This window comes from Chiloscyllium plagiosum, unplaced genomic scaffold (assembly GCF_037043375.1).
Source record: "Chiloscyllium plagiosum isolate Xiang-an unplaced genomic scaffold, Cpla_swu_hap1 HiC_scaffold_1, whole genome shotgun sequence".
NCBI lineage: Eukaryota > Metazoa > Chordata > Chondrichthyes > Orectolobiformes > Hemiscylliidae > Chiloscyllium > Chiloscyllium plagiosum.
The window spans coordinates 138,638,820-138,710,908 of NW_028270139.1; the positions used below are offsets into that span (position 1 = coordinate 138,638,820).

General features: G+C 41.8%; 1 protein-coding gene and 1 pseudogene across 1 annotated transcript; both read left to right on the plus strand.

The window, feature by feature from the left end:
• The first annotated feature begins 23,619 nt into the window (after positions 1-23,619).
• LOC122564930 (tubulin beta-4 chain pseudogene) lies at positions 23,620-31,132 on the plus strand (annotated as a pseudogene).
• Positions 31,133-40,765: 9,633 nt separating this feature from the next.
• LOC148152235 (uncharacterized) lies at positions 40,766-41,659 on the plus strand. Its single transcript, XM_087975182.1, has one exon. The coding sequence runs from the start codon at positions 40,766-40,768 to the stop codon at positions 41,657-41,659; it is 894 nt and encodes a 297-aa protein (XP_087831308.1).
• The last annotated feature ends 30,430 nt before the right edge of the window (positions 41,660-72,089 follow it).

The window sequence follows — 72,089 nt, forward strand, 5'->3', positions numbered from 1 at the left end:
TATTAATGGAATTGAGTCATAGATAATTCTTCAGTCAACTGGTCATTCCCTGTTGATCTGAAGGATATAGCTTGAGAAAGAATAAAAGACACAAGTGAAGAGTATGGTTAAAAACAACAAGAATGTTAAACAATCAAGTTATTACTTGAAGTAATGGTCAACGCTTAGTTATCATACCAGCCCAATTTGACCACCTAATGTGGATGTGAAGGATAATAGGTGTGCAATACCCAACAGTCTGACAATTTGGAGGCCATTCCTTTAGCTTACAGGTGGAATTCTCTCCCTAAACACCAACTTTTTCGCTGAACACTCGTCTTTAAACTTACTTCCTCAGCCAGTCATTTAGTTAACCCCATCAAGATTTGTGATCTTTAGTTCCTGACCAGAATTTCTCATGCAGCTGAAGTGCCTTGGGACATTTCCCTACGTTAAGGACACTGGTCTGGATTTTAGAATCGAATAGAATTTTACTGTGCGTGTACTTTTACATTACAAAATACAGTGAAAAGTTTTATAAATCGCCACAACAATGACAGAAGTCCTACAAAATAATTTTTAAAAAGTAAAACTAATACAAAGCTTAGTACAGTTCAGTTAATGGCTCCTGGGCTGGATTTAGGGTCCGAGATTGGGAGTGCAGATAGGATATTTTCCAGCTCTGAAAACCTCAATCTGGAAAGTTTGATCTGGACAGTGTGATTTTAGTTCTCGGGTAGAAATGTTCACTGAGAGTCAGGCCAGTTGACACCAGAAGGAGAGCAAAGGTGGCCAAGTGTTCTTCTGACACCATTATGGACAGCACAGTGGCTCAGTGGTTAGGACTGAAGCCTCACAGCACCAGGGGCCCAGGTTCAATTCCAGCCTCAGGTGACTGTGTGGAGTTTGCACATTCTCCCTGTGTCTGCATTGGTTTCCTCCGAGTGCTCCGGTTTTCTCCCACAATCCAAAGATGTGAAAGTCAGGTGGATTGGTCTTGCTAAATTATCGTGTAGTGTCCAGGGATGTGTAGGTTCGGTGAATTAGCCATGGAGTTAAAAACCCCCTCATGGGGATAGGGTCTGGGTGGAATGATATTTGGAGGAGTGGTATAGACTTGATGGACCAAATAGCGTCTATCTGCACTGTAGGGATCTATGATTACAGCTTTTGTCCAAACTTGGACAAAAGAGCTGAACTGAAGATGTAAGATGACAATGTCAAAGTCGCATTTGACTAAGTGTGGCATCAAGGAAGCCAAGGGAGCAAAACTGGACTCAACTGGAATCAGGAAATAACCTCTTCACTGATTGGCGTCAAACCTGGCACAAAGAAAGGGGTTTCTTCAGCAAGTGCTAGGCCCAATCATCTTCAGCTGCCTCATCAATGACCTTCCCTCCATCATCAGGTAAGAAGTGGGGATGTTCACGGATGATTGCACAATGTTCAGCACCATTCATGACTTCTCAGATACTTTCTATAACACAGTAATATTTGGACAATATCAAGGCTTGGGTTGACAAATGCCAAGTAACATTTGCACCCCTAAGTGCTAGGAAAGACCATCTTGAACAAAAGAGAATCCAGCGATTTCCCCCTGACATTCCTTGATCCTCTGATATAAACACCTTGGGGGTTGCCACTGAAAGGAAATTTGACTGGCCAAGCATAATATACTATGGCTTCAAGAGCAGAGCAAAGGTGAGGAATTCTGTAGCAAATAATTAGGTGCCTGTCTCCCCAGTATCTGTCCACCATCAACACAATGCTAGTCACCTATGTGATGCAATACTTTGATAGTAATTAAGCTCCATCAACACTCAAGAAGCTGATCTAAGTTCAAGACAAAAATAGAAATTACTGGAAAAGCTCAGGTCTGGCAACATCCGTGGAGAGAAATCAGAGTTAGTATTTTGGGTCGAGTGACTTTTCCTCAGAACTGATCCAAGATAAAGCAGTCTATTTGATGAACAGTCCATCCACTACTATCAACATTTAATTCCTTCACCAGCAACTCACAGCAGCAGCAGTGTATACCAACTACAAAATGCACTGCCATAACTCACCAAGGCTCCTTTACGGCATTTTCCAAACCCATGATCACTGCCATTTAGAAGAACAAGGGCAGCAGATAAATAGGAGCATCACCACCTACAAATTTCTCCTACAAGCATTGACCATCCTAACATGGAAATGTATCACCATCCCTTCAGTAACACTGGGTCAAAATCATGGAATCCCTTTCCTATACCCCAAGGACTACAGCAGTTGAAGAAGGCAGCTCATCACTATCTTCTGAAGGGCAATTAGAGATGTGAAATAAATATTGGTCTATCTAGTGACGCCACATACTATGAATAAACAAACAAAAGGCAGGCTGAGTCCATACACTGCGTTGAATTAATTTTTAAAAAATCTTTCCGGTCCTCATCCGTCATGTCTCCTACCACATGTACACCAATCGCCATCCATGCCAACCACAGGTCCTTCGTTCCAGTATATCCACACTTTCTAACTACCTGGGTTTTTATAGGTTCAATGCCAACTTAGTAACCCTTGATTCCCATACTGATCAAGAACCTCTCTCTCTCTCAGCCTTATATAAACATAAGGACTCTTCCCCCACAGCTCTCTTTAGCAAGGTGTTCCAAAACATCTCAAACCTCTGAGAAAATGAATTCTTCCTCATCTCAGCATTAAATTGGCACTCTGTTACAACAGGACTAGACCTGAAGGGATTGTAACAAGGTCAGCCAGGTGGACCTCAGAGAATATGAGCTCCCTGATTGGGTCTGTTAACATGGTCCTATAAGGGAGTCCTGGCTAACAATTATAAACAGGAGTGTCTAGCTATGCCAGCTATAAACAAGTCCAGATACCGTGCAGTGAAGGAGATCATTTCTGCCAACTGCCTCCCCCTCTACCACAGTTATGTTCAAGTCATTGGAGATGGAGCACATGGTGTCCAACAATGCTTTCGGATGCCTTTACAGAGAGAGAGATGGGCACTGCAGGGTGGGTGTAGTGTTTTATTTCCCCCTCCAACTCTATTTTGATTTAACCTCTGGATGTACATTTGCTCGCTGAGTGGAATGTTTATTCTCAGATGTTTCGTCACCATACTAGGTAACATCATCAGTGAGCCCCTGGAGAAGTGTTGGTGTTATGTCCCATTTTCTATTTATGTATTTAGGTCTCTTTGGGTGTTTGGTGATGTCATTTCAGTTATTTTTCTCAGAGAGTGGTAGATGGTGTCGAAGTCGATGTGTTTGTTGATAGAGTCCCGGTAGGAATACCATGCTTCTAGGAATTTTCGTGCATGTCTCTATAAGCATGGCATTCCAACCAGAACTCTATCAACAAACACATCAATTTGGATTCCATCTACCTTCCTCTCAGAAAGAGAACTGGAAATGGCATCACCAAACACCCAAAGAAACCTAAACATAAAAATAGAAAGCAGGACATAATACTAGCACTTTACCGGAGGCTCAATGAAAATGTTACCCAGTATGGTGACGAACCTTCCAGCTCAGCGAGCAGACTTATATCCAGAACCTCAACCTGAGCTACAAATCTTTTCAAAACTCATTGATTTAATCTCTACCCTCCCTCTGCACTTTCTTCACGTAATCATTGCTCCTGTCCGACTTTGCATGTTACTAATTCCATGGCCACAAGGGTGTTTTCCCGGTGGTGGAAATATTGGATAAGATTATTTGCACAATAGTGTTTTCACTGAGTCTCTGCACTTACACACACACAACACAGGTGCTGTGGGGGAAATAAGCACCACTGCTGCATAGCAGTAGTGTGGGAGTAACAAAAAACAACAGGGGATTTAGAATCTCCTCAGTTCAGGGGACTGACTCTGAGCTGGCTGGCCATAGCCAATGTACTGCGTCGAAGTAAGTAACTTGGCGATGGGTTACCGGCCTCTGTGCAGATATTTCAGTGGCGACAAGAGAAAATACTCAGTGCCTGAAGAACATTCATTTGCAAAAAAGAAACAGCAGTGTCAGACGTTCTGTTCACTCTGAGAGTTAGCTCTGAGGAAGCTGAATCAGTGTCAAGGATAAACAAAGGGTGGCTTGGTGACAGGATACTGGCCTCTGTGGAGTTATCTCAACACCCTTTGGTCTTAGACTCCCCCTTGAAGGATAACATCCTCTTGACAGTTATCCTTTCAAGCCTCTTAAGAATCCAAGGTGTTTCAATGAGATCACCTCTCATTCTCCTAAACTCCAGTGAGTAGAGTCCCAACCTGTATAATCTTTGCTCATAAGAGAATTCCTCTAATATAAGGGATCATTCTCCAGCTGCTAAATCATACCAACCCATTTCCCCTCCTCACAGCCCCTTTCACTGATACCCACTGACCAACCATGCACCATGGTCAAACCTCAAGACATATTCAAAGATGAGGTCAAACAAATTTCTGCTAATTAAAGTTCTAAGTGTCTGTTGTCGACTTCGCTAAATTGAAAAATAGTCTCAGGAAAACACACAACATTGAAATTCCTTCAACTAAATAAAGCCCTTAACAATAAGCATTTAATTTAAATGCAAAATCCCTGATAATAAGTATTCGAATTTATTGACCCACATCCAAGAGTCCATTACAATTTGTGACTGTCATTTAAACAGTGAAATGGCAGGAATCCTGCTGTGAGAATGTATGGTTGTGATATCAGTTAGGATGTACTAATCCAGCAATGAAAGCCTTCAAGCATATGGCAATAAACAGAGTGAAATAGCGCATAATCTTTTTTTAACAGTGTGGGGCTTTTAAATGCTTCAATGGTTTGACTGCTCCCTTTGACAGATCTTTTTTGACAATTCCTCTTGATACTTTTGACAGTTCTCCTGAACAGGTACTTCTGATAGTTTTGAAAGTTTACTTTGACAGGTCTGTTGACATTTCTAACAAGCTTGACTGTAATGAGTCTATACATTCCTTTTCCTACTTTTAAGAATTCTGAGAGAGGGCCTTTCCACACTGAAATGACACCCTGACCTTCTCCAAAGTGCACCTGACCTCAACCAAATGGCACCTTGGGGCAAATGGGACATAGTATGTTGGCTCAGTTGTTAGCACTGCAGCCTCACAGTGCCAGGCACACAGGTTTGATTCCACCTTTGGGTGACTACCTGTGTGGAGTTTGCACACTCTCTCTGTGCCAGTGTGGGTTTCCTCCATGTGCTCCAGTTTCCTCCCACAGTCTAAACGTGTGCAGTTTAGGTGGATTGGCCATGCTTAATTGCCCATAGTGTCTCGGTGGAGAGTTACAGGGATAGTGTAGAGGTGTAGGTCTGGGTGGGGTGCTCTCCAGAGGGTCAGTGGACACTTGATGGGCCAAATGGCCTGATTCCACACTGTAGGCATTCTATGATTTCATGTACTGGGACTAATTCCAAAGCAATACTTTATGTCTACAAAGGGATAGCTTGGCTAGCTAAACAAGCCCACAAAACCCATGCCTACTGTCACCACATTTACACTGTACACTTAGAGTTTGATGCTCCAAGGTGACCAAAATCCCACTTGAGTGGAGACAGGTCATGATTTAACAGGTCAGCCGACCCCTGTTAAATTTGCATGCATGAATGTGCCCTGAATGCATTGATACCACCACAAAAAATGAGAATTACCATCTTCAGGGATGGGACTTACGATTTTTGTCTTCTTACGTCAATCCACTGGAGGTTCTGCATTGTGCCGAAAACCTAGGTCGATGTAATTGCAAGTTGGTAATGTTGAAAGTTTTTATTGCACATATCAAAGAAATGATAAACACTTTATTTTGAAAATTCATTTACAACTTTGTTATTCTGTGTGCAAAGAGTACATCTTCTCCCATGATTACTGATGTGACAGCAGAACCATCTACCATTTTGTAACTAGATAGCAACAAATATTATTTCCTACTTGGTATTTCGATTAAAAATACCAAAAATAAATTTCTGGAATATATAGTTTAAAATACCAAATAAATGATTGGCTATGTGAAGTGTTTTTTTTTCACTTGTGACAAATACAGATAAAAATGTTCTGTGATTCATCTGCAATAAAGAAAATTCCCTATCCTATGTCTGATCATTCATTATCCCCTTTATATCTTTTAATAAGTTGTCCTTCAAAGTTATGAAAAACAAACCCTGGTTCATCCAGCAAGAACACGCAGAGCATCCCACAACAGCAGTATCTATCCATTGACCAGTGCAGCTTAGAATATGAAACAAATTTTAAAAATTAAAAATTATATCATGAATGTAATAAAATTACAAGGATATTTAACTAGTCTAATCCTGATTTATTATTAACTTCAGTAAAATCCTATATTTCTGTTCATGCATGTTGAGAGTCAAATCTTTTTTAATGTTTAAAATTATTTTTGGAGGCTATCTTGTACTTAGCATAATTGATGGTTCCAGCATTTGTACAATGTATTGCCAAAAGTTTGTTTTAAGCTGTAATTTTTCACTGACAATCAAATGTTTTTAATCACCTCCAAATTATATGGAAATTCACACCAGAGAAAAAAAGTGTTAGCTTCTACTAAGACATTTGTGGATGCTTAATTAATCTGTATTGTGTGAGATAAAATAAAGATAGTGTTCTACAATCAGCAACCTGTATCGACCTCAAGCATTCCAATTACAGGGCTAACATGAATGTGACCATAAAAACCCTTAGGTATATTGTAGTTAACCTCTTACTGACCCCACTCAGATGCAGGTCAGCTCCCAGTGATTTGACCTGAAACAGACCTTGACATGGCAAAAGGCCTCTGGATACGCTGTCAAATGCTTCTGCTTGTATTCAATAAAGCAAGCAGGATTTCTGCGCTGTAATTACATATGTTGTTACATATGAACTAGAGATATTGTTTGATTTACAAAATGTTCTCTTTTTGCTCATGTCAAACTGAAATCTGCCATTATTGTAGGCCTTCCCATTAAAAACGGGATAAGCTGAAATGAAGTGTTGAAAACAGGAGAATCAAATAGGACTCAAATTTATAAACTATGTGCTACAGCCTCAGTCCCAGGTCTGAGCTCCTGAAAATGTGGAAATCACAGTTTACAGCAGCCTATAATGACCAAAGCTAGCTTATGGGAAGTCACTTTACAGATGTTCAAGCTATATTGGATTTGATTAGATTAGATTAGATTACATACAGTGTGGAAACAGGCCCTTCGGCCCAACAAGTCCACACCGCCCCGCCGAAGCGCAACCCACCCATACATTTACCCCTTATCTAACACTACGGGCAATTTAATATGGCCAATTCACCTGACCTGCACATCTTTGGACTGTGGGAGGAAACCGGAGCACCCGGAGGAAACCCACGCAGACACGGGGAGAACGTGCAAACTCCACACAGTCAGTCGCCTGAGGCGGGAATTGAACCCGGGTCTCTGGCGCTGTGAGGCAGCAGTGCTAACCACTGTGCCACCGTGCCGCCCACTATTTGAGTTGACTCGCCCCTCATAAAAAGACAAAATGTTTTCTGAACTCTGTTCAGGTGTGCTATCAGTGTTGAGGAATGCCAGTTTATCCTTGGAGTCATGGTGAATGGTGGGTGAATGGCAACCAACTGTGACAAGAGCTGAGTATTTTCCAGTAGCCTCATATGTAATAGTGAACATTCATTACTTTTCCTTGATGTTATATTGGTTAGTTGATTCCACTAGGGGTTTGCAGTAGCCCTCAGTTGAAAACGAACAGTTGAAATATTTGCTCATAGTATCAGTTGAGGCAAGAAGAGAAATAGTAGTGATCTGTGATACAAGATTTTATTTCCACAATGCTGTCTGTTTGAGGTGTGAAACTACAAACTGGAAAGAATTACTGATCTGTCCAGATGCTGGCTAAAGAGAGCATGAAAGGGAATGAGACAAAAAAACGAAGAGAGCAGAAACAGAAAATGAGTGAGACACTTACCAACTTTGTTGACTCATGTCATTGTTTTCACCAGTACCAACTGAGAGACATTGTCACCAAACCTTTTTATTGGTTTCAGTCCAAGTGAGGAAAGATGATTAAATAAAGTCTTTGGCAGAAGAGATACAAGTCTTGATAATTAGGGTAGATTAGAATGGTGCTGGAAAAGCACAGCAGGTCGGGCAGCATCTCAAGAGCAGGAAAATCAACGTTTCGGGCAAAAGCCCTTCTTGGTAAGTAGACTATGCTTATTGCAGAGTACATAATAGCGAATTACGTTACATCTGAGTTGTCTAGTGAGACCTCAGGAGGGATTTCAGCTACATAAAAGTTAGCACCAAAATCTGGTATTTACAAAACACACAAGTTTACTCCTCTCAGAAAAGTCCTTTCTATCCTGATGGGGGAGCTTATCTTGTGATATCAATTAAAACTTTCAGATACTAATTCTCTTATAAACATACCTTTCCAAGCATTTTTCAGGTTATTAAATTTGTTAAATCATTGTTTTAAATGTGCAAAGTAGGTTTATTAATTATAATTGCCACTACCATATCTCCTCACACAATGAGTAAAAAAATTTCCAAGGGAAAGATCTACCTTGTGCGATTGACAAGATATATTAAAAGTAGTATCAAACTAAAAAAAAATGTAATGGTGCAAAGACAAGTGGCAGGTCAGAAGATTGGACAGAATATAAAAAACAGCAAAGAATGATGAAAACATTTAAAAGAATGGGAAAATGAGAGAAAGCTAGCCAGAAATGTGAAAGCAAATAGTAAGAGTTTCCATCAACATTTAAAGAAGAGTTAACAAAAAAATGTTCATTTTACAGAAGGTGAAACTGGACAATAAGGAAATAAGGAAATGGCAAATCAGCTGACCAGGCATTTTGTATCATCTTCACTATAGAGGATACCAGTAAAATTAGAGAAGCAGCAATAACTTAGGAACTGCAAGGTAGGAAAGTAGTCAGGGAAATCACAATCAACAGAGAACTGCTACTGAATCAATTGCTGGAACTATAGGCTGACAAGTGCCGAGGTACTGATAGACTTTATCATAGGGTCTTAAAAGAAGTAGCCAGTGAGATACTTGATGCATTGGTTTTAATTTTAATTTTCCAAATCTCCTTTGATTCAAGGTTAGTCAAATTGGATTAGAAGATAGCAAATGTAACTCTTTCATTCAAAAAGAGAGACAGACAGAAAGCAAGAATCTAAAAGCCAGTTAGCTTAACATCTGTCATAAAGAAAATGTCAGAAGCTGTTATTCAAGAAGTTATAACAGGACACATGGATAAGTTCAAAGTAATCAGGCAGAGTCAACATAGTTTAGTGAAAGGGAAATTACGTTTAAGGAGGTAACATATGCTGTGGGTAAAGGAGAGCCAGTGAATATATAGTACTTAGATTTTCAGAAGGATTCCAATAAGGTTCTATAACAAAGGTGATTGTAGAAAATAAAAGCGCATTGTGTATTAGGTAGCATATTGGCATGGATAGAAGAGTGGCTGGCTAACAGCAAGCAGAGAGCAAGTGTATATGTGTCTTCTCATGCTGGCAAAATGGAATGAGTGGTACATTGCAGGACTAAGAGCTGGGATCACAACTGTCGATGTTTTATTTAAATGACTTAGATGAAGGGAGACAAAATATTTGATTGGATTGGATTTGATTTAGTTCATTGTTGTCACATGCACCTGAGTGCAGTGAAAAGTTTTCTTTTGGGCTCAGTACAAACAGATGGTGGCTATGTTTGCAGGCAACGCAAAACCAGGTAGAACAACAAATAGTGAAGAGGACACAAAAATATTTTGATACATGAAGTGGGTGGGTAAAGAGGTGAAAATGGAATATAATGTGGGAAATGTGAGGTTGTCCATTTTGGTAGAGAATAAACAAAGTATATTCTTTAAGTGTTGAGAAGTTGCAGCAATACATAGAAATCAGCGTGCCCTTGTGCAAGAATTATAAAAAGACAGTATACAGATACAGCAAGTAATTAGGAAAGCTAATAGAACATTCTCATTTGTCACAAGGTGAATTGAACACAATAGTAGGGAGGTTTTGCTTCAGTTATACGGGTCACTGGGAAAGCTGTATCTGGAGTACTGTACACTGTATTAGTCACCTTATTTAAGAAAAGACACTGTTTGCTGACACTGCGACTGTGAGGCAGCAAAACCTGCATGCTTTATTAATAAGGACATGCAGCACAAGGCCAAGAGGGAGGTGTTGAGTTGTTTAGGTCAATTTTTAGACCTCAGCTGGAGTATTGTGTACAGGGAGGATGTGAATATACTGGAAAGAGTGCAGAAGCAATTTGCAAGAATGGTTCTAGGGATGAGGAACTTCAGTTATGAGGATAGATTGAACAAATTGGAATGGTTTTCCTTGAAAGGAAGTAGATTAAGAGCATTTTTAATAGAGATTTTCAAAATCACCCTAGGGCCAGTGCTGGGCCCATTACAGTTTGTTATCTACATCAATGATTTGGATGAGAATGTTAGGTTATTGACCAACAAGTTATTTCCAAGTACAAGCTTTCAGAGCACTGCTCCTTCATCAGGTAGCTAGTGGGGCAGAATCATAGGGCACAGAATTTATAGCAAAAGAGTATCATAGTATCATACAACTGATGCGATACAGACTTAACAGAAATCTAGGTTTGTTCAATATATCACATCAGTTGTATAAATTCTATAAATTCTGAATCCAATGACCTGCTCCCCAGCTACCTGATGAAGGAGCAGTGCTCCGAAAGTTTGTACTTCCAAATAAACCTGTTGGATTATAACCTGGTGTTGTATGATTGGATTCAGAAAAGATTTACAAGGATGTTGCCACGGTTGGAGGATTTGAGCTATAGGGAGAGGCAGAACAGGCTGGGGCTGTTTTCCCTGGAGTGTCAGAGGCTGAGGGGTGACCGTATAGAGGTTTACAAAATTATGAGGTGCATGGAAAGGGTGAATAGGCAAAGTCTTTTCCCTGGGGTGGGGGAGTCCAGAACTAGAGGGCATAGGTTTAGGGTGAGAAGGGAAAGATATAAAAGAGACCTAAGGGGCAATTTTTTCACGCAGAGGGTAGTACGTGTATGGAATGAGCTGCCAGAGGAAGTAGTGGAGGCTGGTACAATTGCAACATTTAAGAGGCATTTGGGCAGGTATATGAATAGGAAGGGTTTGGATGGATATGGGTCGGGTGCTGGCAGGTGGGACTAGGTTGGGTTGGGATATCTGGTCAGCATGGATGGGTTGGACCAAAGGGTCTGTTTCCATGCTGTACATATCTATGACTCTATGACTAAGTCCAACAGCGGCACCTCCACATCTTGGGTGAGAATGTGTAAGGCATGATGACACTAAAATAGGTGGTATCATGGACAGTGAGGAAGGTTATCAGAAATTGCAGCAGGACCTTGATTGGCTGGAGAAGTGGGCCGAGAAATGGCAAATGGAGTTTAACATAGATAAATGTGAGGTCTTGCATTTTGGAAAGTCAAAACAAGGTGGGAGTTTCATGGTGAATGGTAGGCCCTTAAGGAATGTAGTGGAAAAGACAGAGCTTGGAGTTCAATTCATAGCTCTCTGAAAGGGAGTCACAGATAGACAGGGCAGTGAAAGAGGCTTTTGGCACACTGGTCTTCATCAGTTAGGGCATTGAGTATAGAAACAGGGAAGTTATGTTGCAATTGTACAGGACGTTGGTGAGACCATACTTGGAGTATTGTGTTCAGTTTTGGTCACCTTGCTATAGGAAAGACGTTATTAAACTGGAAAGAGTGCAGAAGAAATTTACAAGGATGTTGTCAGGACTCAATGGTCTGAGTTATAGGGAGAGGTTGGACAAACTGAGTTATAGGGAGAGGTTAGAGTGCAGTAGACTGAGAGGGGAACTCATAGAATGTATAAGGTCATGAGAGGCATGGTTAGGGTGAATGCACTCAGTCTTTTTCCCAAGGTTGGGGGATCAAAGATGAGAGGGCATAAGTTTAAGGTTAGAGGGGGAAGAACAAAAGGGAACCTGAGGGGCAACATCTTTTAACAGAGAGGGTGGTATGCATATGGAATAAGCTGCAAGCAGAAGTGGTTGAGGTGGATACATTAACAGCATTTAAAAGGCATTTGGACAAGGATTAGAAGGATAAGGACCAAGTCAGGGAAGTAGGGTTAGCGTGGATGGACATTTTGGTTGGCATGAACCATTTTAGGCCAGAGGGCTTGTCTTTGTGTTCTATAGCTGGATAGAGTAGACAGAGATAAATTATTCTCAATCGTAAAAGGAACAATGACATGAGGATATAAATTTAAAGTAATCTACTAAAGAAGCAAGGGTAAAGTTCAGAAAAATATTCCAACTCAGTAAGTAGTAAGGCTATGGAATACACTGCCTAGAAGTGAGATAAAGGCAGGTTCAGTTCATGCAATAGCAAATATTTGGATAAAAATAAAATGCAAGAATTTGGGAAAAAAGCATGAAATTGGTACTAGTTAATGACACTCATTTAACAAGCCAGTGCAGGCACAACAGGCTGAATGTCCTCCTTCTGTACCATCACATTTCTGTGATTCACTGCTTCTGAATGGCCTAGTCCAGCTCCTAAATCAGATGTCTGTGTGATTTCAAGGCAAACAAAAGTGGATGATGCCCCTTTAAGAATTAGGTTTGTCTCGGAGGTTATTTCTGATAAAACACCTGGCTTTCAGTAATTGATCATGTGACCAAGTTGTCTCAACCTGCGAGGTAAACAATCAAATAGCAAAGGATCAATAAGGAGGTAATTACCGGTGTGACTCTGGTCTCAAGCAAGGCTTTAGGTTTGATTAAGCTTGTTGCAGGAAATATCCATTTTCACTTGCTTGTATTTGAATGCTGGCTAAAATTGTTTAATATCCAAGATTCAAGAAAGAAAGAATGCCAGAATCAGCAGAGTTCTAACCTCAGATGGTTAGGCTTTAAATGGGAGCAATGCCAGTGCCGGGTGCAGAGTTTAGAACTGTGTAGTATTTGGAGGATATTTGAATTGACAGCCTTTGTTAATTCTTCCATGTGGGCATCACAAGCAAGCCTGGCATTTATTGTCTATCCTTAATTGCCCTCGACTGACTGACTAGCTCATTTGGCCATTTCAGAGAGCAGTTACAAGTCAACGACATGACAGCAGGTCTGGACTCACATGTAGACCAAACCAGGTAAGGATGGAAGATTTCTTTCCCTAAAGGACATGTGTACCAGATCTGTTTTTATGATAGTTGTTGATAGCACCAAGGCCACATTCACTGAAACCAGCTTCCAATTCCAGATCTTATTAATTGAATTTAAATCTCACCAACTGCCATGGTGCATTTTGAATCCATGCCCCAGATCATTAGCCTCCAGATTACCATGACAGTGACATCTCCTCAAGAATTATGTGAAAGGCCCAAGAAATCCCAACCCTTAAACAAATCTTTTAATTGTATTCAGACCAAGTGTTTCATCTTCCAATTTTGAATAGCATCTGACTTGAGTAGAGTCATAGAGATGTACACCATGGGAACAGACCCTTCGGTCCAACCCGTCCATGCCGACCAGATATCCCAACCCAATCTAGTCCCACCTGCCAGCACCCGGCCCATATCCCTCCAAACCCTTCCTATTTATATACCCATCCAAATGCCTCTTAAATGTTGCAATTGTACCAGCCTCCACCACATCCTCTGGCAGCTCATTCCATACATGTACCACCCTCTGCATGAAAAAGTTGCCCCTTAGGTCTCTTTTATATCTTTCCCCTCTCACCCTAAATCTATGCCCTCTAGTTCTGGACTCCCCCACCCCAGGGAAAAGACTTTGTCTATTTATCCTATCCATGCCCCTCATAATTTTGTAAACCTCTATAAGGTCACCCCTCAGCCTCCAATACTCCAGGGAAAACAGCCCCAACCTGTTCAGCCTCTCCCTTTAGCTCAGAACCTCTAACCCTGGCAACATCCTTGTAAATCTTCTCTGAACCCTTTAAAGTTTCACAACATCTTTCCGATAGGAAGGAGACCAGAATTTCATGCAATATTCCGACAGTGGCCTAACCAATGTCCTGTACAGCTGCAACATGACCTCCCAACTCCTGTACTCAATACTCTGACCAACAAAGGAAAGCATACCAAACGCCGCCTTCAATATCCAGTCTACCTGCGACTCCCTTTCAAGGAGCTATGAACCTGCACTCCAAGGTCTCTTTGTTCAGCAACACTCCCTTGGACCTTACCATTAAGTGTATAAGTCCTACTAAGATTTGCTTTCCCAAAATACAGCACTTCACATTTATCTGAATTAAACTGCATCTGCCACTTCTCAGCCCATTGGCCCATCTGGTCAAGATCCTGTTGTAGTCTGAGGTAACCCTCTTCGCTGTTCACTACACCTCCAATTTTGGTGTCATCTGCAAACTTGCTAACTGTACCTCTTATGCTCGCATCCAAATCATTTATGTAAATGACAAAAAGTAGAGGACCCAGCACTGATCCTTGTGGCACTCCACTGGTCACAGGCCTCCAGTCTGAAAAACAACCCTCCACCACCACCCTCTGTCTTCTACCTTTGAGCCAGTTCTGTATCCAAATGGCTAGTTCTCCCTTTATTCCATGAGATAAAACCTTGCTAATCATGGTTCTAATTCAAATGGACATAGAGTGTCAAAGTTGGGTTAGGAAAACTGGTTTATAGTATAAGCAAATGTGTTAATTGTACATTTAACATGGATAACATAACTGACTATTTAAGGAATGTGGTTATTAGTATTCACATTCTTGAATTCCGTGTAAAGTGTTTTTTTTTATTGGAATTGTGAATGTTGTGGATTTATTCTTTAAGTAATACCTAGATTTTCAGATTCTAAAAACAAAATGAACATATGCACATTGAAGTGAATAACTCCATACCATTACAGAGACATGGCTATAGGATGACTAGGATTGCGTCCTGAATATAAACACATGATTAAGGAATAAGGGAAGGCCACTCTACCCTTCAAGTCCACTACACTATTCAATAGATCGTGGCTGAAATGATTTTAAACTCAAACCTATCTTCCTGCATACTCCTAAAAGTCTTTCACTCCTTGGCATTCAATATCTATCTGCGCCTATTTCAAAAATACTTAAAGATTCTACATCCACCCAGTTTTGAGGAAGGAAATTCCAGCGATTCACAACCCTCTGAGAAAACTTTTTCTCCTCATCTCTGTCATAAATTAGCAACTCTTTATTTTTAAACTATGATTTTTATTTCTAGATTCTCCCACAAGAGGAAATGTTCTTCCCACACTCAGCCAATCAAGTCCCCTCAGGATCTCACATTAACTGGTCTGGTTTTCCTCATAAGGCAACCACTCAGTCCAGGTATTAGTCTCTGAATTGCTTTCAGTGTATTAATACCTTCCTATAAATATGGTGATCAGTACTGTACACATTACTCCAGATACGGTCTTACCTATGTGCTGTATAGCTGAAGAATAACCTTCTACTCCTGCATTTAATTTCCCTCACAATAAACCATAACATTCTATTTGCTTTCCTAATTACTTATTATGACTGCATACTAACCTGCAATTTATGCACTCTGACACTCAGATCTCTCTGCATTTCAGGGCTCTGCAACCAATTAGATAATATGCTTATTTTTAGTAATTCTTTCTTTTTTGTAAATTCTGTCCAACATTCTGATCTGTTACCCAGCTTTGCAGAATTAATATCTCTTCTTTGAGGTTAAACTTAGTTCCCCATAGCTCAACATAGGTCCACCCATGTGATTTTTTTTTCTGATTTTTTAAAAATCTTGTTTTTTGGATATCTATTCTATGCATTCTGAAATATCCCCTTAAACATTTGCCACTTCGTCGCTACTGACCTACTCTTTAACCCAAAGGGCCAGTTCACTTTTGCGAGCTTTGGTTTCATGCGCTTATAATTAAATTCAAAATAGTAGTCTTGACCCACACTTCTGTTCCTTATATTATGTGTCAAGTTCAATAACATTGTAGTCCCTGCTACCCACTCTGAAGTCAGTAACCAAACCTACTTTGTTGGTCAAAATCAGGTTGAGTATCATCTACTCTGTGGTTGGTGCCAGAACATACCCTAGTCGAAGAAATTGTCCCAAAAAGATTCAATGAATTCATCATCTCGACTGGAGTCGCAGATGGATGGAATAATGAAGGCGACGTTTGGTATGTTTTCCTTTATAAACCATAGAACTTTACAGTGCAGTACAGGCCCTTCAGCCCTCGATGTTGCACTGACCTTTGAAACCAATTTGAAGCCCATCTAATCTGCACTGCTCCATTATCATCCATATATTTATCAAATGACCATTTAAATGCCCTTAAAGTTGGCGAGTCTCCTACTGTTGAAGGCAGGGCATTCCATGCCCTTACTACTCTTTGAGTAAAGAACATACCTCGGACATCTGTCCTATATCTATCACTCTTCAAAGCTAAGTCCTCTCATGCTAGACATCACCATCCAAGGAAAAAGGCTCTCACCACCCACTATATCTAATCCTCTGATTATCATGTATTTCTCTATTAAGTTACCTCTTAACATTCTTCTCTCTGATGAAAACACCTCAAGTCCCTCAGCCTTTCCTCATAAGAACTTCCCTGCATACCAGGCAACATTCTGGTAAATCTCCTCTGCGCCCTTTCCAATGCTTCCACGTTCTTCTTATTGTGCGGTGAATAGAACTGTACGCAATACTCCAAGTGTGACTGCACCAGAATTTTGTACAGCTGCAACATGACCTCATGGCTCCAAAACTCAATCCCTCTACCAATAAAACTCAACACATTGTAATGCCTTCTTAGCAGCCCTATCAATCTGGGTAGCAACTTTCAGGGATCTATGCAAATGGACACCGAGATCTCTCTGCTCATCTACACTACCAAGAATCTTACCATTCGCCCAGTACTCTGCACTTCTGTTACACCTTCCAAAGTGAATCACCTCACACTTTTCCACATTAAACTCCATTTGCCACCTCTCAGCCCAGCTCTGCAGCTTATCTACGTCCCTCCTAACCTGCAACATCCTCTGCATGATCCACAACTCCACTGACTTTAGTGTCATCTGCAAATTTACTAACCCATCCTTCTACCCCCTCATCCAGATAATTTACAAACAGCAGTGGCCCCAAAACAGATCCTTGTGGTACACCACTAGTAACAACTCCAGGATGAACATTTCCCATCCTCTGGCTTCTTTCAGAGAGCCAATTTCTGATCCAAACCACTAAATCATCCTCAATCCCATGCCTCCATATTTTCTGCAATAATCTACAGTGGAGAATCTTATCAAATGCCTTACTGAAATCCATATACACAATATATCACACTTTACTCTCATCCACCTGTTTGGTCACCTTCTCAAAGGACTCAACAAGGTTTGTGAGGCATGACCTACCCTTCACAAAACCATGTTGACTATTCCTAATCAGCTTATTCCTTTCTCGATGATTATAAATCCTATCTCATATTATCCTTTCCAACACTTTACCCACAACCGAAGAAAGGCTCACTGGTCTATAATTACCAGGGTTGTCTCTACTCCCCTTCTTGAACAAGGCAACAACATTTGCTATCCACCAGTCTTCTGGTACTATTCCTGTAGACAATGACAACATAAAGATCAAAGCCAAAGGCTCTACGTTTTCCTCCGTAGCTTCCCAGAGAATCTTAGGATATATTCCAGGGGACTTATCTATTTTCACACTTTCCAAAATTGCTAACACCTCCTCCTTATGAACCTCAATCCCATCTAGTCTGATAGCCTGTATGTCAGTATCCTCCTCGACAACATTATCTTTTTCCTGTATGAATACTGATGAAAAATATTCATTTAGCGTCTCTCCTATCTCTTCGGACTCCATGCACAACTTCCCACTACTGGCCCTAATCTTACTCGAGTCATTCTTTGATTCCTGACATACCTATAGAAAGCTTTAGGGTTTTCCTTGATCCTACCTGTGAAAGACATCTCATGTCACCTCCTGGCTCTTCTTAGTTCTTTCTTTAGGTCCTTCCTGGCTAACCTGTAACTCTGAAGCGCCCTGAGCGTTCACGCCTCATCTTAACGTAAGCCTTTTTCTTCCTCTTGACGAGACATACAAGTTCTTTAGTAAACAACCACAGTTCTCTCGCTCAACCACTTCCTCCCTGCCTGACAGGTACATACTTATCTAGGACAGGCAGTAGCTGTTCATCGAATAAGTTCCATATTTCAGTTGTGCCCATCCCCTGCAGTTTCCTTCCTCAGCCTATGCCTCCCAAATCTTGCCTAATTGCCTTATAATTGCCTGTTCCTCAGCTATAACTCTTGCCCTGCGGTATAAACCTATCCCTTTCTATAGCTAAAGTAAACATAACCGAATTGTGATCACTATCACCAAAGTACTCACGTACCACTAAATCTAACACTTGGCCGGGGTTCATTGCCAGGTACCAAATCCAATGTGGCATTGCCCCTTGTTGGCCTATCTACATACTGTGTCAGGAAACTCTCCTGCACACATTGGACAAAAACTGACCCATCTAAAGTACTCAAACTCCAGTGTTTCCAGTCAATATTTGGAAAGTTAAAGGCACCCATGACAACTACCCTGTCACTTTCACTCCTATCCAGGATCACCTTTGCTATCCTTTCTGCAACATCTCTGGAACTTTTTGGAGGCCTATAGAAAACTCCCAACAGGGTGACCTCTCCTTTCCTGTTTCTAACCTCAGCCCATACTACCTCAGTAGACAAGTCCTTATCAAGCGTCCTTTCTGCCACCGTAATACTGTCCTTGACTAACAATGCCACATCTCCCCCTCTTTTACCATCTTCTCTGTTCTTACTGAAACATCTAAATCTCGGAACCTGCAACAACCATTCCTGTCCTTGCTCTATCCATGTCTCCGAAATGGCCACAACATCGAAGTCCCAGGTACCAATCCATGCTGCAAGTTCACCCATCTAATTCCAGATGCTCCTGGCATTGAAATAGACACACTTCAAATCACCCTCCTGCCTGCCAGTACACTCCTGCGACCTTGAAACGTTATTCATGATCTCACTACTTTCAATCTCCTGTACACTGGAGCTACAATTCAGGTTCCCATCCCCCTGCTGAATTAGTTTAAATGCTCCCAAAGAGCATTAGCAAATATCCACCCCAGGATATTGATAACCCTCTGGTTCAGATGTAGTCCATGCCATTTTTAGAGATCCAAACTACCCCAGAATGAGCCCCAATTATCCAGGTATCTGAATCCCTCCCTCCTGTACCATCCCTGTAGTCACATGTTCAAATGCTCTCTCTCAATCTATTCCTTGTCTTACTAGCATGTGGCATAGGTAACAAACCAGAGAAAACAACTCTGTGGTTTATTGGTCAGAGTATTGAATTCAGGAGTTGGGAGGTCATGTTACGGCTGTACAGGACATTGGTTAGGCCACTTTTGGAATATTGTATGCAATTTTGGTCTCCCTCCTGTCAGAAGGATGTTGTGAAACTTGAAAGCGTTCACAAAAGACTTACAAGGATGTTGCCAGGGTTGGAGAGGCTGAATAGGCTGGGGCTGTTTTACCTGGAGCGTCAGAGGCTGAGGGTTTCCTTGTTGAGGTTTATAAAATCATAAGGGGTATGGATAAGATAAATAGCAAGGTCTTTTCCTTGGGGTGGGATAGTCCAGAACTAGAGGATATAGGTTTGGAGTGAGAGGAGAATGATATAAAAGGGACCTAAGGGGCAATTTTTTCACACACATGGTGGTGCGTGTATGGAATGAGCTGCCAGTGGAAGTGGTGGAGGCCGGTACTATTGCATTTAAAAGGCATCTAAATGGATATATGAATAGGAAGGGTTTAGAGGGCTGTGGGCCAAGTGCTGGCACATGGGACTAGATTAGGTTAGGATATCTGGTCAGCATGGACGAGCTGGACCAAAGGGTCTGTTCCCGTGCTTGATGTCTCTGTGACTCCATGACCACTTTTTCCATTTGATTTTTCAGGTCTATAACTACATTAAAATTCCCCATGATAATCTCCATACCGTTTAGACAAGCTCTCAGTACTTTTTCCTTGATGCCCTGTCCTATAATGTGGTATTTGTTCGGGCACCATTTCGCAACTCCCACAAGTGCTTGTTTCCTTTATCAATCCTCATCTGTACCCAGACTGCTTCTGTATCCTAATTTCCTGACTTTAGCTCACCCCTCTCTTTTGTGTGAATTTCATTTTGAATTAACAGAGCCACTCCTCTACCTTTTTCTAGCTTCCTGTCCTTCTTAAACGTCACACATCCTTCAATATTCATGACCTAATCTAGGTCATCCTGCAGCCACATCTCAGTTATGGCCACTAGATCATGTTGATTTGTCTCAATTTGTACGACTAGTTTATCTTTTTATTCAAATACAGTGCCTTATATTTTGCCCTTTTATTATATTTATAAACTCTAGTCTTGTCTGCTGATATGCTCTGAGATCTGTACTCTTTGTCCCTTCTTGTAATTGTCTGCTTATCATTTCCCACATTAATTCCTTCCTCTGGGGGACTTGAAAGGGTAGATGTGATGAGATGTACTTTTCCCCTTCTGGGAGAGTCTAGGTCCAGAGGGCGTAACCTCAGAGTAAGGGGTCACCCTTTCAAGACAGAGATAAGGAGGAATTCTTTACCACAGCAGACTTCGAGTCTGGGAAATTAAGAATATTCAAGGATGAGATAGGCAGATTTTTTAATCAGTAAGGGAATCAAAGGGAATGGAAAAAAGGCAAGGAAGTGGAGTTGAGGGCTATCAGATCAACCATAATCTCATTGAATGGTAGAGTGGACTTGAGGAGCTAAATTATTTTCATTAATTCACAGGAAGAGGGCATCATTGGTTGGTCCATCACTTATTGCCCACTCTTAATTTTCCAGAGGGCAGTAAAGAGTCAACCATCTTGCTGTGGTCTGGAGTCATGTGTAGGTCAGACCAGTTAAGGATGGCAGATTTCTTTCCATAAAGGAAATCAATGGGTTATATCTGCTCCATTGTTTGTGGTCTTATGGCCTTGATTGAAGTATCCTGAATGGTCTTGTCAAAGTGAATATGGAGAGGATATTTCATCCTGTGAGTGAGTTCAGAACTGGGGAGCGCAGTCTGAAATCAGGAGACACCCTTTCAGGTCAGAGATAAGGAGCATTTTGTTTTCTCTCAGAGGCCTATACAATGTTGGAACTCTTTGCGTCAGAAGGCAGTGGACAAAGTGGTCTTTGAATATTTTTAAGTCAAGGGTGGATAGATTCTTGTCAGGCAGGGGAATCGAGGGTAGATAGGGATGTGGAATTTGAAAGATAAACAGATCAGCCGTGATCTTATTGAATGGCGAAGCAGGATCGAGGGGCTGAATGGTCTACTTCTGTTCCCTTTTTATATGCACACAGCACCATGATTAACCTCCACAGAGATAGCAACCGTGTAACAATCCCATAGTTCTCTGTTTATCCACCTTTACCCTCCCTCCATTTATGACAGCCAGCCATCCCCACTCCCAACACTGCCCATCCCAGACTTACCTGCAAGGCTCAGCACTCAGGACATTTGCTGCTCTCCGGTTCCTTGGCCATCTTCATTTTGACATGCTCGTGAAATTGTGCCGTGACGTCGCCCACTCTTAATCAGAGTATGGGAGCAAACATATAAGGTGGTAACTAATATACCACCCCACCATCAAAATAACTCAGCTTATCATAAGACCATAAGACCATCAGACATAGGAGCAGAAATTAGGCCATTCAGCCCATTGAGCCTGCTCCACCATTCGATCATGGCAGATACGTTTCTCAACACCATTCTCCCACCTTCTTTCCATAACCCCTGATCTCCTTCATACTCAAGAACCTATCTATCTATCTCAGTCTTAAATATACTCAAAGATCTGGCCTCCACAGCCTTCTGTGGCTGCGAATTCCATAGATACCCCACTCTCTCGCTGAAGAAGTATCTCCTTATTTCCATTCTAAAAGGTCGTCCCTTTATTCTAAGGCTATGCTTTCGGGTCCTAGTCTCTCCTACCAATGTAAACATCTTCCAAATATCCACTCAATCCAGGTCATTCAATAATTTGTAAGCTTCAATTAGATTCCCCCTCATCCTTCTAAATTCCATCAAGTGTTGACCCAGAGTCCTCAAACATTCCTCATATGTTAGATTAGATTAGATAAGGTTACTTACAGTGTGGAAATAGACACTTCGGCCCAACAAGTCCACACTGACCCTCCGAAGAGCATCCCACCCAGACCCATTCCCCTACATTTACCCCTTCACCTAACACTACGGGCAATTTAGCATGGCCAATTCACCTAATCTGCACATCTTTGGACTGTGGGAGGAAACCGGAGCACCCAGAGGAAACCCACGCAAACATGGGAAGAATGTGCAAACTCCACACAGACAGTTGCCCGAGATGGGAATTGAACCCGGGTCCCTGGTGCTGTGAGGTAGCAGTGCTAACTACTGTACCACCGTGTCGTATTTCATTCCTGGGAGCATTCTCATGAATGTCCTCTAGACCCAGTCCAGGGCCTATATATCCTTCCTGAAGTATGGGGTCCAAAACTGCTCACAATACTCAAAACATGGTCTGACCAGAGCTTTATAAAGCCTCAGAACCACATCCCTGCTTTTATATTCTAGTCCTCTTAAAATAAATGCCAATATTGTATTTGCCTTCCTTATTACTGACTCAATCTGCAAGTTTACCTTAAGAGAAGCCTGGATAGAACTCCCAAGTCCCTTTGTACTTCAGGCTTCTGAATTTTCTCCCCATTTAGAAGATAGTCCGTACCTCTATTCTTCCTACCAAAGTGCATGACCTCACATTTTCCCATATTGTATTCCATCTGCCACTTCTCTGCCCACTCTCCTAACCTATGTCTTTCCGAAGCCTCCCCGCCTCCTTAATACTACCTGTCCCTCTACCTATCTTTGTATCATCTGCAAACTTGGCCAGAATGCCTTCAGTTCCTTCATCTAGATCATTAATGTATAACGTGGATCTGTTACGTCAGTAGGCAAATTGTAGGGGATCGAGGCAGGCTGGGAGACTGGAGTTGGCGTGGGTCATGACCAGCCTCTCAAAGCACTTCATGATTAGGGAGGTTAGAGCCACTGCACGCTAGTCATTATGGCACATTGCATGTGCAATTGGAAGGGAGCGTAGTAGGGAAGACAGTGGAGCAGCAATGGCAGGAGTTTCTGGGGGTAATTCTGGAAGCACAGCAGAAATTCACCCCATGGAAGAAGAAACATATCAAGGGGAGGACCGATGCAACCATGGCTGACAGGAGATGTCAGTGACAGCATAAAAACTAAAGAAAAAGCGTACAAAGTGGTGGAGGTTAGTGGGAAGATTACAAACCAATTTAGGATAACTAATTAATTAGTAAGAAGAGAGAAGATGAAATATGAGGCTAAGCTAACTTGTGATATCAGAGAAGATTGCAAACGATTTTTAGATATATAAAAGGTAAGTGAGAGGCAAGGGTGACATTGGACCACAGGAAAATGAAACTGGAGAAGCAGTAATGAGTAAGAAAGAAATAGCAGAGGTACTGAATAGATACTTTGCATCAATCTTCATGGTGAAAGATACCAGTAGTTGACCAGAACCTCAAGAGATTGGGAGCAGAGATGAGTGTACTGGCCAAGATTAAAGAGAAGGTATTGGAGAAGCTGAAAGGTCTGAAGGTGGATAAATCACATGGATCTACGGACCAGAGTTCTGATGGACATAGATGAGGAGATTGTGGAGACATTGGTGGTGATCTTTCAGGAATCACTGGAGTCAGAAAGTGTCCCAGAGGACTGGAAAATGACTAATGTAACACCCCAGTTTAAGAACGGAGGAAGCAAAAGGCGGGACCTTACAGACTTGTTAGCATAACCTCAGTCATTGATAAGATTTAAGAATCCATTATTAATGATGAGATTGTGATATATCAGGAGGGATATGTGAAAATAGGGCTAAGTCAGCATAGCTTTGTCAAGGGGAGGTCATGTGTGATAAATCTGTTAGAATTCTTTCAGGAGGTAATGAGCAATTTAGACAAAGGATGTGATTCACTTGGATTGCCAGAAGGCCTTAGACAAGGTGCTGGAGGTTGCTAAATAAGATAAGAGCACATGCTGTTAGGGGCAAGATACTGGCATGGATGGAGAATTGGCTGACAGGCAGAAGGCAGAGAGTGTGGATAAAGGGTTTTTTTTCAGGATGACAGCCAGTAACTAATGGAGTTCTGCAGGGGTCAGTGTTTTTTTTTTAGATTACTTAGATTAGATTAGATTAGATTATTTACAGTGTGGAAACAGGCCCTTCGGCCCAACAAGTCCACACCGCCCCGCCAAAGCGCAACCCACCCATACCCCTACATTTACCCCTTACCTAACACTACGGGCAATTTAGCATGGCCAATTCACCTGACCTGCACATCTTTTGGACTGTGGGAGGAAACCGGAGCACCCGGAGGAAACCCACGCAAACACGGGAATTGAACCCGGGTCTCCGGCGCTGTGAGGCAGCAGTGCTAACCACTGTGCCACCGTGCCGCCCAAAACTGTTGGGACCATAACTATTCATGATACACAAGAACAATCTAGAGGAAAGAAGTGAGGGCTTTGTTGCTAAGCTTGAAGGTAAAACAAAGATAGATGGAGGGGTGGGTAATGTTGACGAAATTAGGAGGCTGCAGAAGGACTTGAATAGGCGAGCAAAGTGGGTAAAGAAGTGGCAGATGGAATACAGTGTGGGAAAGTGTGAGGTTATGCATTTTGGCAGGAAGAATAAAAGCAAGACAAAATGGAGAAAGGTTTCAGAAATTTGAAGCACAAAGGGGACATAGGAGTCCTAGTTCAGGTTTCTCTTAAAGTTAACATGCAGATTCAGTTGGTAGTTAAGAAACCAAATGCAATGTTTGCATTCAATTTGAGAGGGCTAGATCTCACTGCATTTATAGAGTCAGAGAGTCAAATAGCACGGAAACAGACTCTTCAGTCCAACTCATCTATGCTGGCCACATTTCCCAAACTAAACCAGTCCCATTGCCTGCTTTTGGTCCATATCCTTCTAAACATTTCCAATTTCTGGAATATTGTCAGCAGTATCTAAGGAAACATGTACTTGAGGTGAAGGTCCAGAGGAGGTTCATAAGAATGATCTTGGGGATGAAAGACTTGTCACGTGAGGAATGATTGAGGACTCTGAGTCTGTACTCAATGTAATTTAGAAGAACGAGGGGAGATTGAAACTTGGAGAATATTGAGAGGCCTGGATACAGTAGCCATGGGGAAAATGTTTCCAATAGTAGGCAAGTCTCAGATCCGAAGGCACAGACTCGGATTGAAGGGACAGCCCGTTAGAAAGGAATTGGGAGGGAATTTCTTCAGCCAGAGGGTGGTGAATCAGTAGAACTCATTGCTACCAGAGGGCTGTAGAAGTCAAGTCATTGAGTGCCTTTAAGACAGAAATAGATGTGTTCTTAACAGATCCCAGAGATAGGGCTAAGTCTATCTAGGTTTACAGGGAGAAGGCAGGAGAATGGATTTGAGAAATATTTCAGACATGATCAAATAGCGGAATAGACTTGATGAGCCAAATGGCCGATTTCTGCCCCTATCCCATGGTGTTTTGATTTAAATTGGCAGCAGTATGATCCAGCAAAGGTCCTGGTGCAGCAGTGGGAACTGGTTAACAACCTGTTCCAAGGGGAGGTGTTAAGGTCACACACCAAGATCCTCTTATGGGATCACCTTTGTGAGTGTGTCATCAGCCTCAGCACTGAAGGGAATTGTCTTTTATCAGCCCAGGAGCCTAATATACTACTGACAGGTCAGCACTTGTAATAGGTGGTTGCAGACAAGGGAGTTTAGTGTCACTTGACATGTCACTAATGCTGTACATCATCATATAGGAGTCTTTCATCAGTTCATTAACAAGCTGGACCTGCTCTCAGTTTGCATACATACCGATATTTCAAGGATGGAATAAAACTTAACTTGTCTTAAATCAAAAAGTATTTTTCAATGAATTGCTAAACTGAAGACAAACTAGATTTTAGCTCCAAATTAACCCATCATACTCTCTCAAGCACCAGTTTGCTCAACAGTTCTCAGTGCTGGACTTGATTTGGAAAAGTTTTGAGATAGTGGGTGTTCACGCAAATCAGACGGACACCAGTTAGGGAAATATGTCAAGCTGTTGCGAAACTGCTCTGAGTGAAGTGTCCTAGGAATCATTATTTGTTTCCTCACTATTTCTAATCTACATAAATAACCAAGATTGAAAATTGCAATTACAAATTAGTCAGATAGTGCTAATTGGGATGCATTGAAGTTTGCTGAAGCAGTAAAGGAATTAGCAAATAATAGATAAACATTTAAAGTGGGCAGGACCATGGCAGATGAAATCCAATACAGATAAGTGCAAGTTGTAATTCACTGGATAAAATGCAGGACATAAAGTATGTCCAGCATGTGGCATTTTAAATAATGACATTGAACTAGCTGGGGAAGATGCAGTAAGACATCTGGGACTAATAGCGAACTCAATACTACCATGTTCAGTAATGCAGAGCAACAGCAAGACAGAATATAAAGCGATATAGTCAATAGGTTTTATGGGCACAGTGCAAAAGATGCAGAGTAAAACCAGTCTTCAACCTGAACTTTACATTCAGTTGTCATTACCATTCAGAAGGAAGATATGCAAACTCAGAAAGTGCCTTGACGTTTACTTTCAGTGTAAGAACATAAGCACATAAGAAATAGGAGCAGGAGTAGGCCATCTGGCCCCTCAGCCTCCTCCACCATTCAATAAGATCATGGCTGATCTTTTCATGGATTCAGCTCCACTTACCCACCCACTCGCCATAACCTTTAATTCATTTACTGTTCAAAAATCTACCTATCTTTGCCTTAAAAACATACAACAAGGTAGCCTCAACTGCTTCACTGGGCAGGGAATTCCACAGATTCACAACCCTTGGGTGAAGACGTTCCTCCTCAACTCATTTCTAAATCTGCTCCCCCTTATTTTGAGGCTGTGCCCCCCAGTTCTAGTTGCACCCAACAGTGGAAACAACCTCCCTGCTTCTATCTTATCTATTCACTTCATAATTTTATATGTTTCTAGAAGATCCTCCCTCATTGTTCTAAATTCCAATGAATTTAGTCCCAGTCCACTCAGTCTGTCCTCATATGCCTCAACTCCAGAATCAACATAGTGAACCTCCTCTGTACTCCCTCCAGTGTCAGTACATCCTTTCTCAAGTAAGAAGATCAAAATTGCACGCAATACTCCAGGTGTGGCCTTACTAGCACCCTTTTTGGTTGCAGCATAACCTCCCTGTTTTTGAACTCCATCCCTCTAGCAATGAAGGACAATATTCCATTTGCCTTCTTAATTACCTGCTGCATCTCCAAACCAACTTTTGTGATTCATGCAGAAGGACATCCAGGTCCCTCTGCACAACAGCATGCTTTAATTTTTCACCATTTAAATAATAGTCCATTTTGCTATTATTCCTTCCAAAATGGATAACCTCACATTTACTAACTACTCCATCTGCCAGACCCTTGCCCTCTCACTTAACCTATTGATATCCCGCTGCAGACTTTCACAGTCCTCTGTACACTTTACTACTTATTTTAGTGTCATCTGCAAACTCTGACAAGTAGAGACGTGAGAGGACTTTTGGCACATGTTCTCATTTCCATCTGGAGCTTTTGTGTCCACTACTCCATCCAGAGAACATTTGGTCCCCAACTCTGAAACACTACATAAATTGTAAACAATTGTGGTCCCAACACTGATCCCTGAGGTACACCACTAGCCACTGATTGCCAACCAAAAAATCACCCATTTATCCCCACTCTTTGCGTTCTGTTAGCTAACCAACCTTCTATCCATGCTAATACATTACCTGTTATGCCGTGCACCTTTATCTTATGCAGCTGTCTTTTGTGCAGCACCTTGTCAAGTGCCTTCTGAAAAATACAGTACACCACATCCACCAGTTCCCCATTGTCCACCATGCTGGTAATGTGCTCAAAGAATTCCAGCAAATTCGTCAAACATGGCCTGCCTTTCATGAACTTATGCTGCATCTGCATGCTGGGACAATTTCTATCCAGGTGTCTTGCTATTTCTTCCTTGATGATAAATTCAAGCATTTCCCCTACTACGAAAGTTAAGCTAATGGGCTCAATGTTGCCCGCCTTTTGTCAAGCTCCTTTTTTAAACAGTGGCGTCACATTTGCTGTTTTCCAATCTGACCTAAATAGTCCATGTTATGAAGAAATGTTCAAAATGATTCTTCAAGTCCGACTGCAGGAATGAGCCTTCAGGCAAGCTATTGATGCCTGAAAATCACTCTGAACAACTCTGACAAATGGTCTCTGGATAGGGTGTGGACACAAAAGCTCTAGAACTATCTACAAGGAAGTGAGAAAATGTGCCAAAAGCCCTCTCTCATCTCTACTTATTTTATGAATTTTTTGGGCCCTGTCGACATCCAGAAATTGACAAAGTTTACGTTAGCACAATTCTTGTGAAAACGGCTGTTTCCAGGTGAGCTTTTCTAACTAATGCACCAAAATTACACTCATGTGGTGGCAGCAGCATTGGCTTTTCAGTTGGAGGCAACAGCAGGGCAGCGCAGCCTCGGCAGTCACCAGAGAAGGCAGCCTCGGCACTCGGTGTCAGTCGGCTGCAGCAATACGGCCGGCCAGAATCGATACTCCGGGTAGATCGATGCGAGCAACGGTTGCTTCAGCGGCAGTGTGCTAGGCCTGGTGTGGGGTCTCCTAGAGTGGACTGTGTGGGGAAAACATGGCAAAGAGGAGGAGATCGAGCCACTGTAGCAAGTGCAGTCCCAGCATGGCTAAGCACTTTCAAAGGATTGTACTGTTTGACTTTAGCTTCATTTCTTTATTTTTCTGCTTAACACTAAACATTACTGTAGCTTAACTTTTAACCTTGTTCTTTCTATCTTGTTGTTATGATTCTGTACCTAGGAACCTGGACCTAAGATGGCACCTTGTGAGTTGACATTATACACTTTTCAATGTACTCCGACATTCTGTACTTGAGTCCACATGACAATTAAAAAAAACTAAATCTAAACCGATGTATGGTAATGTGAAGTATTGTGAATTTTTAGTTCATGTATTTTAGAATATAATATTTTAAGAATTCTTTTAAGAATTCATTTTTAACTGTAAAAATGGGTTATGGAGCAATTAAAACAAGCTTAAAATGTATTGTTAAGCTTAAGCATTAGGTCTCTCCTGTGTCAAGAGCTTAATGGACAGGGAAGGTCATGAGGTTTTGGTGAAGGTGGGAAGAGGAGAGAGATTGTGCATCTTCAAGCAGGTCAGTGTGGAAACCAGATCAGAGCCAAGTCCTGGGAAGTCAGTGATGAGCAGGACATTGATCCCACTTTAGCCTATCATTGGAGACAGTGATCTACAGCTGGAAAGGATTAATGTGTACTATAATGAGGCTACAGATGGTAAATACATATCCCGAGCAATTCTTATGAATTTGGAGCTTGGTTCGCTCAGAGCCTTTGGGCAAATTTCCAGTCAAGATAACGTTTGAGTTTGGACAAAATTGTGTTGGTAACAATTGGGCCAAAGAACCTTACACTAATGGAGCTGAATTAATTGACTCTGTTCTGGATGTGGTGAGAAAGGAGGCTGAGGGATGGGATTGCCTCCAGGGATTCCAGATTACTCAGTGGCAGTACTAGCTCTGGCATGGGTACACTGCTTATCAGTGAAATCCATGAAGAATATCGTGACAAAATCATGAATACTTTCAGTGATGTGCCTTCACCAAAAGTGTCAGGCATGGTAGTAGAACCCTATAATGCCACTATGTCTGTCTATCAGCTTGTGTACTGACAACTGTTTCCATTCTCTTAAATTCACAACTCCAACTAATGTTAGCCACCATGAGCAGTGTAACAATCTGTCAGCATTTCTTCAGTCAGCTCAATGCTGATCTATGTAAACTAGCAGTGAACATGGTGCCTTTCCCCCGACTACATTTCTTCACGGTTTTGCTCCTCTGACCAGCCGTAACAGCCTGCAGTACCGTGCCCGCACGGTATCTGAACTTTTGGTCTAACTCATCCATGCTGACCAGATTTCCTAAATTAATCTAGTCCCATTTGCCAGCATTTGGCCCATACCCCTCTAAACCCTTCCTATTCCTATTCATATACCCATCCAGATGCTCTCATCCTTAACCTATGCCCTCGAGTTCTGGATTCCCCAACCTAGGGAACAGACCTTGTCTATTTAGGCGAAGGGCTTTTGCCCAAAATGTCGATTTTCCTGCACCTCAGATGCTGCCTGACCTGCTGTGCTTTTCCAGCACCACATTCTTGACCTTGTCTATTTACCCTTCCATGCCCCTCAAGGTTTTATAAACCTCTATAAGGTCACCCCTCAGCCTCCGGTGCACCAGGGAAAAAAGCCTCAGCCTATTCAGCCTTTCATTGTAGCTCGAACCCTCCAAACCTAGCAATATCTTTGTAAATATTTTCTGAACCCTTTCAAGTTTCACAATCTCCTTCCGATAGGAGGGAGACCAGAATTGCTCACACTATTCCAAAAGTGTCCTAAGCAATGTCCTGTACAGCCGCAATGTGACCTCTCGACTCCTATACTCAATGCTCTGACCACTACGAACATGATGGCAGCCTGTGACCTTTGGCGTGGCTGCTACCTGACTGTTGCTGCCATTTTCGGAGGCCGTATGTCCATGAAAGAAGTGGATAAATAGATTTTGGAAGTCCAGAACAAAAGTAGCACATATTTTGTTAATTGGATTGCCAATAATGTTAAGAAGCTAATTGTAACATCTCACCTAGAAGCCTTAAGATATCTGGCAACTTTATTTTGGCAACAGTACATCCATCCAGGAACTGTTTAAACGCATCCCTGAGTGGTTTACGCTATGTTCCAGAGGAAAGCTTTCTTGCATTAGTACGCTGGTGAGGGCATGGATGAGATGGAGTTTACTGAGGCTGAGAGTAACCTGAATGACCTGGTATCTGAGTACCAGCAAGAACGGGATGCTACAGTTGGAGATGAAAGTGAATTTGAGGAGAAGGGTGAGAGTGAGAATTGTATATTATGAATTCTAAACATGTTACATTAAGACCTGTTTCTGAAGTTTGTCTTTTTTTCCATTCTGTGGCTTTGTATTTTCAGCTTTTTTTAACTACTGGTTTTGAATAAAAATTGTTGATAGTAATTTTTTAAAAAAATATAGACCGGGAAGGTAATTAAAATGCTAAAATAAAAGCAGTTTTTTTAAAAAAGTTCATTCAAGGGATGTGGGTGTGGGATTGGAGTCACGTATAGGCCAGAACAGGTAAGGTCTTCTCTAAAGGCAATCAATCCTTCTTTGTTTAATAAAATGAGAGTAGAACAGATGGAGCTCAAGGAAAATGGCAGCTGTGTTCACTTAGCCCAAAGCAGGGGCTGTGCTATCAGGGGATGGGTGAAGGTCAGTAAATTTCCAAGTTTTGCTGGGAGAAGTTTTTAGTTGAAATTTGGACCTTGGTCGTTTTCAAAATAAATGGCACTTTGATCTATACTATAAGCAGAGTAAAACACTGAACGTTCCCATGGCCCATGCTGTGGAAGGCAGTGAGGCTTCATCTGTTTTTGAATCTTTTGAGAAATGAAAGCTGTAAACTGCTTCGTTTGAAGCTAGTGGCAGAGTCCAAACTAGACCTCATTACAAAGGAAAGCAAACTTGTAAATATTGAAAAAGTGACAACAGCTAGGGTCTGGGACCTCCTTAGTCAAAAGAGAGTAAATGCATATTCCTCCTGTTGAGAGCAGCTGAAGCTGAAGAACATTTCCAGAGGACTGTGATATACTTACAGATGTCCTACAGAAGTAAAAACCTTTTAAGATTCATGGATCTTATTAGAGAATTTTCCAGGGAGTAAGAAGTAACGCTGAATGTATGACATATATTGTTAGAATGATAGATTCCCTACAATGTGGAAGCAGGCCATTCGGCCCTTTGAGTCCACACCATGCCTTCAAAGACCCATTCCGCACTCAATCCTGTAACACTGCATTGCCCATGCTAATCCACCTAGCCTGCACATCCCAGGACACTATGGGCAATTTAGCACAGCCAATCTACCTAACCTGCACACCTTTGGACTGTGCGAGAAAACCAGAGCACAAAGAAGAAACCCACACAGACACGGGGAGAATGTACAAACTCCATACAGACAGCCACCTGAGGCTGGGATCAAACCCGGGTTCCTGGTGCTGTGGGACAGGAGTGCTAACCACTGAGCCACCATGCCGCCTGCATTGTTATAAACCACATTGTCAAGTTAATATTTAAGTCTTTTATATTGAATAAGGTAAGATCAATTGGTTAAAACAAGGTGTCTGGATTTCATTAAATGTTACCAATCCCTTATCAGATCATAACAAAAGTCATGCTCAAATACAGTGAAGTTATTCTCAATATAAATATAAAAACTACTTATATAGCGTTATGGCATGAAATTTCCAAGACACTTCACAAATGTGCTATGAAGCAAAATTAGATACCAAGCTGTCAGGGCAGTTGGGCAAATGCTTAGTGAAATATGTAAAATTTAAGGATGGTCTTGATAAAAGAAGGAAAGTTAGAGAGGCAGAGAAGTTCAGAGAGGAAATTTCAGTGACTAGGTCCTAACTGTCTCAAGGCACAGCTACCAAGAGCATAACAATTAAAATCAGAGGTCCTGCACAGGTGTAATATAGATGAGTCTAGATACATCTGGGAGTTGTGGAACTGTAAGGGATGATAGATAGTCGTAATGATTTGGAGATGCCGGTGTTGGACTGGGGTGTACAAAGTTAAAAATCACACAACACCAGGTTATAGTCCAACAGGTTTAATTGGAAGCACATTAGCTTTCGGGTGGTAGTCCTGATGAAGGAAGATCGCTCCAAAAGCTAGTGCTTCCAATTAAACCTGTTGGACTATAACCTGGTGTTGTGTGATTTTTAACTAGATAGTCGTAGGCAGGGGCAAGGCCAAGGAGGGAGTTGAGAATAAGAATGAGAACTTCAGAAATTTAAAACTTGATTCTTGAACAAGAGCTAATTTTGGACAGTGAGGACTGGTGAGATAGGGAAACTGAGCTTGTTGTAAGTAGGAATACAGGCAATAGCATTTTGGATGGTCTTAAGTCTACAGAAGGTAAAATGTTGGAGGCCAGGCAACTGTGCATTGAAATGATGAAGCCCGAGATAGATAAGGCATTAATAATGCAATCAGCAAAAGATGAGCAGGGATGTGGGTGAAGTAATCCATGTTATCAAGGCAGCTGGGTAGTATAGACATCATGTCTGAAGTTCATGAAAGTATGAAGTGCATGAAAGTATTGACATCAGGTCTGAAGTTCATCACGGCATCAAATATGACACGAAGATTGTGAAGACTCTGTTTCAGTCTCAGACAGGGAGAGGGAGGGATTCAGATTCAGAACAACTGAGTTTGAATCTAAACCTCAAAGTATTCTGTGGCATTTGTCCTCAAACCTCTCTCTACTTCTGCACATCATAGCAAGTATTGCACATCATTGTAACTCCATCGACCTTCCAGACAATTCCATCCCAAGACTATTACAAATGATTAATGTCATTCAGAAACCTTATCACATCCATCTCGGCTGACCTTTTATTTCTCCAGTTGAAAAATCCACTTCTTCTTAATATTTCCACAGATTTTGTTCCCATTAGTTTGTCCACAAATACCTACCATGAGTTAAATACTTTGAGTATATAGATTCCTGAGAAATTTATGATTTCTGTTATTATTTTTATTATTTAAAATCATTTATTTCAAAAATAGAAATTGCTAGAGAAACCCAGCAGGCCTGAAAGCCTCTGTGGAGACAGAAACAAAGTTAACATGGTTACTCTTTGCTTCTGATGAAGAGTCACCAGACTCAAATTTTTAACTCTGTTTTGCTTCCTCACAAGTGCTGTTGGGTTCATCTAGCAATTTATGTTTTTTTTGTTTCAGAACTCCAGCATCTGCAATACTTTGTTTTATATATTTTTCATTCACTCATACAATGTGGGCAATGCTGGCTGGCCAGCACTCATTACCCGACCTGGTTTGCCCTTGTATGCGTTATTCAGTACAGGGATTTTTCCCACCCCATGACTTGCCTGTCTTTGCTTGCTATGATCTGCCTGCCCTGCTCGCAAACAAAGCCTTTCACTGTACATAGGTACATGAGACAATCAAATCAAATCAAATCAGTGGTGGTGGTGAGTGTCATCTTGAACCGTTGCAGTCCCTGTGCTATAGGTTGACCCACAATGCTGTAAGGAGAGAATACCAGGATTTTAACCAAGTGAGTGAAGGAACAGTGATATATTTCCAAGCCAAGATGGTAACTGGCTTAGAGGGGAACTTGCAGGTGGTGGTGTTCCCATGTATCTGGTGTCCTTTTCCTTCTGGATAGAAATAGTTCTGGATTTAGAAGGTGCTGTCTGAGGATCTTTGGTGAACTTTGTAGCTAGTACACACTGCTGCTACTGAGCATCGGTGGTGGAGGGAATTGATGCTTGTGGGTTTGGTGCCAATCAAGCAGGCTGCTTTGTCCTGGATAGTGTCAAGCTTCTTTGGAGCTGCACCCATCCAGGCAAGGGGAGGGGGTGGGACGGTATTCCACCACATTCCTGACTTGTGCCTTGTAGAGGATGGATGGGCTTTGGGGAATCAGGGGTTGATTTACTCGCCTCAGCTCTGAAATTCAGCTCTTTCATTCATATTTTAACCAAGACTATAGTGATGTCAGGAGCTGATTGGCCTTGGTGGAACCTATATAGGCACTGCTGGAAATGTGTTGCTGGAAAAGCACAGCAGGTCAGGCAGCATCCAGGGAACAGGAGAATCGACGTTTCGGGCATAAGCCCTTCTTCAGGCAATGCTGGCTGGCCAGCACTTATTACCCGACCTGGTTTGCCCTACCAGCTTATGCCCGAAACGTCGATTCTCCTGTTCCCTGGATGCTGCCTGACCTGCGCTTTTCCAGCAACACATTTCCAGCTCTGATCTCCAGCATCTGCAATCCTCACTTTCTCCTCCTATATAGGCACCCACGAGCAGGTTTTTGCTGAGCAGGTACTGCTTGGTAGCACCACAGATGATACCTTCCATCACTTTACTGGTGATCGAGAGTGTTTGTTTTTTCCTGCTTTTTGTGTACAGGACATACCTGGGCAATTTTCAACATTGTTGGGTCAATACTAATGTTGTAACCTAACTAGATGAGCTTGGCTCAGGGAGTGACAAGCTCTGGAGCACAAGTCTTCAGTACTATTCCCAGAATGCTGTCAGGGCGCATAGCCTTTGCAGTATCCAGTGCCTCCAATTGTTTCTTGATAACGCACAGATTGAATTGAACTGGTTGAAGACTGATATCTGTAATGCTGGAGACCACTGGAGAAGGATGAAATGGATCATCCATTCAACACTTCTGGGTGAAGATTGCTGCCTTATCTTTCGTACTGATGTGCTGGACTCTTCCATAATTGAGGGTGGGGATATTTGTGGAGTCTCCCCCTCCAGTGAATTGTTTAATTATCCACCACCATTCACAACTGAATGTAGAGTTAGAATCTGATCCATTGCTTAGCTCTGTCAATCATTTGCTTCTTACGCTGTCTGGCATGCTCGTAGTCCTGTTCGGTAGCTTCACAAAGTTGACACCTCATTTTCGGATATGCCTGGTGCTGCTCCTAGCATGCCCTCCTGCACTGTCCATTGAAACAGGGTTGATCCCCTGACTTGATAGTAATGGTTGAGTGGGGGATATGCTGGGCCAAGAGGTTGCAGATTATGCTGGAGTACAATTCTATTGCTGTTAATAGCCTCAGCACCTCATGGATGCCCAGTCTTGAGTTGCTAGATCTGATTGAAGTCTGTCCTGTTTAGCACGGTGATAGTGGCATACAACACGATGGAGATTATTCTCAATGTGAAAGCAGGACTTCATCTCCACAAGAACTGTGCAGTGGTCACTCTTACCGATGTCATGGACAGATGGATTTACAGCTGGCAGATTGGTAAAGATGAGGTAAAGTATGTTTTTCCATCTAGTTTGTTGGCTCACCACCTGCTGCAAACCCTCTCCTTTAGCAGCTCTCCCTTTTAGGACCTGACCAGCTCAGTCAGTAGTGTTGCTGCCAAGTCACTCCTAGTAGTCAACATTCAACCTCGCTCAGAGTACACTGTATGCCTTTCCACCCTCAGTACTTCCTCCAAGTATTGCTCAACATGGAGGAATACTGATTCATCAGCTGAGGAAGGATAGTACATGGTAATCAGCAGGAGGTTTCCTTGCTCATATTTCACACGAAGCTTTGAGACTTCATGGGTCCAATTTTGAGAACTCGCAGGGCAACACCCTCCCAACTGTATACTATTGTGCCATGACTTCTACTGGGTTGGTTCTGTTGATGGGACAGAACTCGGTGATGGTGGTGTCTGGGACATTGTCTGTAAAGTATGATACCATGCTTGATGCTTGACTAGTCTGTGAGATAGCACTCTCAATTACTGAGGAGGACTTTGTAAAGTCAACTGGACTGTTTCTGCTGTTGTCATTTCCAGTGCCTAGGTTGACATCCAGTTTAATTTCCTTATGGGGACTTTGGGGCAACCTCATTGAAACATACAGGATTCTTTTTGACTTGACAGGGTGGATGTGGAAAAACATTGTTTCTCCTTGTGGGAGAGTTGACGGCCAGAGGATATAATCTCAGAATAAGTGGTTGCACACTTAAAACAGGAAGAATTTCTTCTCTCAGAGGGTTGTGAATCTATGGAATTCTTTACTGCAGAGGACTGTCAAGGTTGGGTCTTTAAGTATATTCCAAATTGAGATAGACAGATTTTTAATCAGTCAGGTAATCAGGAGTTATGGGTAAAAGGTGGGAAAGTGGAGTTGAGGATTCTCAGATCAGCCATGATCTCATCAATGGGCTAAATGGCCTACCTCAGCTTCTACATTTTGTGATCTTTAAATCTTTGTAGATGCATTTTGACCAATAACTTTTATCGCTTTTCATACGCTTAACATTTAGCAATAATTCTTTAATAAACTGACCTTTTATACAGTTTAAAGTGTGAAGCTGTGCTGCTGGTTCATGTTAAATTGAAATACTTGATCAAGAAAAGGGGACTCGATATGACCCTATACAAATTCTTAGTTCATGGACCACATTATATTATTGTGACAATTCCAAATTAACTTTATTCTGCCATTAGTTCACAAATGCTTCAATTATAATGACTCACTTTTTCAGGTTGAAGATCTCAGCTTTCTGTTCTCTTCCCATACAGCGTTGGACTATTGGCATCTTATTCAAATTTTACTGTTACATCTACAAAGTAAAACATGTGCAATGCATTGGATAGTTAGCAGACAGAAAGGAAGACTGCTGAGTAGACAAAACTAAGTGGATAGGGAAGGGGCGTGGAAGTGTGTAAAATACACAGTACACACACTTCAAGAACAAAAAGTAGAAAAAGGTATCAGGTAGTTAAGGGTGCTAAAAAATACAGGGTGAAATGAGGGCCACACAAAGCCTAAACTGAAATATGTATCTTGCACTGTGCTCTTGTGTTGAGTAGAGTTCTCGTACTTAGTCTAATTATCCCACATCGACCCATGGTGTGGCTGTTAAACTACTAATTTCTTCTATATAATGAAGCCTTCCTTTGCTAATATATCTATATTGTTTCCACAACAAATATTTTCCCTTGAGTAACAACAGTAATCTGATAAGAGACACAAATTTGAGGAAAAGACAAAATGACTTCACTACAGGGTAGATGGGTAAACCATTAAGTCGGCAATTTATTAAAGAACTGTTGTTTAAATGACACCACCTTTGTAAATGCATTGGAACCAATGTTGATTTTAAGTCAAGGGAAGAGATTATAAATAAATCTTGAAATTTGGAGTCCCATTTGTATATTTATTAAAATAACGATCTGCCCTTACTCTGGGTCATGCTGGGGCTTGAGTTTCTGTTCCCAAGTCACAAGTGCAGACTCAAGAAAATTTTCCACTTTGTAAACTCACCTCAGGAGAAAGTGTGCTGGATGTGCTGCTTTTCATTCCAAGGGGAATTATGTTAACAGGAATTGCTCCGAGAAGGAGCTGGTGACCACAAGGTGACTGTGGTAAAGGCCCCTCACAATGACCCGAGAATTCATTGCAGTTGTTTCTGAAACAAAAAGGCAATAAAATAAGCAGCCCTCATGCCTCAGACCCCATCACCCATGCCACACACTCACCATGCCCTATCTGTGTCAACCCATTCCACCATATGCTGCCCTAAGCATCCCTATGGCCCCTCATAGCCTCCATACCAACCGTTGTCCCTTTATCCACCTCCCATGGCCCTGCCTACACCCTATTAAAAATTAATCACCCTCCCCAAGTTCTTTCATAGCCTCAATGTCAGCTTAGTGCTTCTCCTGTCACCAGCCCTTTATACTTCCTATGGCAGAGGTGGGTACTGCAGATGCTGGAGATTAGAGTCTAGATTAGAGTGTTGCTGGAAACGCACAGTAAGTCAGGCAGCATTCGAGGAGCAAGAAAATCGACGTTTCGGGCAAAAGCCCTTCATCAGGAATCATTTGCTCAAAACGTTGATTTTCTTGCTCCTCGGATGCTGCTGTGCATTTCCAGCACCACTCTAATCTTGACTTTATACCTCCTATGCCAATTCAGTGCCAAATCATGTCAATGAGTGCGCCACCCCCCACCCTCCATGGTAACTCATCCAGTCTTCATCAAGGCAAAATCTCAGCTCATGCTGGGATACAGTAAAATGATGTTCTCTGTGTCTATTAATGAATTCACTAATTTTTAAAAATTCTTCTTGGTAGAAATCCATTTACATTTAGTTCTGCTATAACGCAGAAGTTCCATTTTTGTGCAATCCCGTGTTTTAAGAAAATCGCATAATAGCGGCACTATTTGAACTAATGGGGCCAGAATCGTGTTATAACCAATACATGCTTTAAAACTTTGCACTTTAGAAAGTGTCCCCAATTCATTAATCACGTTATAGCGAATTCATGTTAATGAAACACTCGTTATAGCTATATAAATAGCTTTATAAAAATAAATACTTGCATTCAAGCAAAATACTATGGATGTTGAAAATATGAAACAAATAGAGAGAATTCTGGAGAAAATCATTCGGTTCAACAGCATCTCTGAGCAAAGAGAAACAGAGTTAACATTTTGAGTTTGGTATGACTCTTCTTCAGAACTCCACAGACTTGAAATGCTAACTCGCTCCACAGAGCCAGACCTGCTAAGTTTCTTCAATATTCTCTGCATTTGTGCTTGTACTCATGACCCCACATCAAAGTTTTTATAAACATTTGGAGATGTCTATCGAATTCTGACCTGGCAGGCACTCTACTGTGATAATGTGGGAGGTTGCGAAATCAGTCACAAATTCTAGAATGGTGGCCCTTAAGCCTAAGTGAACAAACAGACTAAGTAGAAAGCACTGATTTTCTTTGACACAATGCAGTGTCACTACTTAAGTGTCAAGAGATTTAAATGTCTTAACTTGACAGTTCCCTCGACTGCTTGAGAGTTTCAATGAGTTTATCCAACTTTTGCTCGCAGCCCTCCAAACGATATCCCACCGAGACCACCCTATCCCCTGTATTTCCCATGGCCAATCCACCTTGCGTGCAGATCTTTGGACTGTGGGAGAAAACCAGAGCATCCAGACGAATCCCACACAGACACAGGGAGAATGTGCAAACCCTCACAATCACCCTAAGGTGGAATTGAACTTGGGTCCCTGGCACTGTGAGCCACTCCTGCACTCTATGTTCCTATCAGCCCTAATCCCAGTTTGTAACTGTTCTCATATTGTAAAGGTTAGAAAAACATAAATTTATTCTTTGCATACCTTTTATTTTTTGAAAAAACTTCAATGTTTATATTACTTTTACTTTTGAATATTTTGAGTATTGTAATGTGGGACTGATTTTCTGCAGAAATATCTCGCTAACCATGGCTTCAATTGCCACTCTTTAGCTTTCAGTCAGGGGTTACAGTTTTGAATTTGAATAAAGCAAAGTTTGACCTGTGATCTTTTAATGATTCAAGTGAAGAATATTATCTTAAATTACATAAGCCTTCTAGCGCAGAAACAGGCCACTTGACCCACTTGCTTTCTGCTGGTGCCTGAGATTTCTTCCATTCCTAACCCTATCAAATACCCCTCCACTTCTTTCTCCCTTGTGTACTCATGTAATGTCCCTCTTTAAGCATCTGTGTTATCCAGTTCAAACTAAGTTCTGAATTCTAATCTGCCTCCAGGGTAAAGATTTTGCCCCTGATAAATTATTGGATTCGCCAGTGACTATCATATATTTCAGATCCCGCTCGTATATTTATCCCTATTTTATCGGTTTATTTAATGCAGTCAAATTCCATGAGCTGTAAAAAGTGAATTGCACTCACTGAAAGTAATCGGAGTGCAGAGGTGTGTTCTAGGCCCCAGGTCCTACACAGTAGGGCCTCCCTCTCACCCTCCTCCTCTAACCTAAATTAAAATTCCACAGACTTGCAACAAAACAGAGGGTCGAGGAAAGTTTCTGTTGAGAAAAGAGCAAATCTTTGGCTCAGGAGTCTTCGACAAACAAGTTGAGAGAAGTGATTACACCACAGTTGAAGAGGGTGAAGACATGACTGCCAAGCTGATTCAGTGTACTGCGTGCATGATGTGGGAGGTCAGGGACTCTGGTGTAGCTGGCTCATATAACTGTGGAAAGTGTGTACACGTTCAGCTTCTGACAGAGCATATTGCAGCACTGAAGAAAGAACTAGATGACCTCAGGCTCATCCGAGAGAACGAGATCTTTCTGGACAGGACCTTCAGCGATGTTATTACACCGAGCATACCAGAAGAGAGTAGAAGGGAGAAGACGATGAGGAAGGCAGAGATGAAACAAGTGCAAGAGACCCCGGGGGAAGTACTTATCAGGAACAGGTTGAATCTCTTGGAAAACGTAGAGACAGACGTCGCTGCCAGTCTGAGAGGTGGTAAAGTCTGCCAATCAGAAATTGGCGTGGAGGCAGAGCCGAGGAGTCAGACATCTCACAGAGCAATAGTAATAGGGGACTCCATAGTGAGAGGAACTGAAAGGGGTTTCTGCGGCAACAGGTGGGATTTGAGGAGGGTGTGTTGCCTTCCTGGTGCCAGAATTAAGGACTTCGCAGACAGAGTGCAGGAAATCCTCAAGGGCGAAGGTGAAGAGCCAGACGTGGTGGTGCATGTCAGCACAAATGACGTCGAGAAGAAGAGGAGGGACATTCTACAGCGGGATTTCGGAGAACTCGGAAGAAGGCTGAAAAGCAGGACATCCAGGGTGGATATCTCCGGTTTGCTTCCAGTTCCTCGGGCTGGAGAGGACAGGAACAGGGAGATAATGGACTTGAATGTGTGGCTGGGGAACTGGTGCAGGAAGCAAGGATTTAGATTCTTGGATCACTGGGTTATGTTTAGCGGCTGCAACACAGCTGCATTTAAACTAAATAGCGGGGGGGGGGGGGGGGGCTACGACACATTGGAAGTTTAAGAGGGAAATTGAAGGGAAAGTTAGAACAAGAGAAGTCAAGAAAGACAATGGAATCAATGGAGCAGAAAACTCAAAAAAGGATCATGCCGTAAGGTCAAGTGAAATAGGGATTGATAGGAAGGGTGAGGGGAGTAATAAATTAAAAATATTATATATGAATGCACGAAGCATTTGGAAATTGGCAGTTACGATGTTGTGGGGATAACTGAGACGTGGCTTCAAGTGGACAGGGCCTGGGAAATGAATATTCAAAGCTATACGTGCTATCATAAGGACAGACTGACTGGCAGAGGGGGTGGGGTGGCCCTGTTGGTAAGGAATGATATTCAGTCCCTTGCATGGGGGGACCTAGAATCAGGGGATGTAGAGTCAGTATGGATAGAGCTGAGAAATTCTAAGGGTAGAAAGACCCTAATGGAAGTTATCTACAGGCCCCTAAACAGTAGCCTGGATGTAGTGTGTAAGGAGCTGAAATTCGTCTGTCGCAAAGATATTACTACAGTTGTTATGGGGTATTTCAACATGCCGGTAGACTGGGAGAATCAGGATAGTACTGGACCCCAAGAAAGGGAGTTTGTGGAGTGCCTCAGGGATGAATTCTGAGAAGAGCTTGTGCTGGAGCCTACCAGGGGGAAGGCAATTCTGGATCTGGTGTTGTGCAATGAACCGGATTTGATCAGAGACCTCAAAGTAAAGGAGCCATTAGGAGGTAGTGAACACAATACAATAAGCTTTAATCTGCAGTTTGAAAGGGAGAGGGTAGAATCGGAAGTGACAATATTTCAGTTGAATAAAGGGAACTATGAAGCTATGAGGGAGGAGCTGGCCAAAGTTCAATGGTGCAATACCCTAGCAGGGATGGCAGTGGAACAACAATGGCAGGTATTTCTGGGTATAATATAGAAGATGCAGGTCCAGTTCATTCCAAAAAGGAAGAAAGATCCTAAGGGGAGCCAGGGGTGGCCATGGCTGACAAAGGAAGTTAAGGACCATATAAAGACAAAAGGGAAAAAGTATAACATAGCAAAGATAAGTGGGAAATCGGAGGACTGGGAAGCTTTTAAAGAACAACAGAGGATAACTAAAAAGAAAATACGCAAAGAAAATGTAAGGTACAAAGGTAAACTGGCCAAAAATATAAAGTAGGATAGTAAAGGCTTTTTTAGGTATGTGAAAAGAAAAAAAAAATGGTTAAGACTAAAATTGGGCTCTTGAAGACAGAAACGGGTGAATTTATTACGGGGAACAAAGAAATGGCAGAAGGGTTGAATTGGTACTTTAGATCTGTCTTCACTGGGGAAGACACTAGCAATCTCCCAGATGTAATAGTGGCTCAAGGACCTGAACTGAAGGGAATTTATATTAGGCAGGAAATGGTGTTGGAGAGACTGTTAGGTCTGAAGGCTGATAATTCCCCGGGACCTGATGGTCTACATCCCAGGGTACTGAAGGAGGTGGCTCTAGAAATCGTGAAAACATTGGTGATCATTTTCCAATGTTCTATAGATTTAGGATCAGTTCCTGTGGATTGGAGGGATGCTAATGTTGTCCCACTTTTTAAGAAAGGAGGGAGAGAGAAAACAGAGAATTATAGACCAGTTAGTCTGACCTCAGTGGTGGGAAAAATGCTGGAGTCAAATATAAAGGACGAAATTACGACACATCTGGATAGCTGTAACAGGATAGGTCAGAGTCAGCATGGATTTATGAAGGGAAAATCATGCTTGACTAATCTTCTGGAATTATTTGAGGGTGTGACTCTGAAGATGGACAAGGGAGATTCAGTAGTATACTTGGACTTTCAGAAAGCCTTTGATAAAGTCCTACATAGGAGGTTAGTGAGCAAAATTAGGGCACATGGTATTAGGGGCAAAATACTGACATGGATCAAAAATTGGTTGGCTGACAGGAAACAAAGAGTAGTGATAAAGACTCCCTTTCAGAATGGCAGGCGGTGACCAGTGGTGTGCCGCAGAGATCTGTGCTGGGACCGCAGCTTTTTACAATATACATTAATGATATAGATGATGGTATTAAAAGTAATATTAGCAAATTTGCTGATGACACAAAGCTGGTTGGCAGCGTGAAATGTGAGGAGGATGTTAGGAGAATACAGGGTGACCTGGACAGGCTAGGTGAGTGGATGGATGCATGGCAGATGCAGTTTAATGTGGATAAATGTGTGGTTATCCACTTTGGTGGCAAGAACAGGAAGGCAGATTATTACCTAAATGGAGTCAAGTTAGGTAAAGGGGCAGTACAACGAGACCTAGGTGTTCTTGTACATCAGTCAATGAAAGCAAGCATGCAGGTACAGCAGGCAGTGAAGAAAGCTAATAGCATGCTGGCCTTCATAACAATAGGAATTTAGTATAGAACCAAAGAGGTGCTTATGCAGCTGTACAGGGCCCTGGTGAGACCACACCTCGAATATTGTGCGCAGTTTTGGTCTCCAAATTTGAGGAAAGACATTCTGGCTATTGAGGGAATGCAGCGTAGGTTCACAAGGTCAATTCCCGGAATGGCGGGACTATCTTATGTTGAAAGGTTGGAGTGACTGGGCTTGTATACACTTGAGTTTAGAAGGCTGAGAGGGGATCTGATTGAGACGTATAAGATTATTAAAGGATTGGACACTCTGAAGGCAGGAAGCATATTTCCGCTGATGGGTGAGTCCCGAACCAGAGGACACAGCTTAAAAATAAGGGGTAGGCCACTTAGAACAGAGTTGAGAAGAAACTTCTTCACCCAGAGAGTGGTGGGTTTGTGGAATGCTCTGCCCCAAAAGGCTGTGGAGGCCAAGTCTCTGAATACTTTCAAGAAAGAGTTGGATAGAGTTCTTAAGGATAGCGGAATCAAGGGTTATGGGGATAAGGCAGGAACAGGATACTGATTGAGGATGATCAGCCATGATCATAAAGAATGGTGGTGCTGGCTCGAAGGGCATAATGGCCTACTCCTGCACCTATTGTCTATTGTCTATTTGTCTTAGAATGGTATGTGAAGAAGGGACATACACATATTTTGGGATTTGTTCAGATATGTACTTGATTAATAGCTTATTTTTTAATTTGACCAACATTTATCCCTACATATAGGTCCATTATGGACAAGAGAGTCAAACTTAGCAGTCAGGTGAGGCTCTTGACATCAAGGCTGCATTGGACCAAGTGTGGCATCAAAGAGCCTGAGTGAATTGAAATCAGGAGAATACTTTCCTTTGGATTAGAGTCATTCCTGGCACAAAAGAAGATGACTTTGGGTATTGGAGGTCAATTATCTCAGTCCCAGGATATCAGTGCAGGAGTTCCTTAGGGCAATGTCCTACATGCTTCATCAACTGCTTTACTTCCAACATAAAGTCAGGAGTGGAGGTGTTCAGAGATAATTGCACAGTATTCAAGACTCCTCAGGTACCGAGACAGTTTCTGGTGACAGGCAGCAAGCCCTGACAGCAGTAAGGATTAAGCTGATAGGTAGCACATAAAACGTAGCAAGAGAGAACAAATGACCCCTCAGTATGAAGGACACTTGTAGCCCAGAATTAATTACAGGAATTCGAGAAGATGATGGAATCTCCACCTTCATCCTTCTGTATGTCATATGCAACACCCCTCCTTTCACAAATTCACCTGGCACAGGAGAATTACATTCTAGACTAGATTTGGAGATGCCGGTGTTGGACTGGGGTGTACAAAGTTAAAAATCACACAACATCAGGTTATAGTCCAACAGGTTTAACTGGAAGCACACTAGCTTTCGGAGCGACGCTCCTTCATCAGGTGATTGTGATGACCACCTGATGAAGGAACGGTGCTTCGAAAGCTAGTGTGCTTCCAATTAAACCTGTTGGACTATAACCTGGTGTTGTGTGATTTTTAACATTCTAGACTAGGAGTCACTTACAGAGTCATAGAAATGCACAGCATGGAAACAGATCCTTCAATTGGACTCGTCTATGCCGACTCGATATCTTAACCTAATACAGTCCCATTTGCCAGCACTTGGCTCATATCCCTCTTAACCCTTCCTATTCATATACCCATCCAGATGCTTTTCAAAAGTAACCAGCCTCCACCACTTCTTCTGGCAGCTCATTCCACATACGCACCACCTTCTGCATGAAAATGTTGCCCCTTAGGTCTCTTTTAAATATTTCCCCTTTCACCACAAACCTATGCTCTCTAGTTCTGGACCCCCACCCCAGGGAAAAGACTTTGTCTATTTAGGTAAAAACAATGACTGCAGATGCTGGAAACCAGATTCTGGATCAGTGGTGCTGGAAGAGCACAGCAATTCAGGCAGCATCCGAGGGCAGGCAAAATCGACGGTTCGGGCAAAAGCCCTTCATCAGGAATAAAGGCAGAGAGCCTGAAGCGTGGAGAGATAAGCTAGAGGAGGGTGGGGGTGGGGAGAGAGTAGCATAGAGTACAATAGGTCAGTGGGGAAGGAGATGAAGGTGATAGGTCAGGGAGGAGAGGGTGGAGTGGATAGGTGGAAAAGGAGCTGGGCAGGTCAGACAAGTCTGGACAAGTCAGGGGATCATGTTGCTGGAGGTTAGAAACTAGGATGAGGTGGGGGAAGGGGAAATGAGGAAACTGTTGAAGTCCACATTGATGCCCTGGGGTTGAAGTGTTCCGAGGCGGAAGATGAGGCGTTCTTCTTCCATGCGTCTGGTGGTGAGGGAGCGGCGGTGGAGGAGGCCCAGCACCTCCATATCCTCGGCAGAGTGGGAGGGGGAGTTGAAATGTTGAGCCACAGGGCGATTTGGTTGATTGGTGCGGGTGTCTCGGAGATGTTCCCTAAAGCGCTCTGCTAGGAGGCGCCCAGTCTCCCCAATGTAGAGGAGACCGTACCCTATCCATGTCCCTCATGATTTTATAAACTTGTATAAGGTCACCCCTCAGTCTCTGATGCTCCAGGGAAATCAGCGCCAGCCTATTCTGCCTCTCCCTATAGCTCATTATGTTGATGTGTATTGCAAAAAATAACCCCACCATTAATGCAGGTTCACATTTATAAACATTGAAAGCATTTTCAAACCTATGAATATAAGGGGTTTGTTTGCTATTTTTTTTAAAATCCTCACTAATGTTGGGCACCTTTTCCATTTATAAGGTTTTCTTTTGATCCTTTATATTTAGGGTGTGCAAAATCAGAGACGCGATGATTTGTTGCTGTACCAGACTCTGACAATTGTACCCCCAAATATCCCATACAGCAAAAGAACAGGAGATGGCAATTTTGCCTTTTGAGTCAGTTCTGACAATTGGCTACATCATGGCTGATTAATATCTTAATTTCATCTACCTACTTTGGTTCCATATTCCTTTAACACTCTTGCCATTAAAAATTGATCAATTCCACTTTTGAAATATTTAGTGAAGGATCCTTAGCCTTGCCAGCTTTTTAGCAAATGAGAGAGTTTCAGAACTTCATTCACCCTTGGTTTGAAGAATTGCTTCCTGACATTGCTGCTGAAAGGTCTAACTGTAATTTTGAAATGATGCTCTGGATTATCCCTGCCAGGGCAAATAGTCAATCTTTATCTACCCTCTCAACCTTTTAATCATTTTAAACCATCTCAGTTAGGTCTTTTGTCAGTCAAGTTCTATTTGTGCCTTTAGTTCTCATTTTCCGTCTTGTTCTGATAGTCATTTGTAAGCTTGGAACTTTGGAAAGGACACTTTAATGATTGCTACCTCATTGGTGAATTAACCCTAAATCGAAACAGCAAAATCTCTGTTGTTAACAACATACAAAAGGAATTTAAATTGCTGGACAAAAAAACCCAAGTCATATCCACTGTCTACTTCCTCGGGAGTCATGTGTTACAACAATAATGGCTTTGTTGGTTAATGACAGCAATCAATCTCTATCAAGTAATGCAGAAAAATACACAGATGTACACTAGGGAAAGCCCCAGTGTTGGAAAGCATTGGGAGCCATACATTCAAAGTCACTTGTTTCTCCCAGTGATACTGTTACTTAAACCGTGACTGACAAGGTTCTATAGTAGTCTCTCCCAAAAATGTTCCCACTGTAACGCCACTTTGAGGCTTGAAAAACGTCTGGCTTCCTCAGTGAAAACTGTGAGTGCAGGGCCTGTCGGAGTGGAGATAAAGTTGGTACAACTCAGCAGGAGTTCCATGGTGGCCATTGATGCCTCTGAGCTCATGGCCCCAAAATTTCAGTTCACAATCCCACTTATGGTCCCAACCCCAGCTTTGGGAAACCCTGTTCTACAGTATGCACCTTATTAGATTTGACTTTGTGGCCACTATGTATTGGTGTCAATAGATTACATAAAAAGAGCAGGATCGTCGTATACAGCATTGTCAAATCACATTTCAAAGAGTCGTGCAATTTTGAATAGGCCACTGAAAGATTCCTTTCCAGGTAGTCCACAAGTAAAACTCCAGTTACACTTGGAAATGATGGTATCCAGTTTTGATCTATCCAAGATCAGGAGGCCCAGGTTGTGTCACTCACAATTTTTAAAGCTCTTTTCCTTCTCGATCTGAACCCTTTTGATAAGGATTCACTCAGGCTCAATCTCTTTCACTGTCCCAGCTCCTTTCTCTCTCCCCATGTTGCTGGTGCCATGGCTAAACCTACAGCAAATTATAACAAAGCAAGTAGCCTGGCTAGTTGACCTTTGACTTGTGCAGGATCTAAAGGCGCGTGGGTGGCCGAGCACGGCCCCTTAATGCATTTAAGTTGCACCAATTTCTCAAGGTGAATAGAATGCAAAACTATGATTCTCTTTTTTAATTGGGAAATAAACATGAGCAGAGGATAGGTCACACCGCCCAAGCCTGCCCCCTTCACCTCTTTTCTAATCCAGTTATACACTTGCAGAATATTCTTTTGCAATTCCTGTCAGTTAAAACTCGGAGGGAGATGCTGAGCCGAGCATGAACAGTTCTGAGTGTCAGGCTTCAGAGCGGACACTGCTGTAGGACCGAGGGGGCCAGTAAATCACTGCATGCTTGTCAACAGCTCCAACCCGCTAGAATTACTCAAGTGAAAATAACGAATGGCTGTCATTGTGGAGCCAAAAACCTGTGATTATAATTATCACATCCCCAGTGACCTTGCATAAACTTTAATCCCTCTCCAATGGAGCATTTAAATAGCCTGTATCCACTGCCGAGGGACCGTGTCCCATGGTAAGGGAAAGATCACGAGAGGCCACGGAGCCAGTGATTCACAGAGGCACATTTTCTGCGTCTGTGTCTCGCAGCTTCTATCAAAGACTGCCATTCCCAATGCAAAAAAAAAACACACAAGAGGCTTTCACAATCTTAATTAAATTATAATGTACACTCGGCTGTCCATTAAATGCCTCAGCATTTATATTCAGGCCATGTAATTTAGATGTATTAACGCGTACTATTGGAAAGGTCAAAATGTTTGAGGTACAATTTGTGCAAAATATCGGGGACTAAAGCGTTTTCGCTCATAAATGTACGCAGTTTAGTTTCATCGTTTTTTTATACACATAAGCAGTGTTATAATTGTAATTCGTACGACTGGCTACGTCACATAGATCTATGAGGAGAAGGGAATCTTGCATCATATTCACAGTTCAGACTGTGTACATGCAATCGGTTAGCTAATATCCAAATTTCCTCAATCATTTTCAATTCTTACAGTCTTTCAGTTTTGGACAAGGGGATGCAATTGTTTGATTAATTGACTCATTAGTAATTAATTATACATATAGTCGATAACAAATTTTGTGGCAATTTAACTATTTGAATAGACAGAGGAAAAAAAGTGAAAAATCCTGATTGTGTGATTAATGCAATGCAGCTGACAGAGATTATATCGTTTTGCAGAGTCAAAGCGACCAGTATCAGTGGGAAGGTGCATATTAAAGGCAGAATAAAGGCAAATATTCAATGACTGCTTGATAAATGACTAACCGGTTTGCACATTAGCCCACGTAAACCTTCATCGTGTGGAATGGACTCTATTCATTTTCAGACAGAATAAAAGCAGAGAAAATATCAAAAGACAGCTTTGAGGCTGAAACTGTGGAATTCAAAAGATTGCATTTTTGCAATGACTTTCTTTAAACAAAAATCTACTATATTAACGAGATAGTAATATTTTTAAGATCAGCAATTCTGCTATTTTATAATTAATAAGAGATTTGTACTTTTTTTAAAGCCAAGGTCTATACGCTAAATGGAAGTTGAGACTTCAAATGGAAAAATCTATAGGAGCTATGTTTAAGAATATCCCATTAGAAATATTTTACAGATGGCGCATTTTCTTAGCTTTAAACATAAAGTTTTTTTAATGCCTGCAAAATCGCACTATCATTACAGGCTTATTTACACCAGTCCTTTCCAAAGTGAGTTTTCGGCCAGTTCTGAGAATTCCAACTCACGAAATCAATAATTCTTCTGGCAAACCAATTAATTTTTTTTTAACATAACCTGACAAATTATCAGGTCAGCTGTATGCATCCAGATTTAGGACAAAGCCAAGGACAGATAATTTGAAGGAATCTTTGCTAAATAAATATGCACTTGTTTGTTTTTTTTAAATATGCAAATGAAATATTAGATATAAATAGGAAATGTGGAAAAGGCAGAGTTGGTAGTTAGCAGCCTAAAGAGAAAAGATCATGAAGATCCCATGGGATTTGACTGGTCCCTGGGAGCTGAGTAATCCCACTGAAGGTGACTGAGCCTATTGGAAGTAACTGACTCAAGGGATCTGACTGATCCCACTGGAGGTGATTGAACTCATCTAAAGTTGGCTGACCCAGTTGGAAGTGATTGGCCCTACTGCAACTGGCTGACCTCACTGGAACTGACTAACACCACTCCAAGTGACTGGCCACTAGAGCTAACTCATTCCTTTGGAGGTGGTTCATCTCATTGAAAGTGGCTGACTTCACTGAACATAAGTGGTCTAAGTAAAACTGAGTTGCCCTACTCAATCTGGCTAACCCTGGGAAGTGAATGATCTACTAGCTAACATTGACTCAACTCAAACTGATTAATCCCATTGACTCTGACTGACCATCTCCTCCATCTGAAAGGTTCAACCAAATGCGACCAATCCAACCATGTAACTGACAACACAGGAAATGGCCTGACCCATTGGATCTCACTGACCCACTGCAGATGAGGCATTAATGGGGGAGATGATTCCCTCTGTTATTGTTTTAGTTAGCGATTGGTGAAAGGACTTGCTGGCTGCAGAACAATCTGGGTATTTGTGAAATCTGAGCAGTTGCAGTTTAACTTCATTAAGACTGTGGTGATTGCAATGAGAATACTGCAGGGGCCAAGTGTAGCACAGGTTCAGTATTTAAATGGTCGCATACTAGTGAAGTTCAGGCGAATAGTAATAACCGTGCTGATATAAAAAGCACTGAAAGTAAAGTTGCTGGTTCTATATGATGGATCTCTGGTGCCAAAAGCTCTTAAAGTGAGAATGTCAGCCAAATGTGCCCAGCTGCTGACATCATGCATGCATAATTTTACCTCATGTTTATTCATTTGTACTGCACTTTTCCAGAACATCACCTTTCACACATATCTTTTGGTTTTCTTTCTAATATCAATTTGTTTTTACCTTAAAAAAGATCAGGTCACATTTCTTCCTAATATCTAATGTTACCAAAAATTGAATTATGATGGATGACACAATAGATTTTGTAATTTATTTTCATTTTGAAACACACTAGATTATGAAAATGAAATGTTATCAACATTCAGCCATTTGATTAGGATTGGCAGCTATTGAATAGTTGCAGCGAGAAGTAAACATGAATCTAACCCTCTTCTTAAAAAATATTTTCTATTCAAATCTGTTCATTATTTCAAACAGTTTTTGTTTCCATTTCAGTTCACAGCACTGGCCACTCCTGAACTGGACAATTGTAATCGAAATCAACAATAAAACCAGTTTTCACCCTTCACGTGGTTAAAATCCAAAGATGCTTCTCAGAACCTAATCATACCAAAAATAATTGACACCAAGTCAAAGAAAGAAACTAAAGGACAAAAGATGATGAGCTTCATCAAAGATGTAAGCTTTAAGCAGGGGATAGAGATGGTTTATGAAGAGCATTCTGGAACTTAAGGTTAAAACAGTTGAAGGCAAGGTGGCCAATGATCATAAGGTTACACCATTCTGAATTGAAAAACTTAGATTAAATGTGCATTAACGTGACAGACTAGAAATTAATTTACTTCTATTTGTCAGGCTAGGGACTATTATTCATGTATAGAAAATGTATATACCCACCTCATCTGAATGATGTTGCTGCTCCCTGGAGCTCCTCCACTGCTACTCTCTGCTTCTCCATACAAAATGTATGAGTCACCATAATCTTACCAAGCCTTGGCACTGCTTTCTTATGAGAAAGGAAAGATAACTGGTGGTGGCTGACCTGAGGGTCATTATGCCTTAGATGAGGTGAGAGGAGAGGTTGAGAAGGAAAGTCCTCCATAGTAACCTCACCTGCTGCAGGAATTGAACTGACATTGTGAGCATCACTCTGCATTGTAAATCTGCCATTCAGTCCACACAACAGGAGGCCTGTCAGTATTATTTGCAAATCACATGGATCAAGCTGCCTGGCAGTCCGCCTCTTAAAGGAAACTGCAAAGAGAGTGCTGTAATGTTCCAATCTGAGCAGGAAAGACAGACGGATGGATCTAGATGAAAGGGTGTGACATTACAGGCATTGGCATTTAAATTTAGTGGAAGGAGAGATCCCATGTTCCCACAGAGGACTGGGAGACCCTTGAGGGCTAGCATTAGAAGCAATTGGGACTACAAGCCAGGGAGCCCATTCTTCCATACTGCACCTGAAGACTTGGTTGGAGAGCCACTAATTACCTCATGCAAGTGGATATTGAACACATCTTCATGAAGCATCTCCTACCCATCACACTGGCACCTTTCATACTACTCAATGCCCCACATCCATCACCCAGCAACAATCCCTGGTGCGCAGCACTTAGGACTCTCATCTGTCCTCCAGATTTTGCATCTAACTAACACACCTACTAATGCAGCCACCCATCCCAGTCTCTACATATCATAGAATCCCTACAGTGCAGAAACAGGCCATTGGGCTCAACAAGTCCACACTGACCCTCCAGAGAGTAACTCATCCAGACCCATTCCCCTAATACTCTACATTTACCCCTGCCTAATGCCCCTAACCTACACATCCTTGAACACTATAGGCTATTTAGCACATTCAATTCACCTGACCTGCACATATTTGGACTGTGGGAGGAAACCGGAGCACCTGGAGGAAACCCGGGAAGACACTGGGAGAAGGTGCTAACTCCACACAGACAGTCGCCCAAGGCTAGAATCAAACCCAGGTCCCTGATGCTGTGAGGCAGCAATGCTAACCACTGAGCCACCATGTCACCCCTCCAGCTACTTGGCCATATCAGATGTTTCACACAAGGCAGTGCTGAATGAGTATTGTCCTTCAGTCCCCTTTCTTACAAGACAATATGAGGTACACCAAAAGGAATGGAGCAGAGTCACTGGGGGATAAATTAACATCTCCCATGTCCCATGGCGTAATAAAGAAGCAAAATACTGAGGATGCTGGAAATCTGAAATAAAATCAAAAAGTGCTGGAGAAACTCAACAGCATCTATGGAAAGAAAAACAGAATTAACACTTTGAGTCTGGTATGATTCTTCTTTGGAATTGATGCGGGTGATGGTGGGGATTATGCCTGAGCAGATCACATCTAAGATCATTCAAAGAACTAAGAGGATGATCATGCCTTAATAACAGCCAGCAGGTTCTCATCCTTTGTCTGGTGTATTTGCAACATGTGGCTCAGTGATTAGCACTGCTGCTCCCAGCTCCAGGGACCTGGGTTCAATCCCAGCCTCAGGTGATTGTCTGTGTGGAGTTTGCACATTTTCCCTGTGTCTGCGTGGGTTTTGTCTGGGTGCTGTGGTTTCTTACAATAGTCCAAAGATGTGCAGGTTATGTGGATTGGCCATGATAAATTGTCCATAGTGTTAAGGGATGTGTAGGTTAGGTATGTTAGTCAGGGGAAAAGTAGAGTAATAGGGTAGGGGAATGGGTATGGGTGGGTTACTCTTCGAAGGGTCGGTGTGGACTTGTTAGGCCAAATGGCATGTTTCTACACTGTAGGGATTCAATGATTCTAGTGAACATTTGCATTCTTGAGCCTCGTGTATCCTTCAATGAGATCATGGCTAATCTGTGATATAGCCCAATAACCTATCCATATCTCTTGATACCATTGGTTAACAGAAATTTATTGGTCTCAGTTTTAAAACCAATAGCTTGAATTGCCCTTTATAGAATACAGTTAACAATTTCTACATTCCCTGAATATAGACATTTTTTGCTTATGGCTCACATGAAAGGTCTGATTCAACCTTTTTAGATTACATTCTCTAGCCCCTGAATCTACAGCCACCAAAAATAGTTTCTCTTGCATACTCTGTCACTCATGGTTATGTCTTGAAAACTGACCCTACAGTTTTCTAAACTTATGGCAATACAACATTAGTTCCTTTAATCTCTTTTCATAGCTGAGAGTCAATAATCCATATTCGGATGTCTTCCATGGTGTAGTGCCTGAAACTGCTCACAGTTGATAAGCAAGTTGCCGGTGGCATCACCATGGACCTCCTGTTTCTCACCTCAATCGTTTTCGCTCACAGCAGCCTTGCTCTTCTGAATCCCTGCTGCCAGACACCTGCGGGCTACCAGCTCCTCCAGGTATTGCACCTCTGGGAAATTTGTCACTTTATCTTATAGTTGCATGCTCAGCATCCATAAGAGACATGCATTTCATGTTCACCTTGATTGTTCATCTTTGTTTTTGTTAACCTGCTGTTCTAGTGTCTCACTTATCCAAAATTTATTTTCTGTCTGTTTTATGGCAACGTACATTTTCAACATGGCATCTTACGCACTGGCTACACAGATTTAATAGATTCAAGAAAGAAATAGATATGTTTCTGAAAAAAGGGTTATGGGGGGAGGGGTGCAGACAGGAAACTGGATCTTTAGAATCCTTACAGTGTGCCCTTCAGCCCAACAAGTCCACACCGACCCTCCGAGAGTAACCCACCCAACCCATTCCCCTATATTTACCCCTAACTAATTAATGCACCTAACCTATACATCCCTCAACACTATGGGCAATTTAGCATGGTCAATTCATCTAACCTGCACATCTTTGGATTGTGGGAGGAAACCGGAGCACTCAGGCAGACACGGGGTGAATGTACAAACTCCATGCAGACAGTCACCCAAGGTTCCTGGTGCTGTGAGGCAGCACTACTAACCACTGAACCATTGTGCTGGCCCAGGGGAGGCTGCCTTAGATATCTTGGATCTGGGTTCCTGCTCAGGGAATGACAACAGTCCTAGTTGTGGTCACTGCCCTTGGAGATGCTGCTGGGGCTGGAGTGTTTCCAGCCATTTGGAGCACTTGGAGGCTGATCATCCTCCCTGGTAGGGGCAGAAGCCACGATCTCATGGACTCAATTGCCCAGGTGACCACAAAACTCAGTTGTGGTTTCCAAGACCAATGCAAGCAAGTTCAACCATGATTCAAGGAGTTCTGAAGAAAAGTCATATCCAACTTGAGGCAAAACATCTTTTTACAGATGTTGCCAGACTTGATGAGTTTCTTCAGCCCTTTCTGTTTTTACTCCAGCCAGTCTAAGCTTTCCTCATGAGATAATCCTTTTATTCCAGCTATCAGTCAAGTCAATTTTCTCTGAACTGTCTCTAATAGACAGTACTCCAGACGTGGTCACCATTGATTCTCCTGCTCCTTGGATGCTGCCTGACCTGCTGCGCTTTTCCAGCAACACATTTTTAAGCTCTGATCTCCAGCATCTACAATCCTCACTTTCTCCTGGTCTCACCAATGTCCTGTACAACTGCAGAAAAACAACTGCACTTCTACCTTCCATCCCCTTTCAATAAATGACATCATTCAGTTTGTTTCCTAATTGTTTGCTGCAATGTGATTCATGCTCTAGGATACCCAGATCCCTCTTCACCTCAGAGTTCTGCAATCTCTGTCCTGTAACTAGTATGCTGCTTTCCTACTCTTCTTGCTGAAGTCGACATTTCACTCCGTCTGTCAAATTTTAGCTTACTCACTTAACCTGGCCAAATGCCTTTGCAGATTTTGTATGTCCACTTCAAAACTTATTAATTGCCATTGTGTCATTAGCAAATTTTGCAGTCATATATTAAATTTGTTTATCTAAGATATTAATAAAAATTGTGAACAGCTGCAGCATCCACACTGATCGCTGTGATACTCCATGTGTTACATTTTGCTATCCTGAGTGTGATCCATTTATGCCCTTCTCTGTTTCCTGTTAGTTTACCAATCCTTATATACACTGTCGCATTTCCCATTACACTATGAGCTCTTACTTTGGACAATAATCTTTGATGTGGAATCTTGTGAAATACCTTCTGAAATCTAAGTACTGCAGCTCCACAGGTGGCCTGTGGCTTCCTCAAAATTCTCTAATAAATTAGTCAAACATGTTTTCCCTTTCACAAAACCATGTTGACTCAGTCCAAGTCTGTCTTCTATCTTAATAGAAAATTCTAACACTTCCCTATGGCAGTTGTTAAGCTAACTGGTGTGTAGTTTCCTGATTTCTGTCTGTCTACCTTTCTTGAATAAAGACATAAATAAATAACCTGTTTCTACAGATCTGAAGTTATTTACAGACTTCTTTTCAATTCAACATTCCCTAATTTTCTTTAGTCTTGATGTTCTGATAATTTGTCCCCATGCCAAAATTCAAATTATTTTTTTATATTGACATGGCATCAAGACCACCCCTTGACAAACCTCCCAGTTTGCACCCTCCAGATCAGAAAACAGACAACTATTATCAGTTTCTGTTCCTTAAATAGGCGATTTCACCTATTCATGCTGCAATATTCCCTTGACTACCATGCGTCATTACTTTAGCAACATCTATTGCAGTCCATTATCAATACACATCGTTATTTCTTCAAAGAACTCTATTAAATTTGTCAGGCTTGATTTGCCTTTTACAAATCCATGCTAGCTAATCCTAATTAGCCAATGTCTTTCTAAGTGAGTATTAATTTTATTTCGTATTATGTCCTTTAGATATTAACCCAATCCCAAAGGTATGCAAACTGGTTTTGCCTATGGTTACCCAAATTATACCTTTCCTCTTGAGTAAGTGTTAAATTGGCAACCTTCCAGTGGAGATGAGTGACACAGTGAATTAACGTCACTGAAGTAAGGACTTCATGATAAATATATTTGTCTTTAACATCAATGCTGATGAGATTTCAAATCAAGATTAAGTCATGTTTTAGGAATGGGAATGTAGATTATGCTCAACTTTACATACAAACTTGCATCAAGTCTTCTAATTTAGGTAGACTTTGCTTTGTGTGTCTGTTGTTTCTCCCAGGAGCAATCATTCTGGTCACCAGCAGAAAGACACCATTGCATAAGGTTTACTTGACTTGGACGTTTAAATTGCACTCATGAAAATGAGCTTTAGTTATGGCCTTTGTTCACCTATCACAGAACTGGAAATGTTCCCTGCATGTAAGAAATCCAGTACTACCCTGTCATCTGATACAGAGAGAAAAAGATCTTGTTGACCTTTTACTGGATTAGTGGTGCTGGAAGAGCACAGCAGTTCAGGCAGCATCCAAGGAGCAGTAAAATCGATGTTTCGGGCAAAAGCCCTTCATCAGGAATCCTGCTGAAGGGCTTTTGCCCGAAACGTCGATTTTACTGCTCCTCGGATGCTGCCTGAACTGCTGTGCTCTTCCAGCACCACTAATCCAGAATCTGGTTTCCAGCATCTGCAGTCATTGTTTTTACCTTGTTGACCTTTTAGTTTAGTCAAAATAAAGCTGCTTTAAGTTATGTGGAAGAATCAAACTGAGACCAAAAAACGTCTAATTCCCATTCAAGCCCCTTAAAAGGATAAGTTGCACCTAAATGATTTGTTCCTCCCTATTATTAAGCACTAGAGTCAGTCAGTAACTGGGATTTGGAACAGGATTTATTGACTGCCTTAAAATCCCATTTGTCTTAATGGGTGTGTTTTAAATTAGTATCCAATTATTTTAGAAGCAACAAAAAAGAAAGTTTAATTTCAGTGATTTTTTTTTTGATTAAAGGTTCAGAATCGGTGTGCCAGTACATCTGAACCATAACACTAATTTAGTAGAATGCATCATATGCAAAATATATGTAAATGTAAAGATATAAAGTCTTTGAACCAACATGTGAAGGAATGGGTGCAATTTAAGGGCAAATTATTTTGCATTAATCTCAGGGCCCTTTTAACATGAAAACAAAACAAGAAAAATGCAGGTTTCATTTTGCTCATTACGGACGATCGACTTCAACCTAATCTTAAGCAATTAAAATTTCTTCCTGAGACATTCTCATTGAAACGAGGAAAGTGGCAGAAAGCTGAATGTCGTGATGGATTCGGCATAAACTTTTCCCCTGGACAAACTGATTTATCATGTCTCATTTGAACAATCCTGTGTTGCTGGCTCATTTTTCATCTTATTACTGCGGACTTGTAATTAAAAAGGAACAGCCTACAGCAAATAGTCTAACCTTCAAGCCAGGCACTGTTTCGCCATAACTCTGTTGGCAATGTTTAGAATAACTTCTCATGTTGGCCAAAAGATATTTTGTTTCATATTTATGCATTGAATGTGTGACGTTTTAGTTTCAATGTTCCAACAATGTTGTAACTCTGAGTCTTCGGCTTTCTTTCAAATAAAGTATATTCAAACATATTTAACAATGGCAAATAGCATTACAGGTAGTTCTCCTATAATGTGGCAGTTGCATTTCCTTGCAGTGTTGTGTTGTAGGAAATCTCACAATAGAAGTAATGGGCCTATGAGAAAAACAGGGATAGAGACTCCAGTTTAGCGAACCTGTCCATTTCTGGTCAGTTACAGAAATGCCAAGTTGTTACAAGCAAAATTTCCCAATGTATTGTTATATTCCTGGCGTCTTGTGGAGTGGAGTTTATCCAAAATCAGGTTGTCTGACATTAAACTTTGTGAAACCTCCGGGAGCTTGCTTTATTTAAAAAAAGGTTCGCAATTCACAAATCATGTTACAGCCAAATCACATTTACAAATGTGTATAGGAGAACAACCTGTAGTTGGAACAAATATAATCCTTTCTCACAGATCAACATCTCTCTGCCTTCTTGCCATATCCCTTCATCAATTCCCTCCATGGATCACATAAAATTACCTCTTAAACCTATTTATATTGCTAATTTCAATGGTTTTCATAGAGTAACAGAGATCTACAGCACAGAAAAAAGGCTGTTTGGCCCATCGAGTCACTACTGGTGAAAAACAACAACCTAACTATTCTAATTTCATTTTACAATGGCCTATAGCCTTGTTTACATTGGCATTAAAAGTGTACATCTAGAAACTTCTTGAACATAGTAAGGATTTCTGCCTTTATCACCCTTACAAGCAGTGAGTACCAGATCCCCATCAACTTCTGAGTAAAAAGAATTCTCACATCCCCTCTAAATTATCTGCCCCTGACCTTAAATCTTTGCCTCTGGTCTTAGGTGACCAGATGATTCCTCCACAAAGGGAAAAGGTTTCTTCCTGTCTAATCTGATATGTACCCTCATAATTTTATACATCTCAATCATGTCTCCCTCATCTCCAAAAATAAAACCCCAGTCTGTCCGAGCTGTCTGGTCATAAATAAAACTGTTCAGCCCAGGCAACATCCTGGTAATCTCCTCTGCACCCTCTCCAAAGCTATCACATCCCTCCTAAAATGTGGATTCCAGAACTGTGCAATTTACTCTAACAATGGCCTAACTAACATTACATATAGTTCCAGCAGAACATCCCTGCTCTTCGACTCTATACCATGGCTATTAAAGGCAGGTATGCCTAAAGCTTTCTTAACCACTTTATCTACCTGTTCTGCCACCTTAAGGGACCAGTGGACAGACATAACAAGGTCCATCAGATCCTCGGTGCTTCCTAGGGTCCTACCGTTCATCATGAATTCTCTTGCCTTTTCTGTCCTGTCATCACCTCACATTTATCCAGGTTGAATTCCACTTGCCGCTGATGATCAATTCCCCTAATAACCTTGAAAACCTCAGTTAGGTCATCTTAAAATCTCTCCTCAGTTTCAAAGAAAGCAGCCTAATTTCCTCAATGTTTTATTCATACATGGGACGTGAGCACCGTTGACTAGGCAAGCATTTATTTCCTTAGGTTAATTGACTTCATAGATGTGACGAATAAAGCTCTTGCTTCCGTTTTCAGTATAGAAGATAGAAATAAACCCAATAATGTATGTAAATCTGGTTGCTAAAGTGAGAGAATAGATGGAACTGCAGGCCGACAAGTCTCCAGTTGGTAATGTACTTCATCTGGCCTTAAAAGAGATGGCTAATGATATGATGGTGCTAATTTTCCAATATCTGTTGGATTTTGGAAGTTTCACTAATCTGGAAAATGGCCAAACTCGCCCATCTTTTCAAGAGGGAATGGGGTTTAAAAAAACAGGAAATTGTGGACCGGTTAGCTTGACATCTGTCATAGAGAAGTTGTTAGACTCAATCATTAAGGAATTGGGCACTTGTAAAAGCTCAAAGTAATTGGGAAAAGTGAACAAAGTGGTGGAACGGGATCAGGAACAATACTATCAAAGGATAATCTGATCATTAATGCTCAGTTTGGAGTCTGTGAGAGCCACACACCTCCTGATTTCAGGACATGCTTGGCACAAACATGGAACAAAAGAACTGAACTCCAGAGATGGAATGAGAGTGACTGTCTTTGATGTTAAGGCCCCATACGACTGAGTGTGGCACCTTTGAAAAACTGGAACCAGTGTGAAACAGGTGAAAACACTTCATTGGTTGTATTTATACACAGTACAAAGGAAGGTGGTTGTTGGAGGTCAATCTCTCAGCCCCAAGTCATCTCTGCTGAAATTCCTCAGAAGAATGTCTGAGAGCCAATCATCTTCAACTGCTTCAACTGGTGGTGACAGATACAATTACAACATTTCAAAGGCATCTGCCTGTGTATATAATAAGAAACAATTAAGAGGAAAATTGGCCAAATGGGACTAGATCAGATTGGGATGTCTGGTCAGCACAGAGGGTCTATTTTCATGCTGTATGACTCTATGATTCTGTATCGTGTGACACTTTATTTTATTTACTTAGTTCTTAATTTGATTTAATAATGTCCTTTATTGCTTTTTTAGATGAGCTCTGCTGACTTTTAAAGGCTTCCTAATCTAATCTTCACCACATGCTTTGTCTTCTGCATTTATGCTGTCCCTGATGCTGTCCCATGGTTGCCTCATCCTCCCCTTTTTTTTCCATGGGATACATTTCTGCTGTCCCTCCCAAATTACCCTCAGAAACTCCTACCATTGCTACTCCACTAATTTCCCTACTAGGCTCCCCTTCCAATCAACTCTGGCCAGCTCCTCCCTCATGTCTTTGTAGTTACCTTTACTCAATTATATTGCCATAACATCTGATTCCAGCATCTCCTTCTCAAAATGCAGGATGAATTCTATCATATTAAGGTAACTATCCCCTAGGGATTACTTTACCTTAAGCTCCCTAATCATGTCTGCCTCATTGTGCATCACCAAATCAAGAATTGCCTGATCCCTAGTGGGCTCTACCACAAGCTGCTCCAAAAAGCCATCTCATAGACATTTCACAAATTCCTTCTCTTGACATCCGCTACCAAACTGATTTTCCCAGTCCACCTGCATATTGAAGTCCCCATGATTATTGTAATAGTGCATTTCTTACATGCCTTTTCTATCTCCTGACATATTTTCTGACCCACATCCTGACTATTGCTTGGAGGCCTGTACATAACTCCCATCATAGTCTTTTTCTATTTGCTGTTCCTCAACTCTACCCACACAGAATCTACATCTCCCAACCATAAACTGCGTCTTGCTGTTGATTTAATTTCACCTCTTACGAACAAGGCAACCCCCCTCCCACCCACTCTGTCCACCTGACTGTGCTTTCAATGTTTAGTTCTCAGCCCTGATCCCCTTGCAGCCACATCTCTGTGGTACCCACAAAATCTTACCTGCCATTTTCAACATGAGCTACAAGCTCATTTACCTTGTTTCATACATTGTCTGCATTTAAAGACAACACCCTCAGTCTTGTGTTGACTGACCCTTCTCATAGTTATTCTCTTATCTGCTGGGCCTGAAGTTAGATTCCTGACCCTTTCCATACTCTCTGTCCTATTATTTGTTCTGGAAACTTTAATAACCTCTCCTGAGTTCTCCTCCCCTATAACTTTTTCTATAATATTCCATGCAATTAAACCCACAACCCCACTTTAAGTTTGCAGATGACACAAAGCTCAGTGGAAGGACAGGTAGTGTTGAGGCAGGGATGCTGCTGAAGAACTTGGATAGACTGGGAGAGTGGGTAAAGAAGTGGCAGATGGAATACAATGTGGGAAAGTGTGCGGTTATAGACTTTGATCGGAAGAATATATTGAAAGACTATTTTCTAACTGGGGCAAGGCTTCAGAAATCTGAAGCACAAAGGGACTTGGGTGTCCTAGCTGAGGATTCTCTTACGGTTAGCATCCAAATTCATTTGGCAGTTTGGAAAACAATTGCAATATTGCAATTCATTTTGAAAGGTCTGGGATACAAAAGAAAGGATGCACTGCTGAAGCTGTGTAAGGTTCTGGTCTGACCGCATTTGGAATCTTGTGAGCAGTTTTCAGCTCCATACCTAAGGAAAGATGTGCTGACCTTGGAGATGGTCCAAAGGTGGTTTACAAGAATGATGCCAGGAATGAAGTCTTTGTCATAGGAAGAGCAGTTGAAGACTCTGGGTCTGTACTCGATGGACTTCAGAAAGATGAGGAGGAATCTCACTGAAATTTACAGAATACTGAGAGGCATGGATAGAACGGATGTGGAGAAAACATTTCCACTTGTAGGAGGGACGAGGCCGCAGCCTCAGAGTGAAGAGACAACCCTTTAGAAGTGAGATGAGGAGGAATTTCTTCAGCCAGAGGAGTGGTGAATCTGGAACTCAATACCACAGAGGTTGTGGTGGCCCAATCATTGAGTGTGTTTCAGACAAAGACATTTCTTGATTGCAATGGGATTAAAGGTTACAGGGAGAAGGCAGGAAATTGCTTTATTTTGATTCAGTCGTGCAACATAGGCATTGCAGATTTATTACTCGACCCAAGTGGTTCTTGAGAAGATGGTGGTGAGCTGCTTGATTGATTCTGGAGTTACTAGGTTGGTTCCTGAGTTGAGAGGGTTGGCTTTTGAGGAGAGATTGAGTAGCCTCGGACTATACTCATTGGAATTTAGAAGAATGAGGGCAGATCTTATTGAAATGTATAAAATTAAAAAGGGAATAGATAAGACAGAAGCCGGGAGGTTGTTTCCAGTGGTGGGTGAAACTAGAACGAGGGGGCATAGCCTCAAAATAAAGAGGAACAGATTTCGGACTGAGTTGAGGAGAAACTTCTTCACCCAAAATGTTATGAATCTGCTGAACTGCTTGCCCAGTGAAGCAGTTGAGGCTACATCACTGAATGTTTTTAATGCAAAGGTAAATAGATTTTTTTGAACAGTAAAGGAATTAAGGTTATGGTGAGCAAGTGGCTAAATGGAACGGAGTCAGCTACGATCTTATTGAATGTTGGAGAAGGCTCAATAGGACAGATGGCCTACTTCTCCTCCTATTTCTTATGTTCTTATGTTTTGAACAGCGGTCCATGTGTTGTTGGTTGTCCTACAATGCTCTTAGGAAGGGAATTCGAAGATTTTGACTCAATGTCAGAGAAGCAACGGTGATATATTTCGAGGTCAGATGGTGAGTGGCTTAGAGGGTAACCTGTAGGTGGTGGTGTTCCTATATATCTGCTACTCTTGTTCTTCTAGATGGAAGTAGTTGCGAGCTTGGCAGGTGCTGTCCAAGTTTGTGTGTGGAATGAACTTCCAGAGGTGGATCCAGGTACAGTTGCAATGTTTAAAAGACATTTAGATAAGTACATGAATAAGAAATATTTACAGGGATATGGGCCAAGCAGAGGCAGGTGGAACTAGTTTAGTTTGGTATTATGGTTGGCAATGACCAAAGGATCTATTACCATGCTGTATGACTCAATGACGCTATGACAATTTGGTGAATTTCTGCACGGCGTCTTGTCGATCATATACACCACTGAGTGTGAATGATGGACAGAGTGGATGTTTGTGGATATAGAGTCATAGAGTCATAGAGATGAACAGCATGGAAACAGACCCTTCGGTCCAACCTGTCCACGCCGACCAGATATCCCAACCCAATCTGGTCCGACCCATATCCCTCCAAACCCTTCCTATTCATATACCCATCCAAATGCCTTTTAAATGTTGCAATTGTACCAGCCTCCACCACATCCTCTGGCAGCTTATTCCATACATGTACCACCCTCTGCATGAAAAAGTTGCCCTTTAGGTCTCTTTTATATCTTTCCCCTCTCACCCTAAACCTATGCCCTCTAGTTCTGGACTCCCCGATCCCAGGGAAAAGACTTTGTCTATATATCCTATCCATGCCCCTCATAATTTTGTAAACCTCTATGAGGTCACCCCTCACCCTCCAACGCTCCAGGGAAAACAGCCCCAGCCTGTTCAGCCTCTCCCGATAGCTCAGATCCTCCAACCCTGGCAACATCCTTGTAAATCTTTTCTGAACCCTTTCAAGTTTCACAACATCTTTCCAATAGGAAGTAGACCAGAATTGCATGCAATATTCCAACAGTGGCCTAACCAATGTCCTGTACAGCTGCAACATGATCTCCCAACTCCTGTACTCAATACTCTGACCAATAAAGGAAAGCATACCAAACGCCTTCTTTACTATCCTATCTACCTGCGACTCCACTTTCAAGGAGCAATGAACCTGCACTCCAAGGTCTCTTTGTTCAGCAACACTCTCTAGGACCTTACCATTAAGTGTATAAGTCCTGCCAAGATTTGCTTTCCCAAAATGCAGCACATCGCATTTATCTGAATTAAACTCCATCTGCCACTTCTCAGCCCATCGGCCCATCTGGTCCAGATCCTTCTGTAATCTGAGGTAACCCTCTTCGCTGTCCACTACACCTCCAATTTTGGTGTCATCTGCAAACTTACTTACTGTACCTCTTATGCTTGCATCCAAATCATTTATGTAAATGATAAAAAGTAGAGGGCCCAGCACTGATCCTTGTGGCACTCCACTGATCACAGGCCTCTAGTCTGAAAAACAATCCTCCTCCACCACCACCCTCTGTCTTCTACCTTTGAGCCAGTTGTGTATCCAAATGGCTAGTTCTCCCTGTATTCCATGAGATCTAACCTTGCTAATCAGTCTCCCATGGGGAATCTTATCGAACGCCTTACTGAAGTCCATATAGATCACATCTACTGCTCTGCCCTCATCAATCTTCTTTGTTACTTCTTCAAAAAACTCAATCAAGTTTGTGAGACATGATTTCCCACGCACAAAGCCATGTTGACTATCCCTAATCAGTCCTTGCCTTTCCAAATACATGTACATCCTGTCCCTCAGGATTCCCTCCAATAACTTGCCCACCACCGAGGTCAGGCTCACTGGTCTATAGTTCGCTGGCTTGTCTTTACCGCCCTTCTTAAACAGTGACATCACGTTAGCCAACCTCCAGTCTTCTGGCACCTCACCTGTGACTATCGATAATACAAATATCTCAGCAAGAGGCCTAGCAATCACTTCTCTAGCTTCCCACAGAGTTCTCAGGTACACCTGATCAGGTCCTGGGGATTTATCCACCTTTAACTGTTTCAAGTCATCCAGCACTTCCTCCTCTGTAATCTGGACATTTTGCAAGATGTCACCATCTATTTCCCTACTGTCTATATCTTCTATATCCTTTTCCACAGTAAATACTGATGCAAAATATTCATTTAGTATCTCCCCCATTCTCTACAGCTCCACACAAAGGCCGCCTTGCTGATCTTTGAGGGGCCCCATTCTCTCCCTAGTTACCTTTTTGTCCTCAATATATTTGTAAAAGCCCTTTGGATTCTCCTTAATTCTATTTGCCAATGCTATCTCATGTCCCCTTTTTGCCCTCTTAAGTATACTCCTACTTCCTTTATACTCATCTAAGGATTCACTCGATCTATCCTGTCTATACCTGACATATGCTTCCTTCTTTTTCTGAACCAAACCCTCAATTTCTTTAGTCATCCAGCATTCCCTATACTTACCAGCCTTCCCTTTCACTCTGACAGGAATATACTTTCTCTGGATTCTTGTTATCTCATTTCTGAAGGTTTCCCATTTTCCATCCCTTTACCTGCGAACATCTGCCTCCAATCAGCTTTCAAAAGTTATTGCCTAATACTGTCAAAATTGACCTTTCTCCAATTTAGAACTTCAACTTTTAGATCTGGTCTATCCTTTTCAATCACGTTTTTATAACGAATAGAATTATGGTTGCATACCAATCAAGCGGGCTGCTTTGTCCCGGATTGTGTCCTGAGCGTTGTTGGAGCTGCACCCCTTCAGTCAAGTGGGGAACATTCTATCACACTTCTGACGTGTGTCTTGTCGACGATGGACAGGCTTTGGGGAGTCAGGGGGTGAGTTACCACACTATTCCCACCTTCTGACCAGCTCTTGTAGCCATTGTATTTATGTCCTGAGTCCCAACTGAGTTTCTGGTCAATGGTAACTCCAAGGATATTGACAGTGGGTGATTCAGTGATGATAACACCATTGAATGCCAAGGGTGCGGAAGCAGTCATTGTCTGGCATTTGTATGATGCAAATTTTTACTTGTTACTTGTCAGCCCAAACCTTACTTTGTCCAGATCATGTTGCATTTGAACATGAACTGCTTCAGTATCTGAGGGGTCGCAAGTGGTGCTGAACATTGTGCAATCATCAGCTAACATCCGCATTTCTGACATTATGATGGAGGGAAGTTCATTGATGAAGCAGCTGAAGATGATAGAGGCTATGATACAACACTGAGGAATTCATGCAGAGGTGTCCTACAACTGAAATGGACTTTCAACAATCATTACCATCTTTCTATGTGCCAGGTATGACTCAAACCAACAGATTATTTGCCCCCGATACCCATTGCTACCAGCTTTGCTCACGAGAAAATATCAGCCATGATTGAATGGCAGAGCAGGGTCGATGGGGTGAATGGGTTTAAATCTGCTCCTCTATCTTATGGTCTCTTGGTATTCATCATCATTACGAGTGCCTCTCATTTCTGAGCAAAAAGCATGTATTGCTAATCAAATTCTACAATATGTTGAGGAAATTCAAATAGCTCTTAAACCAAATACAAGTGGCAACAGAATATAACTCAACAAGTTGAAGACTGCATTGTTGTCAGAGAATGTTTACCGAACCTAAGAAGGCATTCCTCTGCATAGGAATGTTCAAAACCTGGACATCACATCCATAAGACCATAAGACAAAAGAGTAGAAATTAGGCGATTCAGCCCATTGAGTCTGCTGTGCCATTCAATCATGGCTGAATAGGTTTTTCAACCCCGTTCTCCCACTTTCTCCTGCAACTTTTGATCCACTTGACAATCAAGAACTTATCCATCTCTGCCTTAAATATATTCAATGATTTGGCCTTCACAGCTTTCTGTGGCAATGAATTCCACAGATTCACCACCCTCTGGCTAAAGAAGCATCTCCTTATCTCCATCCTTGACTTTAAGGCTGTGTCCTAGGGTTCTCGTCTCTCCTGCAAATACAAGCGTCTTCCCAACGTCCACTTTGTCCAGCTCATTCAGTATTGTGTAAGTTTCAATCAGATCCCCCCCTCCCCCCCCACCCTTCTAAACTCCATGGAGTATAATCTCAGAGTCCTCAAACATTCCTCATATGTTAAGCCTTTCAATTCTTGGGATCATTCTCATGAACCCCCTCTGGACAAGCTCCAGGGCCAATACATCTTTCCTGAGAGTTGGGGACCAAAATTGCTCACAATACTCTAAATGTGGTCTGACCAAAGTTTTATAAAGCCTCAGACATGCATCCCTGCTTTAATATTTTAGTCCTCTCAAGCTGAATGACAACATTGCATTTCCCTTCCTAACTGCCGACTCAACCTGCAAGTTTACTTTCAGAGACATCTGGAGTGGAACTCCCAAGTCCCTTTGCATTCCAGATTTAGAAAATAGTCCATGCCTCTGTTCTCCCTACCGAAGTGCATGACTTCACACTTTACAACGTTATATTTCATCTGCCACTTCTTTGCCCACTCTCCTAACTTGTCTAAGTCTTTCTGCAACCTCCCGACCTCCTCAATGCAACCTGTCCCTCCACCCATCTCTGTATCATCTGTAAACTTAGCCAGAATGCCCTCAGTTCCTTCATCCATATTATTAATGTATAAAGTGAAAAGTTGTTGTCCCAACACTAGCCCTTGCGGAACACCACTTGTCACCGGCTGCCACCCTGAGAAGGACCCTTTTATCCCCACTCTCTGCTTTCTGCCAGACAGCCAAGCTTCTACACATGCTAGTACCTTGCCTCTAACACCATGGGCCCTTATCTTACTCAGCAGCTTCCTGTGCGCACCTTGTCAAAGGCCTTCTGGAAGTCCAGATAGATAATATCCATTTGCTCTCCATGGTCTAACCTGTTTGTTACGTCCTCAAAGAACTCTAACATACTTGTCAGGCATGACCTCCCCTTGGTGAAACCGTGATGACTTTACCCTATTTTACCATAGACTTCCAAGTATTCAGAAACATCATCCTTCACAATGGACTCCAAAATCTTACCAATGACTGAGGTCAGGCTAATCTCCAACCATGGGAAGTTAGCAGTGATTTTGATACAGTCAACTCAGCTGTACCAAGACAACACTGTCAGCATTTTTTCTCATTCACATAGTGTGTGGGCATTGTTGGCTGGCTGGCATTCATTGCCCATCTCTAGATGCCCTTTTTGAACTGCTACACTTGTAGGATGACCCACTTTAAGGAATAAGTTCTCAGATATTGACTCAATGACACTGAAGGAAAGATGGTATATTTCCAAATCAGGATGGTGAGTTGGTGGAGGAGAACTTGCAGGTGATAGTTTTCCCATGCGTCTCTTGCCCTGGACAACTTTACTGTCTATCACTGAACCTGCTAAAATAATGATGTTATCCATATGAATATGAGTGAGAACAGAAGTATCATACGACATTAAAATGAGAAGATTAATTATTTCAAAATCACACCTATCTTCTCTGACACAATCTGAGAAAAATTAAGATGTTGGGAGGGAAAAAAGAAACATTGATACTAAAGGTCGTCATCAGTCAAGAGCATCCCAGAAATCAAAGATCCACCAAGGTTCCAGTGTGGCAATTTGTATTGGAGGAGAAAGTGGAGGAGAAAGTGAGGACTGCAGATGCTGGAGATCAGAGCTGAAAATGTGTTGCTGGAAAAGCGCAACAGGTCAGGCAGCATCCAAGGAACAGGAGAATCGACGTTTCGGGCATAAGAAGGGCTTATGCCCGAAACATCGATTCTCCTGTTCTTTGGATGCTGCCTGACCTGCTGCGCTTTTCCAGCAACACATTTTCAGCTCTTATTCTCAGTATTGTTTGTCTCATTGCTAGCTAAGGGAAAACCTCCTCCTTCACATCTGACTTTGCCTCTCCTTTATATTTAATGACTATCTATGATACCTTTACCCCAATCTCTAATCCACCCATTACATGGAAGATTTCCTAATATGAAAATTATTCCTTTCACAGGAAAGAATATTCAGCAAGAAGCAAGTCCCATGTTTCTAAGCAGTCCCTGTCGGCCTTATAGACAATTTGGAGGTAAGTCTGCAATTTTACAGTTACAGTTCGAAGCAAAAATGCATAAAAGTTAATAAAGAAAAAGTTATCTTTAAAAGGCTTTTCAGAAGCATTCATAGCAGCCCGGTGGTAGAAGAGGCTGGAATGTCGGTAGGCACCACCACAGGAAAGTAGTGTTGGATAAGGCTGAAGATAACAGGAACTGATAAGAGGTTTTCCACTGGACTGTCATGTGAGTGGAATTACGCTGGATCATTCAGGTCTGCGAAGAGTGAAGATGACAGGAAATCAGAAACTGCTATCTCAACCAAAAAAGGACAAAGCTTTAGGGATTCGTCGCTTGCACAGATAATTTCAAGTAGGACTTGATACAGACAGCTGTGTATAAAGAGTCTGAAGAAATCCTGTTGATCAGCAGAACTTCAAAGAATAACACTGCAGCAGCTACCCTATGTCAGGAAGTGTGGTGAAAATGTCAAGGGGAGTTTCACCCTGGCCAGCTGCCAACTTTCCCGGGAAATACTAGTTGGGGCTAGTTACAGAAATCAGGATAATGAAGGACAGTAATTGAGATATTTCTAGTAATTAAAAGTACTTCATTTAAGTACTTAATAATTTGGGTTTAATAGAGCTCTAAGTGTCTCCATTGTATTTTCATCAATCTATATACCGTCATCTCTCAGAGATGGGCAATAGTAATCTCCTACCTTAGTACATTTTTATTCATTTATTGCTGTGGGATGTTACAAGTAAAGGCTAGAGGCTTCCTGACAACTTGGAGGAGATCTAGAAAGGGGATTATGAGCTTTTCTCCTGGCTCTATTGTTGGCCTGCTGAGTAAAGTGTTGACTGCAGACCATGAGCTGAAATCCTGCATTACATAAATGCCCCAAGAGGCACAGAGATAGATGAGAAAATATAGGTGACTTCCCCTCAGCTGTACAGTGTATACTACAACCTAAATTCAGATGGACACCTCTGTACTAACCATATATATTTGCAGAACATGTTTCAAATGCTGATCTAGTTTTAGCTCAGATCTAACAAAATCAGATTAAATGTTAAAGGCCATTCAATATTCAAAAAAGTAAAAAGATCTGATTTTTTGAGATGGTTGCGTACCATCTGCCTGTAATGGGATCAAGAAATCTCACAGGATTTACACTGCACAGTTAGTGTCAAAGCAAAGCTGAACGGGTCTCATTTCGGAGTCTTTGGTGGGGAGGAAGTGGTAGTTACGACTTTGTCTAACAGGGTAAAAAGGTGACAGCAAGTCAGCACTCACTTCTAAATATCTCTCTGATTTTTATTTCCATTGTGATTGAGTGAGGGATCAGATGTCAATTCATTAGCATACGTTTGAAGCAAAACTATCCACTTAACCAATTGTGAGAGCGCATTGGAAAAGGCTGGGGAGATTTTCCAAGATTTTCTGATGCCCACCTTTACCAGTGAAGGCACTTCAGCACAGACGCTAACATGTATACAGCAACTAGCCATAATCAGTACTGAGCAGTAAATGACAGAGAAAAGGACTTTTTTTTTAACCAGACCAAAGGAGGCCAAGGGGTGACCTTATAGAGGTTTACAAAATCACAAGGGACATGGATATGGTGAACAGCAAAAGGCATTTCCTCAGGGTGGCGGAGTTCAAAACTAGAGGGAAGATGAGAGGAGAAAGATTTTAAAGAGACGTGAGAGGTGACTTTTCCACACAGAGGGTGGTTCATATGTTTAATGACCTGCCAGAGGAAGTGGCAGAGGCAGATGTAGTTCCAACATTTAAAAGACCTTTGGACAGGTACATGAATATGAAGGTTTAGACGGACATGGGCCAAATGTAGTCAAGTGGGACTAGTCTAGTTTGGGAACATGGTCAGTGTGGATGAGTTGGACTGCAGGGTCTGCTTCCATGCTGTATGACTTGATGACTCTAGAAAGAAAAATTGCCAATCTGAGTTTAACAGAAATGGGCAGTTAACCCTCTGAAGACCCTAAGAAGGAGAGAAGAGGTGTACTTTTTCATTGACTTATTGGGAAAGCATCATGAATGAGATGAGGAAATTGTCCAGGGAGCCTCATCATTCTATTTTAGACCATCCACTATTGGAATTCCACAAGAGAGAAAATCATTTTTACAGAAGGTTTGGAGCTGATAAGTTTTGAGAGAGCGTATTTCGTATTAAAAGGATTAATTTAAGTTGCTGCTCCATTTGCTTTTGCTTAAAAAAGAACCATCAGCATTGGAAAAATGCAGCTGTCACCTCACGCAATTGACAATTAACAGTACCTTCTCTGTCTCAGTATGGTATTATACTTTCTGCCATTAAATGGTATATTTCTTCATCACTTTGTGAAAACTGTTAATGAAAGAGTGAAAGAATAAGAAATATAATAACATTATAGCCAGGATATTTCTTCCGCTTCTGAAATTCATCCTGATTTGCATAAGAATAGGAAGAGCTTTGAAACACTGCAGCAAAGAACCACCAATCTTGTTGAGTTCAGT

Excerpts from the sequence above, each read along its gene's own strand:
- LOC148152235 (XM_087975182.1), top strand. The coding sequence starts at position 40,766 with ATGACTGCCAAGCTGATTCAGTGTACTGCGTGCATGATGTGGGAGGTC.